Source organism: Oxyura jamaicensis, chromosome 9, assembly GCF_011077185.1.
Source record: "Oxyura jamaicensis isolate SHBP4307 breed ruddy duck chromosome 9, BPBGC_Ojam_1.0, whole genome shotgun sequence".
NCBI lineage: Eukaryota > Metazoa > Chordata > Aves > Anseriformes > Anatidae > Oxyura > Oxyura jamaicensis.
The window spans coordinates 4,479,827-4,538,275 of record NC_048901.1 but is presented as its reverse complement, the minus strand read 5'-3'; the positions used below and the strand labels follow the sequence as shown (position 1 = coordinate 4,538,275).

Below are 58,449 nucleotides of genomic sequence, written 5' to 3'. Positions count from 1 at the left end.
ATCTGCTGTGCTCGTGGCTCAGTACAAAAGCCAAATTTTGGGGGAAAAGGGGGGGGGGGGGGCGAGCTGCAGGAAGAAGCATAGGTAATAAAGCATCCCTGCTGTTCGTGCAGATGCAATTTCTTTTCTGACCCACAGTCGCTCATCTCGGCGGCGTTAAGTGCACCAGCCTGCACGGACAGGCTCACTGCCCATCAACACTGCAGTTTCAGGGAACTGAAGAAACAAAGACAAGAGCAGGACCCCGACAGAAATGGGGCTGTTGCACAAGCTCAGCATGCACCAATGCAGCAGCACCCTGCGAGGTGCAGGAAGAACCCGGTCACACCAGCAAGGTCACACCAAAGCGGCCAAAGCCCAGTGCAGCCAGGGAGACCTACTGGAGGGGCAGTCACCTTCTGAGCAGCAGCCCTGCTGAAGGAGACCACCAGACCACAACAGCTAAGACAGGTTGTGCTGACAGGCCTGCTGTTGCTTAGCACTGGTTCATCACAGCCGCTTGGTGGACAACTAAAGGTGTGCCGCTATTTCTATTTAAAGACGCACCTCTGCACTTCTACACTAACGCTCATTTCTGCCACAGCACACACAGGGTTAAGAGGCAGACAAAGCCATCCAGAAGATTCAGAACATTCAACCCAGCCTGTGGGCACATCCCACAAAGACTTCCCTACATCCCGAGGCACAAAGTTAGATAGATTACCCTCCCATTCAGCTGGGCGTGTATGAAGTTCTGTGTTTCACAGACTTTGCACGGGACACATCGCAGAAAACAGGAGCTTGAACACATGCTTCCTACTGAACGCATTGGTTATTCCATTTACTATCCAATATACCCGAATCAATATTAACAGAAATGAATTTCAATGTAGGTAAGAAAAGCCAATGCCTCTCATCAGCTCTAAGCACTACGAGGAGCGTAGCTCCTGACTGGCAAATACTCCTCCTAACCCTCAAGCACCCCAAGGATCTGGAAGCTAATGATCAGAGCCCACCTCGCCTTTAGCCACTGTGCTCAACAAGAATTAAGGAGCTTTAGATCCAGCTGGGCAGGTTCTGGACAGTTTTGGATGTGCATCTGGAGCTCACGAGTAGTCCCAGTTTTTGCTGCTTTGGACAAGGCCAGATGGTGACGGGCTGCACAGCCATGTGTCCGCTACCCATCCGCTGCCGAAATTCTCATAGACCAGACCTGAAGAGCACAGTGAAAGCTTTTATGATTCTAAGAGCAAAGTTTGGCTTTATCACAGGGGTGAGGAGAGACATTTCATTCCCGAGTAGCTAGCTGGACAGGTAGCTAGCTAGCCAGCTGAAAAGAACAAAAACAAAATCAGGCATAAACAGGATACTCTTGTACAACGGTAAGTGAAGTGTAATCTCAGCCCTTACAAATAAGCCTGTCTATGTAGGTACCTTCAAATAACAATAAATAAGACACAAAGCCTGATTTTTCAGACCTTTTAAAATGAAAAGTGAACTCCATGTTAATTTTATGTTGCTACAGCATTTGACTGTACATTAATCCAAAGTAAACAAAATATAGAATTACTTGTACGTATGACTATGCAAGCCTACTTTTAACAAAATTACAAATAAATTTTAAATGCAGATTAAGAGAGGAAGAAAAAAGTGAAATTAGGTAGGGAATAGCAGGGTTCTGCTACGGACTGTAGAAGAAATCTCAGTCATGTACACAGCACAAAGGTACAGGCAAACTCACCTTAAGCAGAGTCCCAGTGATGTCTTTGAACGTTCAGATGTCTTTGATCACAGATTTCACATTTTCATCTTTTAATCAGCCCCTGGTATCACAATCTGGTTGTTCAATGGTAAAGACACATTTCTAAAAGGTGACCTCAGCAGAAGTCCCTTCCTGAATAATTGCTTCTTCAAAGCTCTATTAAATTTTAAATGGAAGCTATACTCCCGTGTTTGTTAGGGAAGGTAGCTATCACCATCTGTTACTCCTTTAGCAATACTCCTGCACACAGAAGTGGCCAAAAATTTTTTCTCTGTCAATCACACCCAGCCAGCCCTTAAACACAGTTCCACAGCTGTAACATTCAGGCTCACGACTCCAAATCCCATGCCTGCTAGAAACAACCAGAGGCAAGAAGCTTCATCTGACACACAGCAAGATTACAATTGCACTGCAAAGGATCAAGCCCTACTGTCATGGACAGCAACATGAGCATCTCTAAACCACAGGGAAAAGGCTGTGAACTCACTCCTCTCTGAAAAGCACTTGTGAGCGTTAACAGGCAACTGTCACAACTACAATGCCATTAAAGATTAAGACCTGCAGGAAAGAAAACCTTCATGCCGATACATGCAAGAGCCAGCTACATTTTGAGGAAGATTCTTCCATTAATTTAAGACACAATCCAAAACCAGACTCTCATACAACCCTGTATTTAGTACTGGTACCATGGCTAAACAGTCATTACATTCCTAATGTTAGTGGAAAAAATCACCATCAATTGAAGTTCTGCATATACTGTACAGACACACAGGCATTTTAGTAGCAGCCACCAAACTCATTTTTAGCACCAATGGCCTAGCTAGATTCTTGATGAGCAATGGCAGGTAAGCTCTCCAGGCACCTCCCCTCTCATTGCTTCAAAGCTAATCACGGGATTAGGGAAAAGTTTTTTTTTTTTTTTTTTTTTTTTTTTTTTTAAATGCCTTGGAATTAATCAGGCTAAAACCAACCTAATCAGGCTAAAACAAACCCAATTCCTGTCCTCCTCCTTAGGAGAAACACCCTACCACTGAAAACAGACCGGCTTTGTATCTTAAAAGGCTGTAGAGAAGGGTGGAACTGAGGACACGTTATGAAAAATATTCAACTGAATTGCTACTAAATAAATACAACAAGGTATTTGTTTAATACAGCTGGTCAAGAAATACTCTGGCAGTACCTTAATGATGTGCAACTAACTTCCTTTGTGTCGACTCCAGCTCCGCATTCTGGGAAGCCCATCAAATGTATTTCAGTACCGATGGATAAAAACAACCCGACTGTCCCTCTCCCCCCCAAATGTATTGCATTAAAACAAGTAGTTAGGGCAGAGAAGCTGTGTAATATGCGCATCGCAATGTCACAGTTTAGTAAGAACTCTGCAGTACACCGCACACTTCCAACCCATTCTATGAGAACAGTGACATCACTGAACTGCAATTTGAAAGCTGTTTTTGCAGCATACTCAGAAGGAAGAAAGCTTTAGTTTAAGAACTGGAAGTTTCAATATAGTAACAATTTTTTATTGCATGATTAAAATTCATTTTTAAAAACAAATAGTGTGCGCTGGCTTCACTTTAATCTCCTGAAATATGTACTTATGATGGGAAACCCTGGGGCTACAAATCCATCTACGATACTAACTGACAAAATATAATCCCAATGTTTCCCCAGAGGACAGCATTTAGTTCCAAAAATTGCCATTCCTGTACTCTAACACACTTGAATTGTGTACACTAGATCCATTTATTTTAAATTTATTTTGTCTACATTTAGTGAAATAAAAACATCGCCCTGTACAATCCACCATCAGCAGTGAGTACAACAGCAAAAATTATTATACAGTTTATACACACTAAAATCTTTTCCTTTTTCCTATGAAAGAAACCAGAACAAACCTAATCAATATAGAGTTTAATTTAGAAGAACTCAAATTACAGAAGGGAAAGCCAAACTTATTATGGTCTTTTCTGAACCCCCAGAAGTTCCTGATTCATGTTGTTCAAACAACAGTGAGTGCAGCTGGAAGAGTGAAACATGCTTAAGTTGTATTCTTGGGTCTTCAAAAAATTACTAAGTATTTAAATTAAACATGGCTAGTTAAAGAAACATTTGAAGCAGAGCAATATAACTGGGATTTTTGCCTTACCAGTTGTGTTTTTTTTTTTAAACCCAACTTATACAATGCGCGAAGTGCTAAGCAACACTACAGAAACACATTTACATCAACACTGAAGATCTGGGGAAATGAAATTCCAACAATTTTATTATTTTTAATGAGCTGTATTTTCTAAATTTGTCTTTATTTTTCTGTTTTCATACAGTATTGAAAACAAACGCGGCACATTCACATTTTCCCAAAGAATTGTAAGGATGATCTCTACAGGGATAACGTTGAAAAGCCTGAAGCTCAATCAATTGATGTTGAAAACTCTCAAAAGGAGTAAAAGGCTTGATCTGAACGGTCTAGAACATGTATTGTAATTTAATAGAAGAGATGGTCGTCTTAATATTAATGATTTAAAAGAACTTCCCAGTTCATGCGAAGAGTATAGTCCAAGAATAAATCAAATTTTCTGAATGCATTTTATGCTACGTAAGTGTATACTTTGCGATCCTCAGGTGTTCGTGCCAAATATTCTCTCTCAATAAGTCCTTCAATACGTTTTTTAATAACAACTGGACTTGGTAAGAATCGGGCCTTCAGCTGCTGAGTTACCTAAAATGTAAGATCAAAAACAGTAACATAAGATCACAGTGCAAACAAGCTCATTCAGGATCTTAACTGACCAAAATAATCATAACATTTTACGGAAGCAAGGCTGGCTACAACTATGAAGCAGAAAAAGCAGCCTGTACGCTTCTGTCAGTTTTTTCCATCAGGTGCTTGCTCCCTGTGAAGTATGAATCCAAGTACTGACACTCAAACAGGCATAGTTACCACCTGAAAATCCTCTCAGTTTCACAACCATAAAGAGTTCAGGAGTGGAAAACGCATCCTATCTGCAAAGCTGTCAGAACTTAGGAGGTGAGAGCAGCAGGACTCTCCCTCTTTCTCTCTAAGAGATCAAAACTCTCAAGCTTGGACCCAACAGTCAAGACCAGAGCAGAAAGTAACATCAAGTACAGTGGTTTTCATTGCCAATTGGTATGTCAAGGAGTATGACATCATAATACCACTAAAGGGAAGAAGGAAAGTTAGATATACGTACGAATACATCCTGAACTGAAGGGTTTGGATTTTCATGTCTTTGGATTTTAATGTACAGTGGGGGGAAAAAATGGATGGATGAAATATAGCATCTCTCAAAAGCCTTTCAGAAAGCGTTAAGGCGGTGTAACTTTCATGAATTCAAGAAGAAGAAGAAAAGTAACTTCAAGTCCATATCAGAACTATGTACAAGCATACCTCTGCTACTAGCACATTGTGTTGCATCTTCTTTCTAGATTTCATTATCCGAACTATAGCAGCTTCTATCTCATGTTTTCTGTCATCATCTACTTTCTGCCTTGTTTCTTTCCTTTCTGGATCAGATTCTCCTTGTTTGGCAGCAACTTCAAGAAAGAAAGAAAGAAGTAGCAGAATTAATTTTAATTTCATTGTGCAACTGTTAACTTCATCATTTATTTCATCCAGAATTCAAGTTACATTTTCCTGGGTTTTCACATTCTCAAATATATATATATTTAATGAAAAGCAGCCCAAAGAACATATTAACTTTTTCTGGCATATTTTGATAGCAACTGACAAGATAACAATGTGTTACTTTATTACTGCTATGTTAAAATTTGAGCAGTACTCAAATCTGCTTACAGGCACTACCAACCCCATGCTTCCATTAAATATTCTTCTCTTTAATATGGTGAATAATACACTAATTAAAACAGAAAAAGGATTGAAAATTTATTTCATAAACTAATACTTCAAAATTTCTTCAGTCAGAAGAAATAGGTCAACATTATTTTTATTTTCTTTGAGTCGACTGCATTCTCTTCTGTATTCTGTTCTATTTATGCTTTATTTCTGTCCTTGTGTCTAGCTTTTCTTACCCCTTCGCCCAAGTATCATCGTAAGCAATCCCTGCGCTGCGACCACTTTCCTCCCTTTTCTTCTTCACTCAAAAGCCTCAAGTATTTATCCCTTTTAAATAGATGTATGTGAAAAGACTTCCATCTGTTATGTTAAAACCGCAAGTATCAACTTTGCTCTAAAGTCATCTTGAACCCCAAACCATATCCCCCATTCACAGAGATCTGTGGAGTGGAAGTAGAAAAGCAGAACTGCACCAAAGCTCCAACGGTTGTCACAGCGCTCCGATCACAGGGATCTGAACAACCTCATTTAGTCGCCGTACTCTTCTTGCTCACTCGAGAAATACTCCAAGTGTGGCAAATGGGTTGTGACCACAACGCTCTGCGTCCATTTGAAGACAGTGTAGCCATTGCTTACACAGGATGCATCTAGTGTAATTACTGGTACACACTACTGGATTTTACACACCTACATCCCTGGACACGGCATGCTGCACAGAAGCCCAGAGTTACATTACTTGCAACAAACAGCAGGTGAATTACCAAGGCTGCACTCAAAACAAATCTAAACCGCCCACAGTGCAGTGTATTTTACACACCAAGACCTACAAAGTCAGAAAATGTTTTCTTATGTACTAAAAAATCAGGAAATTATTTTGCAAAACATTTTGAAGTGCATCTACGTCGGTACTACAAACCAGAAACTGTTTCCAGAGAGCCTCCTAGACAAAAGGTATCAGCATTACTTATGTACAGCATAAACCAGCTCTTTGGAGAGCTAGCGAAGTTGTATCACACCGACTCGTTTCTCTCATTTGTTTTTCCACTCAAATCATTGCTCAAAGACCTTTCAGCAACCTGGTACATGCAAGTAAACATTGCTGTGTCACATGACAAAAATGTCACTCCATTTCACAGCAGTACAATGGCTTACACATCTGCGGCAGGTTTTTTTTTTTTTTTTATAAAGTTAGTGGCCTGATATTTTTATGATTTAATTTGAATTTCCCTTTTAAGAGAGAACCACAAATTTTGAAAAACAATGAGCTCAACTGTAACTTCCATACTCTTCTTATTTAAATTCTCATTTTGATGCAACTACTCAAAACCAAAAAAATATATTCCTTGCTTCCTTCTACTTCTACGGACGCTGAGCCTGCAAAAGAATTTTATGCTTTAAGGCAGTCTGGGGGGACAAGACAGCACATAAAGTTCCACTTACCCGTCTGAATCTTGACTCTGTGTAGTTTAGACGTGAACTGATCATTCACTGTAAATATATGACCATTTTCTATTTCTTTTGACTTGGGCTCTTTTGTGAGAACACGTTGTGTTGGTTTGCCACACGCAAGAGACTGAAGGGCTCTAACCAGTTCTCTTTCGGGGATATCAGTTTCTTGTTGAATTTCCTTAAGAAAAATATCCTAATCAGTTTACAGCCAGTGCAGAAATAAGCATCACATTTTGCAAACAACAACACCGACTACTTAAAAGGTCCTCTTCAAGCCTGCAAAATAGTAGTACTAGTAGTACTTTGACAGTTGTAGGGCTTGACAGGTGAGAATTCATGAACTAAGTCTCAATGTGTACCACGCAGAATAACCCACATGGGTCAAAGTACAGTTACCATAAGCTGAAAACAGAAAAAAATGAATAACCAGCTGTTACAATTCAATAAAGTTTTTTTTTTTTTTTTTTTTTTTCAAGAAAGCTGAAAGGATTTGTTCGTTGTCTCCAATAGCCACTGACCAGAATGAAATCAAAGCTCCTAAGTAACTCCTTCAGTGACAGAAAACACATGTTCATGAGCAGTCCTGATGAAGAACTGTGTAGTTGCATTCTCAGTCAGCACCTCTGCTGAAAACAGGATCTTGACTAATGGAAGCACGCAAGGTCCTGTTTCACAGTAACAGTACTCCAGATTAGCTACACCTCCTTTGTGAATAACCTCAAACAATTTATTTACAGCCTATACGCCCTCAGTTACAATTTCTAGAGGCGAAATACAGAAGAGTGCAAAGGTAAGAACTTTATAGAAGGTCTTATGTACCTTTGTGAAAAGCATTTACATAACTTTTTGTACTTCTCTTAGTATTCCTAAGAGTTCAGCCGAGAGACGTATGTTAGGTAAGTCATCAGTTATCATGAGTCAGTAAGCAAATCACACTGGATGCAGAATGATCTTAGAATCATAGAACGGCTGGTGTTGGAAGGGACCGTAAAGGTCCCCTAGTTCCAACCCTCCTGCCATGGGCAGGGACGCCACCCACTAGATCAGGCTGCCCAGGGCCTTGTCCAACCTGGTTCTGAACACCTCCAGGGATTGGGCATCCACAACTTCTCTAGATAACTTGATCCAGTGCCTCACCACCCTCTGGGTGAAGAATTTCCTCCTTAGATATAATCTAAATCTCCCCTCTTTTAGTTTAAAACCATTCCCCCTTATCCTATCTGCCTGAGCAAAAAGTTGCTCTCCATTTTTTTAGTAAGTCCCCTGTAAGTACTGAAAAGCTGCAGTGATGTCTTAAAATGCTTCATGAGCAGGCCAACTACTTCTGCTTCTTCAAATTCAACTCATTTACTGAGCTTCCATTCATTACAGACTTATCTGCATTTTCTTCTTTTTCACAGTTTTGAGTGAACCCCGAGCATCTCCCATTCCACATTAACATTCAGACTCTTGAGGAACCTCTAGCAGCTAAAGACTAAGCTACCAAATAGAAAACTAAGCATCACAGGCCTGTAACTGTCTACAAGAGCTGTCACTTTTGCAGCTTCCCCATCATCAGTTCTAGGAGCAGTATCCAGCTACTCTGTTGTCCCCAGGAATTCCCCATTCTCGTGGCACACAAGTCAAACTGATGACCACCAAGCTAACAACAGGCTCAAGAACTCCCAGTGTTTAAAGACTTGTAAAGAACTTGGGTTCTCTGAAGTTTGACTTTCTTGTCACTGTACAACTAAGTTCCATTAAATGATCTTATTTCTTTTGCGTACTCACGTTAAAAAAAAAAAAAATCTGCTCTTTTGTGGTCAGCCACCACTGACAACAGGCAAAACCAACTTGAATATACCAGCCTTTCACATTCACTATCAGATCCCAGCACAGCTCAGGCAGAGAACAAGCCCTGTTTTTCAGCTACAGACCCAGTGTTACATGTGCGATGTTGACTTCATGTAAAGCTATGCGAAGCTACATTTTTGCACATGATTTTAAATTCTTTTGAATGAGTTTGGTAAAGATTCAGTAAGTCACAAAACCATCAAATCTCAGAATTTTTGATACCTACTGCTTTTGGATGATTGGGAAATCTTATTTTAAGTTTTCTTAAGAATATTCATAAAATAGTATATCTAGAAATATTCATAGTGTTTGAAATAAGCAATGTGCACCCACATTTTAATTATTTGCTATTATCAACAACTTCAAGTGACTCATGAAGAGGCACACTATTTCTTTACTTGTTGCTTTATTTAAAAAAAAACCTGTCACCTCCACAGATTTTTCCAGATTCAGCACACAGCAGTATTAAAAAAAAATCCTTCAGATGGTCACATCAAAAAGTCTTACTGAAATGGATCAGCATAAACTCAACTAACCAAAGGAAAGCAGCACTTAGATTTTAGGACTTAGGTAAATGTAAAGCCTTGAGGCTCTAAACCAGATCTAGCTTAGAAGAAAGATACATTATCTTTCCAATATGCATGTTTCCAAACTCTGATTTCTGATCACCAGCTAAAAGTAATCCTTTCAAAATTAAGTTGTTTTTACAAGAAATATATTCCCTGCTTGTGATGGGAAAAAAATAATAATTAAAAAACAAGGAGATAAAATGAAATTTGAGTTTTGTTGATGCTGAAGATCTTCATACTAACCACTAGGTATTTATTTTAGTTCACATTGTAGTATTCCAATTCAGCCACTAATGCGAGCAAATCATTTCAGAATGCATAAGCAAGCTTAAAAAGTAAGAACCAAGAAAGAATTGCACTGCAATATAGTCCCTCAGAAGAAGGAAAAAGTTCAAGTTGGATAAAAAACGTAGCTCTGAATATGAATGGGGTAACAGATGCTGCTGCGCTCTTTTTCCTTCCGTCTGTGGCATATCATTTTTCTAGACACTTCTATATTCTGATGTAGCACAGTGGAAAATGTACAGTGTTTCCTCCCCATCTCCAAAAATGCCTTATTTTGAGGACAGTAATTGAGCTGTGAACAAGAGCAGTACCTATTACACAATTTCACTTGTAAAAGTGAGCCCTATCTGGAGGCTACAAAAGTGATTATTTTAGGCACGGCCTCTGTCCAGTTCTACACAAGAAAGTTTACTGATAGAAGGAAAAAGTGCAGAAGGAAATTAAAAGAGTCATGAAATTACAAGAAGACAACAAACTAAGATTTATTTATATAGACTTCAACTCATAATTCTTCCGAAGCTGATCTCTGGATCAGCAAAAGAGAAAACAGTCAAGTCAGTTTTAAGTGCTAATGTCTCATTTTTGTTGTTACCCACCAACTTTACTTCTACTACAGTGGCACCTGTATTTCTTGCTTGTTAAGCCCAAAGATACAGAAGTACCAAATTTTTTCCCCTCATTTTTGGTGACAAAGATGTACATTTCACCCTTTAAAACATTGACCTGTATTGTAAACTCGAGCAGAAAAAATGCTGAGTAATACATGACACTTCATTAGAAGAAAATGAATTGAAATGTGAGCAAGCTTTGAAGGTTGCACGAATATCTTTAGACTCGAGGAAGATAAAGCTAGGCCCATATGGCCACCAGTTCTTCTGCATACGTAAAGAAATCCTTACCGTATAGAAATACAATACCTGCATACATTTTAAAGAAGGAATTGTGCTATGTAACAATTGTTTAGTTTTCTGTAAAATCTTAGGCATAATTTTTCATCATCATCCCATTTTAAAATCACAATGGGTTAATAGGATCGCTGTGATGCTCTTACCAAGTTTCAAATTAACAGAATTAACGCAGAACATGAACAAAACAGCAAAGTCTATCCAAACACAAAACCAACTTCGAACTAAGTTGTCCAGATCTGAATTTGCAGAAACACTTGCAGATCAAAAATGCTTCCATGCTTACTCCAGCACTGCACAAGCCACATCTCACATTATTGCTGCAGTAAAAGTACTAGTTTGATATGACAAAGCAATAGGATATGCTCCGTAATTAATGACAGTATTCAATAATCAACTGACAAAAGATAAAATTTAATCCATCCTTAGGTTTTCATAAGCTTTTCTGGCTGGAGTTAAAGACAACTCCCACGTACTTCTCCAAAGAAACCAAACAAAACAAGCATGCCTTCTTAGTGTTTTAGTTACAGGGTGACACAATGAAACAGCTTAAGAACACCTAAACAAGGAAAAAACTTGAGGACACAGCTCTCTACCATCTGGTCTAAGTAAAACGGACTGTAATTTAGAGCACATATTAAAATATTATTTTTCACGACTCTACCAACTATTATTTATTCATATATAGATGAGCTCTGCTATTCATAAAGCCTGTAATTTTGTAAAATAACAGAGCTACCAGCCCAATTTCAACAAGGAAAAACAAACAAGCTGTCAACCTAGCTGTTAAGTCCCCTTCCTGTTCAAGTATTCGGCAGCAGGACTCAGAGGTGCAATGCTCCTGTGATGCACTGCACAGCACACAAAACTTTCTGTCCCCTGAATAATCTTTTGTGAACCATGTGAAGTATTTAAGAGTCTCTCAGGAAACACTGCCTTCCTCCCCCAACTGTTCAAAGAAAAATCCTGCATTAGTAGGCTAGCAGTATGCCAAAAAAGCTGAAAAGCAAAATCCAAGCAAACAGGCAGGTGAGTACCACACATGGCACAATCCAAAGCCGATGAGAAAACCTGAGAACCACCTTAGCTTCAAGCTGCACCCATAACTGCTTTTCAAGGCTTCCAATGCTCTTTTGACAGTTCAATGACAATTGAACTCAGTCCAATTGAGTCCAATGCTCAATGACAATTTATTTGTCAAACCAAATAAAATACCTAAAACTAAACTATTCATTGGCACATATTGTCTAACAATACAATGCTCACGTCTCACAGCACAGGATCGTCCTCCACTCACAAAGCATTCTCCATCATTTTTCATCAGCTGATCATTTCAACCCTTCCCAGAAATAACCCTCCAACCTCCCTGCTAGGGAGGTACGTGGAACTTCCTCATTGTCTTTTCTGGTTCACCAGGTCAGAGAAGGAACGAGAGTTCTTTGATTAGCCCTACAGCTTGCTCTAGCTAGCCAATTTAAGAACTTCAGTATTTAAAAAGCAAGGATACAAACCCATCTGCACCCCTGGGCCTCTAGGTACAGCTTCTCAAGGAAAATGAGCCACCTGCTGCATTCCAGTTACAGCTTTTCTATAGCTCTATGGTTGAGGAATAACCACACTCACAACCCCTTTCAACTTTCCTGAAAACTTCTGTTCCCAATATCGTCTTCTAGGAGTGTCTGCCAGACACAGCACTGGTGCTGATCTGCTCCTTTCTTTATTGGCCTGACCCACTCTCCGGTGGAATGAGACACACCTGCTCTTCATGTCTTTTATTGAAGAGGGCAAGAAGGCCTAAAACAGTTATTTTAGAATCAGGTGAGAAAAACACAAATCTTACCTCAAAGGTATATTTTTCTCTGTTGTTAAAGAGCATTAATATTGTCATTTGGAAAGTGGAGACTTGCAATATGTGCTTCCGCGTATTTGAGCCAGTTACTTGGGCACCTCCTACACCAACCTCCGAGCCATCTTCCTGTTTTAGAAACACAAAACTAGCATTAGATTATTTTTCACTCCAAAATACGTTACCTCAGCAAGATGGAAGTTATATGATGCAACTTATCCTGAAGATCAGTCTACACAAGTGATAGAATTGCACACGCCTGGTGGGATAACCAGAATCTCTCTCCAATAGCTGTCTTATAATCAGAGTGGATTTCTTCAGCCTGAAGGCACCTCTGTATGTTGTATGCAAGCCACTGCTCAAAGCCAGGCCATCTAGAACAGGATGCTAAGGGCTGCATCCAGTCAAATATCAAGCACCTCCAAGGATGGAGACTCTACAGCCTCTCTGGGCACCTGTTCCACTATCTGAGCAACCTCCAGTTTTCTTACTGATATCATCATCAAAATTACCACAATGTCTGTCCTACAGTAAAACAATTTTAACACCCTCACAAATGCATGTTATTCATATGTGGTATTGTATGAATTTTCTTTTAATTTCCCCTTGCCTTCTTTGTTCCCAAGCACTGTGCCATTAACTACCTGTAACTTAGCATTTTAGAACTCTAAATCTAAATCACTAGCATAAAATTTTCTGGTGTACACAACTATTACACATTATACTTCTGCAAACTATACTAAGATTTTCATGTTTGGAAAAATGTATATGTTGCTAGCACTCTGCACATGAAAAGCAGACTAGACTTGGCTTAACAGTATTTTTTCCACGATAACAGGAATTATTCTAAAGATAAATTTCATTTCACTTTTGACCGATTTAGTTAAAAAAAAAAGCCAAAAATGCAGAACACCAAATTTCCTACAAGGAGAAAATATTACTACTTTTCCATGAGGTACTAAAAAGGATGATGGAAAGTGACCCTTTCAAATCATATTCAAAAGAAAATGTGTCAACTGTTACAAAGGAAGAATCAGACAATAAAGGTGATGATGAAAGGCACTTTTCCTTACATTATCAGTGGGCAATCTTCTTTTATAAATCAATATCAATCAAGTTATCAGTCTTGATACTTTACCTTTTTAACTGGCCCATAGAAAGTGGCATTGAGATCTGCAGAACCCATATGATGCTGGAGTGTCAGCTGTCGCCCACTGTGTTTGGCTAAATAAAATCTGTAATTCAAATTAATCAACAACATAACACAGTTTACTTTTTGTATCTAGGAGAAAACTGCTTAACAGTAGCTTAGTAGTTATGTAGACTTCCCAAAGCTATTAAGAAATCTATCTCCTGCTTTTTCAAAATACTGAACTAGAAATCAAATTAAAAACTCCCCAAATCTCTAGCCTAACAACCTGAATATTGCATTCTCAATTTTCACACGCACTGAAAAAGAGCAGTGTGTTAACATGTCTTTAATTTTAATGGCAAAATGCATCTGTAAGTTAAGTTTAGAAAGTTTGCTCTTAAACCCTCTACCTAAAAGGCTGCTTTAATACGTACCTTCTAAATATTTCAAAAGCATGTCTGGGAGCTGGAGGGATGTTGCACTTTGGTGTGGCTGACTGGGTAGGCCAGTAACCTGTTGTGAGGACCCGCACTGTAAGATCAACACCACCTAATGAGACCTACAAACAATTGGAAGAAAACATCCACTATTTTAAAAGAGGATTGTTTCATTGTTTTTCTGCATCAGTGTAGGATATATAGAATTTTCACAGAGTAAGAAAAAAATGGGTAACATTTTTCTTCCAACAATGGACAAATGAAGTCAACGCTACCACAACATATGGCAAACGTCAGATGGTATAGCAAAAATCCTCCACGTTATTCTCTTGTGGCATTTAAGAGTGTACAAATATTATAAAAGTAAGTGTTAACCAAGAATGAAATACCTGTGCTCCTAAACATAACTTACAATATATGTAATATATGTAACAGTTCCTTCTAGATAGGTTTTTACTACAGCAAAGCCAGGTTGCTAAAAAGTTTCTAAGTAAGGGTTTATAAATTTATCCTCTAGATGCAGATAATACTGACTACCTGATGTTAAACAGCAGCAAGCTCTTCCTGCAATTTGCATCCACACTAAACAGTTACTCGCTTTTACACACACAACCAACCCACTTTCCCTGAAGACAGCCTTTACCAGCGCTGGTCAGAAAACATTCTGCAGCTCAAGTATGGATCTTTAAGTATAAAGCACTTTGGTTAGTAGGTGATAAACTTCTGGCTACCAGCGAGGCATGCACTAGTATCACTAGTATCTCAACTAAACTTAGCAATATTAAACTTAAAACTCAGTATTTTCAGCTCTAGGGTAAGTAATACTTTCAAAGATCTTGTATTATGGACACGAAAAGCAAAAGCATAATATATCCAACTTGCTATAAATTATGACAGAAATAGTGCACGCTGTATTTCAGAAGATCAAAAACATCATATGAATTCAGAAACTTCTAACATCAAGCAGCAGAACAGCATTCCATGTACCGTGTTAGTTTTTGTATCGGCTGTGTCAAACGCCTTTGTACATTACTGAAGTTGTGTCTAGGAAACTTCTGAAAAATCTAGACCAACACCAGGCTACTCATACTGAAATCCCCTTGAATTTAGTTAAGGAGAGTATCGATTTGCAGAAGTATGGAAAGACCTATATAAAGATTGTTCAGTAGCCAGCATTACTGCCATGCTTCTAATTTTGTCATGACCAATGTCATGAGGCTCGTAAGAGAAATTCAAACAGCTATTTAGACAGAGAAAACTAATCCGTAGGTCACCTAAAAAGAGGCTTCAAACAATTTTTACTCCAGCCAAAGGCCATCAATATAATTAGAAAGATAAAGAAAATAATTTTATCGAGAACTGAAATCATCTTAGCAGAAGTGGTGACCAGTCCCGGAGGTTTTTTGGTCTTGGCCAGTCTGGAAATGCAGTATAAGGATATAGGATCCAGCAGGAGGACTTTGCAGGTAGGATTGTTTAGAGAAGAACAGATTTCTGACTTCCCTACGAGGCACCGCACATATTTGAAGTGTATAAATTGTTTAAAAATGAGTAGAATGGACTATTTCACACAAAGCCATAACACCAGCATGTTAACAGTAATATTAAAAATATATATAATTAATCTCAAATATTACCACTAATAGAAATACATACATGTCCATCATAAACAAATATCCCGGAAATGTCATTAAAAGGCAATGACAAGACTGAACAAAAGGCAGCCATAAAGCAAACAGTTGGTTCCTTGCCAAGAAGGAGTTTCAAATAAGGTTGAGTAAAATAGCTGCTAACATTTTAACTTTACCTTATGAGCTACACATAGTTAAGTTGGAAAAATATACATCATTTATTAACTCAGTGTAAAACTGTCAAGTAAAGTACATGAATCCTTAACACAAAAGAAAATCCCATGTGGAAGTTTCAAATGCTACCTAAAAAGGGAAATGCTTTAAGAACTTGCTCTTGAAATTCTTATTTTAACCATCCTAGAGGGAAAAAATCATTAGATTATAAGAACTAGAAGCAGTAGTAAGGATGCCCATCCACAAAGTCCTCCATACCTATACATATGTGCTTCCACAACCTTTTCTGAAAGCACTTTGAGAACATTTTTCTTCCACTCATGATGCTTCACAGTATGCTGATGAGGTAGATTTCAGCGGACAGCTTCAAGACAACACAAACTTTAGACCCCCTTGCACAATCACTGTACATCCATGAACACTTTCCTGGCATTTGAGTTTCTGGACATGATTCAAATATGCTTGACATACAGACATACTTACCTGCAGGCAAGGAACTACTTGGCTGTTTATTATATATTAGGCACTATTATGTGTCAGCATTAAAAAAAAAGTGTTTAGAGCAAGCAAACTGGTATCTTGAAATAGAAGTGAAATATGAAGCTTCAGAGGTCCCCACTGAGCATAAGGGCAGCATAAGGGCTCAGGCTGCATGGGATAGCTAACAGAACACTTGCTGACTGAACAGTTATGTCCACATCGGCCAGTTTGAATCAGGCAGCACTTCTGCGTTTAACAAAAGTCTTTGCCGCGTCAGGAATGCCCAGACGGGGCCGGCCGGTGTGTCGGACCCCCGCACCGGGGCGGCCGGGCCCGGCGGGAAGGGAGCCCCGTGAGGCGAGCGGCCGGAGCCCGCCCCCTGCCGGCCCGCACCGGCTGGACAAGCCCGTTCGAAATGACTCGTCTATTTATGTGAGAAACACTAAGAGAAATACAAATTGAGGATGATAACCAAATCTGCATGAGCATTCTACCGAATAAAACGTTCAGCAGGGCACATGGCCTTTTAGCTTTTGTACTGCAGTAAGAGGCCAAGTACCCGGAGCTCTTACCCCGGTCGTCTGCAGATGCTGCCTGAACTCATCCATCGTCGTGTTTGAGATGCTCATGTCCCTGAACATGCCTTCCAGTTTAGATGTGAACTGACATCCACATTCAGTCTAAAATACAAAAAGTAAGACTTGTTGTGCCAGCACTATGAAGAGATCTTCAGATTCACCAATACTCTAAAAGAAAAGAGCTAGTTTGTAACTTTCATAAAAATGCTATTTCTGTACATTTGGTAACCAGGACCCTAATTTTCATTCCTTTCAGAACTTTAAAAAAAACAACAACTACGCCTCATTTATTCATATAAGGATCTAACTAATCATACACAAATTGAAACTTTTCTTCCTTCCCCTTTCTCTCATTACTGCATTATGGTATGTTTTCAGTATTCCTATCTCATCTTAAGAAAAAACAATCAGTGAAAGCTTATCAGATCAAGTTATATGCTTTCACCTCCTTTTTAGCATGATGCTGAAAAGAAAAATATTTACGTGTATCAGAAAACAAGTTGTCTTAAGCATATATAAATGTCAATGTTTACTGCAGATTACCAAGTGAGATTACTAGATCTTTCTAGAATCAGGGACATTTGCATATATCAATACACGTGCACAAACATATATTTCCTTTGCATATACCAGACTTTCTGCATATTTCTAGAACAGTTTTATGTATATGGTAAAGGAAAGCGTTATCTTTAGCATTCCAATCACTGGGCAAGCTGTGAGAAAAGAACGCAGTCTCGGTCCACTTATTCATCTTGCATCTGTATGCCCTGTACCTTCCAAATTACCAGGTAAGAAGATGTGGATAGGTAATTGGTAAAGAATTCTGATAATTTGGAGAAATCTGATGCAAAGAGATTTTATTTAATGATTAAAATATGAGGGTCAAAACTGAGAATCAGAGAAGTTTGATTCTAGGGTCAAATCAGTCAGGTGCAAAAGTCCCCTAGGCACTTAACACACCACTTAGAAAGTTGCATTAGAAATTGCTTCAAGGATTGTCAACCTTCAGGGCTTTACCTTCTTCTCCAGGTCTTGGCCACTCTTATAATTTCATGTAAATTGAATGAAGAGAAATAAGGAAAATATGTTTCTAGACACTGGCTATGAAGATTTTTTTCAATCTATCTCAAACTATGTTTAATGAAAAAGGCATTGAGCATAACTACTAGCCTGCAGGAGAAAGTAAAATTTAACAAATTACATGCAATCAAAAGAAATCCACTGTCAATAACAGAAAATCTACAATACAGCACAATGTTGTCTTCAAATCAAGTCAAGAAGACAACTTATCTCTTGCATGGAAATGCTTTTTAAATTATTTTTGAAAAAAAAAAAGTTTGTCTTCAAGATTGCTCTCCTATCACAGGTACTTTCCAATATTTCCTTCCTTTTATTTCTACATAATCTTTCAGAAAAAACTTTAGTGTTTTCTGTTGGGGCTGTAAAAATCAAATCTGTATTTAACACCAAGATGGACATTATGGATATATCCCTTATGTAAACCAAAGAAAGCATGTTTGAGAACTAAATGAAACAAAATATATATAGGTATTACCTTACCTTTAATTTAGATATCATATTTTTCTCAGAGTCATCTGAAACACTCTTGTTTGTGAGAAGTCTTCTTGCCAAGTGCTGTTTATAATACCGTTCAAAAACATCTTTCTCTTGCATAAACCTAAATAAAACCATTGCCTTATCCAAGATAGTTTCTACTTCTTGCTCTGTTAGCTGTAAAAGAAATAATTTGCTGGTTTTAGTCTTCCAGTACAAATGTCCTCTACAACCCTGATACTTAAAGCAATTCACAGCAAGTATATGGCATAACAGTAGCCTGTAAAGAAACCAACATGCAAATAACAGAGCCAGAAGAAGAGGGTTCAAACTCAATAAAAGGGAGAAAATAATAAGAGAAAAAAATAATTGTGAGGGATTGAGAAGCAATGGATGGTTAAAATACCTGGATAAATACAGTGGAAGTTTCTGGATAAACATAAATTTTGAAGTTAAAAAAAACCAAACAGCTAGAAACCATTATCAGTATGAAAAGTTAGCTCAGAATGAAAAACTTTAAATTTTAAGGTTCATTTTGCAAAGCCTGACTAGCGCTACAACAACTAAAATGATTACTTATTTTTATAAACAGAATTTACTATTTCATTCCCAAAACCTAAGATGCATGCAATAATATTCATCTTTATTCAAGGCCACTGAAACCTCAGCTAAATCATTGTGTCCAGTTCTGGATGCTGTACCTCAAAAAATTTAAGAAAGAAGCTATGAAGTAAGACTAAAGGAAAGAGCAGTACTCAAGCTAGAAGAGACCAATGTGGTAATAGTCCTCTGATATGTAAAAAAAAGTAAAGACCGTTTCCCCTACCAAGGGGCTTAATTTGCAAGAGAAATTATTAAATATTGGGAATAACTACTGAACTATAAACATATTTAAGGCACTGAACAGGTTTCCAAGAGAACTGCATAATCTATTAAGATTGTTTTCATGAAGTAACTGCCAGAAGTAATTTAAGTATAATGGCTTCAGAGATGGAGGACAAGCTACAAAACATCTATCTTGAGATATCCTTGTACCTTATGTAAGCTTAGCTTGAAAGCGTTAAGCACTCAAATGTATTATACAGGGTTGTGTTTTTTTTTTTTTTTTTTAATGTTTGCTTGTTTCCTAAAGGCTATGTTGCCTTTTACCTTAATATATATAAGAAAAACAAACCTTAGTTTAATCTGATCCAAGTTTACCAAGAAAAGAGTATGGTTTTTAATTTATACTTACTCCCTTGACTCCTTTTTTCAGCTTATCATCAATAAATAATGAGAGGTACTCTGGAGACCTAGAGTTGAGGTTGAGGAAATACTCAAAGTCACCCGCAATAGTCTGTTTGAAGAGTCGATCATTATTGAAAGATTCTTGAAGAAAGCGGTCAAACCTACTCTTCAAATCCAGTAAACCCTTTAAAAAAAAGAACACTTTCACTGATTTGAAATTGTATGCTGTAAAAACAGTAACAACAGATGAAGTTGTAGAGAAGACCGTATCTACTGTCAGAATTTTGCAATGCTGTCTACACTCTGCATTGCTTGAACCTATCTGAAATTTCATTTGTTTTTAAATGTCCATATTGCAATAAATCTCTTGCTGTAATAGAAGGCTACTCAAAGATTAAGTTTTTAATCATCATTTTTAAGCAGGCTGATTTACTGCATTTTAAATCAACAACTTGAAGGAGGAATTTCTGCACTTGTTAAGCCTTGTCTATGGTAAAACTGACAAAGTCACTATCCTAAATACAGAATACGAGAAAGAAGAGGACAAGTACCCATTAACTGTATCTCTGGAGCTACTAACCAAGTTTAAGCAGAAAACACGCCACAAAAATAGGCAAATTCTTTTTATTTTTTTCTGCCTGTAATTTCAATCCTGGGACATGTTCTGCATTATTCAGTCACATGTTTCTTACTGGCCTTTAAGAACCACCGTGAACATACAAAAACTAGATACAAACAAGTGCTCTCTGGTTATCTTACTGTGAAGTTCACAGACCTGAACTGAACCATTTCTTTTGAGCTAAAGCATCAGATATTTGACATCGTTTTTTGGGATTGTACCTCAAAATTAAAACAACTTGGGGTAGAAAGGGAAAAAAACATCTTAAAATCACATAAGCACCCTGCTAAGCATAGATGGTACACAGTTTAGATATAACTAACACAGTATTCAAGGAGGAGGTACTGCAGGGTGGGGGTCAGAATTTCACTCAAGAGCTAAATTTATCATGGACAACTACTGGCCACACAAACTAGGTTAAATGATCCTGGAGTCCTACGTCTCTGAAGAGATTATTTATATGTGGTTACTTAAAGAAGCCATTCAAGAATTACTCAAGGAAGAAGTAATGTTTCTTAGGAACTCACCATCTCACTTAAAGGAATGGTCTTTAGACAGGCTAATTAATGCGTATTAGAAATTTTAAATTCAAAGTAAATCCCACTATCTCTCTGTTTACCAAGGTTAGCTTATGTCTCCTCTCCAGGAGTACACGATCTGAACAACCTGGTGTTAAACAGGAGAAACTGTTAGTACCTTAAATTACAACAGCATTTCAACATCCCTTCAAATTATTATAAGAAGTTTTAAATCTAATCCCCTGGCAATGCTTTTGCAATCATCTCACCAATGATGCTGAGGGTTTGGTGATGTCATGTTGCAGAAGCAGTGGTAGACTATGAAGAACTATGAAGATTCTATTTTTCTTGATATTGTAATACAGCTTGTCTATCTTCTTACTGCTATTTAAGTTCTTGAAAGTTTCAGATGAACATGGCTGAGATGAATAAGGTGGTTCCTCAATTCACAGGTATTTTTCTCTTCCATTGTGTCAATGGAAGTGGAACCTAAACATGTTTGGGGGTTTAGCAGTAATCAAATATCAATCCCTTCTTGAGGATGTCTTCTTGCGGTACATACTGATGGGCTGCGGATGAGCTCTGCCAAAGCACATGCAATATGGTTGTAAGTCTTCTTCAGCTTCATCAGATATTCATCTTCGTGGCAGGAATCTTTGATAGCATCTTTATAATTAAGAATTTAACTTTCTCAGCTCAATTTCTTAAAGGACCCCTTTAGGTCCACCAGAATTTAAAGGGAGTGAAAATTAAAATAATCCAGACACTTATTTTCCACATTATTTGCACTTTTTTTTTTTAAAAAAAAAATCACACCACCACAAAAACTTAACAGCTTGTAGTCAGTAAAATCTTAAAAAAATTCAACGGGCATTTTCTTTTTAGCAATCCTTGGAGAGGTGTTTCTTGTCCAAACTAGGTAAGGAGTTTGCTTCAGCATTGCCAGAAAATTGATAATCCAATCAAAAGTGTTTCTATACTCAAATGGCTTCTTATTATAGTAACCAGTTCTAGTAAAGTTATTGATTTCAAATAAAACAGAGATAATAGTTACACAACATTAAACGCTTCTCCTAAGGACCAGACATAAGGACTGCAACTACACTTAAAAAAACATATTTAATACACAAACATTTTTACATCAAGTATAAAACATCTTCAGTTATGAAACGTTTTCTTGAAGTTCAATGAACTCTAAAGAACATAAAACCATCTTCTCAGAGGCAATGGGAGGAAAGAAAAGACGACAAATGCTCCTGAAGCGTATTTTGTGATCTTAATAAATTAATGCTACACAACTTCTTAGTGAAATGGAGAACAACAAAGACAACTTTTTAATATGCAGAAGTATTCGTCTCTCAGGGAGACCAAGAATAAAGCTAAGTAATTTAACAAAGAGTGAGAGGTAAGCATTGTAAATCACAAGAATCTTGCTGTGAAGTACTGGATCAATAAACATCAATAGCTAAAGTTACAGAAAATTAAATGAAGTAGATGCTACAAAGCTACTTGTCATACAACTCAATATGGAGGCAAATACCATTTAGGATAAATCAGGAAGTTCCCAGGTGTTTATAATAATTAGCCTGCATATTTTAATGAGAGCAGCTACCAAAAACACAAATAATGAGCATGAGCTCCCAGGCAACTTATGTAAAATAAGAGTTCTAAACAACTGAAAAGTCAACACATACGTTTTTAGCAGAAGTATAATTGCAGCTTATTAAAAAACAACCCCTTCTGAATCAATTTTAAGGTTTACTATATTAATCACGTTACTCTGGAGAATGTGGAAACAACAGAAGAAAGTTAAAAATATTTAACTACCTGAATGTAGTCAACTGGATTCTTTCCTTCTCCCTCTTCAGAAACTAGTGCCTTGCCTTGCTCTCTCAAGTATGAGCTCATGCACTCGCACATTGTCTTCAGACCATTTGGCACACGGCTAAACAACTTGTACATGCAAGCAAGATCTGTAAAGAAGAATGAGATACTATGCAGGACACTCTGCGTTCTGTACTTCTGTAACTCATTCATTTCATAGCAAAAAGAACAAACAGCAGAAGTTCTCCCACTTGAGCCATAAAAAGCATCTTGTAACAACAGCTCAGGCAGTTGAATCATCTGATGTCCCCTTTCCTTTACCCCTGAGAACATGTTGACTGCAGCAGCCACAGAAAATTAAATTAAAAACAAAGGTTGCATTCAGTTATCTAGTTGAGATTGTCTATAGTACGTCATCTGGTGTTGCTCATCCCCAGGCCCATTGCTTTAAAATATGGTGTGTTTTAAGCTTCGCTAAAACTATGTTTTGCAGTGGTATTTCAGAACAAATCTTTCAAGGTTACCATCCCAGTATCAAATGCTATGTTGAAACAAATAGGACAACACTAAGATACTTGTTTCTGTAAAGCAAAAAAATGGTACAAATACGAGTTGAATTCATACTTGTCTTGCTGAATTTAATTCATTTTGTCCTGAAAGAATACTCAGCCACAAATTCATACTGTTTTGTTTCATGTATCTAAAATTATGAGAAGTGACTTAGCTTAAACCTGACCTTCCAGAAGAGAAATCATCCTTATACATCTCTTATGTACAATCTTATTTTCACAATGCAGCAAGTATTTCCTCTCTAATATTTAACTAAATCAAATCAATGCCCATAAAAGTTAAGTTAATTCTTGTATCTTACGAATACCCTTCAATATCCTTGTCCTCTCAGCCTGAAGCCTATCTTAACTGGATACTGAAGAAAAAAAGTTAAGTCTGGCATCATCACTTTCCTTTTCAATAAAGAAATTCCCATTTCTTAAAGCTATGAGATTTGCTCCACTTTGTCTCTCTGACTGCCACCTAGTAATTGTGAAGCTACTTTAAGGAACAAAGGCCATTAATCTAAGCAGCAAGTCTGTTCCTTTTCTTACTGCTTGAGTATGAAGACTGATCTCTAAATATAGCTACTACAATCACTCTTTGTTACGATGCTTTAGAATTTTAAGATCTCTCTCTTTCCACAACTTCTGTTCAGTCGCTGCCTGTCCCATATCATCACCCTGCATTGCAGAAAACCTCACCAGACCGACCCCTTCTTTTTCCACCAGAATGCTTTTCATCCTTTAAGAAAGGAACAGACAATTCCTTCCTGCAAAGCCTTTTCCCCAAGAATTGGCTGCACAATACATTGATGAAATAAGTCATTTACTCTAGCACTTTTCAAGTAACATGCCAGCTCTGAGCCCCAAAGAACAAACAAAAAGTCAAAATAAAACACAATAAAACTTTGAATTTTGAAACCTACAAACTGGAAGCACAAAAGCAATAAAACAGCTCATGGAAAACAGGTAAACATCAGCACAAAAGATGAGTACTTTTCTTACTAAATACTTGACTTACCAAAAAAAAGAGAAACAAGTTAAAAATACAGTCTGTCTTAAAAGCCTCTGAAGTACCATTCTCAGATGTTTGCAAAAGAAAGTCGCGGAAGCATTTTCAGAATTACATAGGAACATGAACTTTAAGCTCAGTTTATCCTATGTTTAAATCCAATAAGCAGTATCATAAGCATTTCTGTCTCCCATATGATGGGGTCTTACCTTCTGTCTTCCCATTTTTCAGCATATGAACTAGCCCAGAGTTCTCCATTTCCACTATAGTTTTCATATGCTTGGAAATAAGTTCCCTCTCAACAACTTTCACAATTGGTTCTTCTGTTGATTTATCCAGACAATGCATCACCCGTTCTATTTCTTCATTAATTCTAGCTTCTACTTTCTTTATATATACAGAAGCACTGTTTTCAGCTAAAAATTTCTGACTTTCCATCTGTGATTAACACAAACGAACATTTTAGATACTTTTTAAGGGTGGAAAAAGGAAACGTACTGGTTATTTCAGATCAGCATTCATCAACAAGTTAAATCACACCCAGCATGTCTAACAAATGAGACTACTATACCTCCAAGATTTACATACACACTTCACACAAAATAAAGGTTCTAGGACACTTATTGTGTTACATACGTATGAGAGCACATGGAATATGAATACGGTACTTTTCATGCTAAAACAAACTAAACCAACCTAGTATCCAGTGACCAACAGGAGTTATAGCTACAGGTCAAAAGAAAACAGAAAAGCAGGGAGAGGGAAAAGGTAAAAATTCTTTTCAAATATCAGCTTGTGTCATATTTATGAGCTGTGAGGATCAACACTTCTCATACTTGCTAAAGACAATGCTGATCATACTATTTCAGCGTAGTCTTCTAGAGAAAAGATTATATGTTTTTTTTTTTTTAAGGCAGAGCTAAGGAATGGAACTCAAGGTCATTTCTTTTCTTAATTTAATGTAGCACCAATAAAAAACAGAATGCAATAACTTTTGAAACTTGTGCAACGTAAACTTCTGATTTTCAAAGAAATTTAGAGATGAGAGGACGGCAGTCATCCTCCATAAGAATCAAGAGACTGACAAATTATTTTACCTAGGAACCCTTTAACACACTTTTACAATTTCTATGATTAAACTCAACAACCATTCAACTGGCTTTTTTTCCAGAAACAAGCTCAGCAAAACATTCAGAAAATATTTTAAATGCATTGTTTGGTGTTTGGTTAACATCTGGATAGCCACGTTGATGCACTTAATTACTTGACTCAGTTCATAATATTACAACATATAATTAAAAAAACAAAAACACAACACCAAACAGATGATGAAGGAAGCAGCAAAGCTTTCTCAAAGGCAGTTTGACAACTAGTCTCTGCTGTCCATTCCCAACCTGCATCCACTTGAACTTTCCATACCGCTGGTATCTCAAAAAACCCTTTTAGGCCTAGAGACTGTGCTTACAATGCAAAGATAGACTGAGCTGCAGGAAACAGCCCAAAGCATACACAAGATTAGCATGATGATTACTTTACTTGTTATCATGTATCCATGTCTCACAACTACATTTGAATTATGGTCATTCTGTAAAAATTAGTGATACTTTTTCTCAAAGTTAGTCACATTTTCTTATTTTGTTTAACAGAAGTTGGCTTACTTTTCAAATAAATAGCGGTTGTGGTACCACCAATTCTCAAAATTCCAAGCAGTGACAAAAGCATTCCAAATACAATAATTACAAGACTGTTGTACCTGAAAAAATTCTGCAGACATCTCCAAAAACGGAGCCTCAAAGTCTTCTTCATAGACTGACCTTCCTTCAAGACCTAGAATCATTAACATCTGGCAAGCATTTCTTATTGCGCCTCTGCCAAAAAGTAAGTTGTTAACAACTTGAGAGATCAACATGCTTACAAGATAGAGTACACAGAATAACAACTCAGAAGATTTCAACTTAATTAAAACATACTGATAAAAATTCTATCCTAAATCTGTTTGCTACAACAGGTTTTCCAGAAGCTTACAGTAGCACAATTCTTTGTTTCTGTTCTAAACTAAGGAGCTGACAATGTTTATTAAATATTTTAAACACCTGATGGGGAAGCAGGTCACAAGTTCTACCAACTCTGAAAACTACGACCAAGAATATATTTCACCATACATGAAAATAACCAAGGATAGTGAAAATGACACACGCAGGTTTGAATTGAACAATTCAAAATTAATTTCTCTTTTAAAACAAGGAATGAAAACATATCTGCAAGTTAAGCATAGAAACATATCAATAAAATATACAAACAAAAGAACTGTATCCAGGAAAAAATTCCACTTTCTGGCAGTAGGGGACAATATACAGCTGTTGCCAGAAAGTATTTTTCTCTTCATAAATTGCATGTTGGGCAATCTCAATCACAGAACTGCAGCCAAAGTAGCATGAAGTTTACGTATCTCCACACCCAACAGCTGTCCTGAAACTGCAAGAGCACAAAAAAAAAACTTGCAAATTTCAAGTTACTTCAGCTGCAGTATCTGAAGTGCGTGGTACAGAACTCCACATCTACAAATATGGCAAGAGAACAGGAGGAGGAGATTTTAAAGCTTAGAGACAACTGGACTACTAAGAAACGCATGGACTAAAACATTAGGAAGGGAAACAGAAGGAAAAAACAAAACTTCAAAAAACAAGTAAAGCTAGTAAAAGAAGACTTAACAGTACAGAAGAAATAAAAGATCGCACTGGGCAGAGAATTGTCAAACCTCCACTTTAAAAACAAATACTCTGACATATGGCAGTAACAGAGAAATTTAACTGAAAGTTTAATGAAAGACCACAAATATAAAAAATGTTATTAATGAGTTCTCCATCTACCTACTATGTTAAGCTTTGGCATGAAGAAAAATATTTTTCCAGATTATGAAGCAATTTTTGCTTATGTAATGACTTAGTTGCATACGCTCTTGATTCACTCAAAAGTTGATAGGTATCAGTTACAACAAAAGACAGCCACTTACAAACATCTTACCTGTCTACAACTTCTCCTTTCCTTTCTCTCGCAATCATATCCAGCAGAGTTTGCCGTAGATGATCCCTAATACAGCCGTAGCGTACAACTTGATCTCGAAAAATAATCAAACCCAAATTGTAGACGTTCTCCACGTTATTTTGTTGCACATAGACACGGTCCTACAATGAAGGCATACATGGCAGTGAAATTCTAAATTCATCGTGCCCAGGCTATTCAAAATTGAAAGAGATTGGTCATATTTGTGCTGTACAGATATAATCAAATTAATCTTCTCTCCTTTCTTCATAAAAGGAAATTAATAACAATCTCAGAATCAGTCCCATTTTCAAATATCTCATTTGTATAGAAAGTCTACATTGTTCAGATTAAAAGCACAGCATTTATAACTAAAGCATGCCAGAACAAACCAATACCCTTGCCATTTTTAGTTGGGGGGTAGGGGAGCCCCCAAATACTGAGAAAAATCATGACATCATTTGAAAGAGGTTTTACTTATCTACACAATCCCTTTCCTTCCACCCCCTTTTCTCTTCTTTATTGAAGAAGAAATCATTTTTCCCCTATCTCCTATACACACTCCTATCACTCCCTTCCAGTTCACAGTTCCTCCTCAGTATTTAGTGAAATTTCCTGAAACAGCATCCTGAGGTGAACTGAAGACAAAGTAAATCCAAAATAAGAATAGCTACAGTTGAAGTTTATGATTTGGTAATGTAAGATGTTCGTAAGGGCTTCTGTTGAACCCCCATTTAAAAATTCGCTTCCATTCAGCTTATCTCAGCAATTATCTCAAAACTTTGTTGTTTCTTCAAAATGCCCTTGCCCTTCCCCCCAAAAAGAAAGGGGAGAGTAGAAAGAATAAATCTATATTGAAATGTAAGAACTATCCTATCAGAAGGGTCAAGCTGCTTGACCATCCACTAGCCCTATACTACCACCCACACTTACAAATTGAGGCACCATTCCAAGTCCGTACAGCACAAACACTACGGTACAGAGTTCACCGGGACTCTATTGAGCAGGCACCCTGAGTTTCCTATCACTCTTTGCAGAAATGCAGAATTTTCTCTCTTCTGTTTAGTTTTGCTTCATCAAACTCTTTTCTATTCCTTTCCCCCAACACATCTATTCTCTAGAAAAGCAGGAGTACTAATAAAGTGAACTGACAGGCAGAAAATGTCTGTGTTCACTGAATGTCTAGTAGTGGATAAGATCATTAAAACAAAAGTTTTTACAAACTATTTCTGAGATAAACAGTAATGATTTTTTTTTTTTCATTTCTGTAAGGCCATAATCAATTCTTCTAATGTAATTGTTTAGGTTGTTACTGAAAATACTGCTTTATTACCATTTAAGCCTCGGGATGCTCATATTAGTAGAAGTTAAAAAGAGTTCTATACCCCCTCACACATCTGCTTGAGACAAGGTTTCCTGCGGATTTACATAGCTAAAACAAAATAAATCAACAGCAAATCAAATTCTATAGAAAACGAAGGTCAATGATGGAGTGGGAGTATAAACTACTCGTTTCCCCATTAGGTCCATCAATTACCTTCTTAAGTGCTTTACCACACTCAGAAATGAACTGTAAAGTTACTCCTACACAGAGAAAACTAAACTTTTTTTTTTTTTAAAAAAAAAGAAAACTCACACTTCAGACCATGGAAAAAAGAAACTACACAACTGGAAGTTCATAGAAGTTCCTTGGAAGTTCATACAAGTTCCACAATTGGAAGAAATTAGAAGGAATAGATCCTCCAGCCTTCAGTATTTTAGCAGCTGAATGTACATGGGAATATTATCCATGCAGTAATTACATAACAGATTGCCTCCTGGTAACTAGATGAAAGTAAAATATAGGGTTGCAAGTTCAGGAATGATTTTGCACTAACACCCTTCAGACAGGCAGCACCTAATTTCAGCAAAGCTGAAGGATGGGAACCGATCAGGCATATATACATACTCCATGGTTCGTGAAGCAAGCAGAGCCCTGCCTCAAACCAAAAAGTTTGCTCAGTTTGGTCTCAAGAAGTCAGCTGAGTGACACATGGTGGTCTAGATCCTTAGAATGTTATTGGTTTTCATTTCTTCCTGCTATTCAGGAAATGTTATTTATTTTACTCCCTTACTTCCCCACTTGCATCCAGAACAGAAGTAATGTGATTCTGAAATAAGACAAGCTTAAAACTACACTTTTAAAGAGATGAAAGAGAAAACTAGAAAGAAGTGCCTAACATGCTATATAAGTACGTATTCTTTCCTCCACAAGTTATTTCCAGAGTATATTCAGGCCTCTGAAGCACAGGCAGCAGGGTATCAAAATGGATTAAAGCAATGGTTGTGACTCATCTGCATAGTTTCTGTTGTGGCAGCCCGTGCTAAACACTGCCCTTATGAAATGAAGTAGTAGCTGCACCAGGAACTTTTTTCAGTGTAATAGCAATGCCTCTTTAGTGAGCCAGACCACTCTACAGCACCCAAACTAAGTAGCAGCATTAATGTTTCTGATATTGCAGATTTGCCCTCCCTTGGTAACAGACCCTTTTATTGTTTACTGGAAGCTCTCCCAGCCTTCAGAAAAATAACCTCGGAGACAGGAAGCTTCATTTGGGAACAGGTTTGACTGACAAGGCTACATGCTACCGAACAGCAATCACTTCCCATGGGGAGAAGCAGCAGGTGCTTAAAAGGTAAGAATAACTCTCAGGAGACAAGGGTGGAGTTTCAGACAGCAATTATTCAGAAACTACAGTGCTGCTTACACTGCAGAATAACTCTGATCTCAGCTGAAAGAAGTTACCTACTGCACATCATCAACAGCCACATTTTGCACCAGCTCTGCACAGATGCACTGCCTGGATGATGTTCAGCCTTTGGACACCGCTGTATACATACAGCAAGCCTCTTTAATCCTAGTTCTGAAAATAAAAACACCACTTCTCCCTACTACCCCGTGTGAGCCACAAGCAGTGGGAGTCCTGTGTCCTGAGGTCACAACCTGCATGGCTGACCAGGTACTGCTAGCTTAAATCAAGGCACCAGCTTCATGCACTGCACGTGAGGGGAATGCTCTTCAAAATACACAACTGCATTCACAAGAGCCATTGCTCATTTCTGACAGTTTACCACCTATGCGTATGCCTGTATGCAGCTAGGTGTGGCTGCTGTGCTTACATACCTGAAATTGCTTTAAATTTAGCAAGTACAAGTAGCAAAGAAGGGACACCAGAGAATCCAGTACAGCCCAGTTTCTGTACAATGTTCCAGGAATACTCACGCTCTTGTAAGTTAAAAGAGCGCCAAACGACTAACTGCATCTCCACTGCTACAGTTGCATGCAGAAGCTAAATAAAAACTATTGTAGGTATGCTTACCTACACCACAGCCATAAACAAGACTGCATTTCAAATATACACAAACACAGTGCATGACTTCACTACTGGAACATGTTTTAGTATAACTTCACTTTGTGATGACGCTACTTCACATGACTTCACTACTTCAGTGCTCACTGCTTGTGCAGACAGTGCCATGAATTTACAGTGTGTGTTACATCTACTCTGTCACTGATTATTGTAGCCTAGACACAAACGAAAAGGAAGAGTGCTAGTTCACATAGAATACAAAAAACAGCATAGCTATGTATACGTGAAATTCCATCGCAGAAACTGGAATATCTCAAGAAACCTCGATTTGCCTTCATTGTGCAATTCCAGGTTGCAGAACCTCACACTAGAGCTACACTATATAACAGACGTGAAAACAAGCAGACTTTAACACAACAGACAAGGTTATACTTTTTTTTTTCCAAATGCAATTGCAATGCAAGCTTTACAGTGTCTTGAAGAGGACGTTCTGAATGTAAACGAAGTTCTGCTGTAAACCTCAAACTGCAAAGATTCTAAGTCTACACATGAGCACCATAATAATGCACAAACTACAATGTTACAAAACATACTTTTCTAGAACGACCCTACTGAACTCATTTTCACTTTAGAAGTGGCATATCCAAACAGAAGACAAGGATAGATGTGTGTTGGGCAGGTGTTTGTTTTGAATTATATCATAAGTGAGCTAACAGTTCAAAATAAACTGGAAAACAAACAGTATTAAAACAGATACAGCTTAGTTTAGGATGTACAATCACTAGGTTGAAGCAAGATTGTAAGAGAGTAAGATTAGAATTCAAGAGGACGTTAAATGTTATACTTTCACTGACGTCAAACTGTGGCTTCTTGGGTACCAATAGGTACATTTCCTGAAACTGATGGGTAAGCAATTGGGATGGCCTACAAAATAAGAGAAGGATTGGGTTATCCCTTATTATAAAGGTTATAATTGCACGTACTTCTCCTGACAGAACACAAGCATGTCAGTTAACAGTGCCTGGTGACTTGTTTATGCAGTGATTTGTTTTATCTTAAAAGCAAACAACAACAAAAAGCCCCACATTTTTATTTAAATAATTTTAGCTGTGCATGATTAAAGACACAAACTACTCAGCATAAGAACATTGTTATAAAACCACATTTCATTCAGACTCATCCCATAGAACAGCAAGACTTGCTTTATGAAGTGCTTTATTTTAGAGCAGTAAGTCCTTATCTTTGACAGACGTCCCTCCATCGTATAATTTTGTGGTACTAGCAGCTTTTTCAAGCTTTTTGAATGAGTGCATACTTTAGACTTGAAGTTTCCTGCTCCTGATCTCATTCTAATAAACAGAATTATGTTGACAACAGGATGTTCCAGTGACAAAAGTGAAACTGCAAGTCTTTGAAGCTTGACCGATTTTATACCATACCTTATGCTTCAATTTGTATCAAAGTGTGTATTTTCTCTGAAAATGTGTCCTATGCTCTTCCAATTCAAAGAAAGGGCCAGAGTCTGCCTGTTTTATCAGCTCCCTGCTTTAGATAATTCTATCTAATAAAGATTAAATTAATAATCATAAAGCCATGTTACATTACAGATTTACTCTTATACTATGAAAATATTTGTAGTAGATCTATCTGTTCTGTTACTTTGGGTCTCATTTAGGTACAAGGTAAAAGCCTGTAGGGAGGCAAATAATTATTCAAATGGAGACCTCAACAGAACACCTACTGGAAATAATTAAAAACTGTCAAACAGCACATGAAAGTCTAATCTAAAATGACCTACACTGGTAATTCCATGCTAGCTATATATTCCAGAGATATTTAAATTTGTTTATTATTCTATATGAATTAGAACTATGTCGATTTTGCACTTCAGATCTCCATCTTCTGAAGTCCTGGTGGAATCCAACGTCTTCTGTACTGAAAAGGTAAGCAGTACATGGCTAAAACATGGCAGCTAGTCCCCTGGAAAGCTCTGGATTCCATAAAATCACCTAACAGGCTAGGTTGGAAGGGACCTTCCATTAGACGTGGTTGCTCAAAGCAGCATCCAAACCTGGCTTTGAACACTTCCAGGCATAAGGCTCCATCTTATAATGTTTCTGGAAACTCGCCACTTATTTTGGTTGATTATTCTGCTCATTAACTATTCTTCTAGGTATTATTTGTCTTATTTTCCATTTGAATTTATCCAGATGCACTTAACAGCAATTGGTTTTTATTCTTCCTTCACTAACAGATTAGAGAATTCAGCATTTCTCCTAGTGAAGGCAATATATCTTCACTACACAAAATAATCTCTAAATCTTCCTTTTGGCAAGATAAGGCACACAGATCTAAGTGTCACTGAAGCATTTTATCCGGCCCTCTATATTTAGACTTGTGGTCTATTTCCAACTGAAAAAAAAAGCCAGTAAATCCATTTTTAAAAGTTTGAGCTATGTAGCTACAATAATTACTCAAAAATCTTTAGCATTTAGTAGCTTATTAACCACCAGGATTTCTTCACAGCTAATTTAGATAGGTTCAGTTTCATACTGTGAGATGTTTAATTGCTGCAAGAACTTAATTCCGCTTGTTAAGTAGATAAGAGTATAATCTCAGTCAAAAATCTTTTTTGATAATAAAAAATGAAGCACTACCTTATCCCTCCCTGAGCAATACTGCACGAAGTACTATTTTTAGTGTGGTATTTTGGAATAAGAGATTTTACATTAAAAAACAGTCTCTCAACATGTATTACTTTTCCTTCTGAAGTTAACCCTTTTGCTAAAAAGTGAGTAAAAATACACTCTCCTGCATCCTCAGAATATGCCCACCATTCTGGGAATTTAAACATACACGTACTATGTAAAGCATAACACAGTCCAGATACAAGGCCCCCTCTCTCTTCAGAAACGACCGTTTCCGTTAGCCGTCAGGTTAGGAATGTCTTTTTTCCCCCTTGCAAAATTACAACGATGCAACAAAAGATATGTTCCTCTATGCATGCTGCTTAATTCTGTACCGAGCTCTATATGAACAGCAAAACGTTCAGTTTGAATTCAACCCTTACTGAAGGACACACGCTGTACCTAAGCAAAGCTATCTTCTTCAAAAAAAATGTGAAGAATGACAAGCGTCATTTGTGCAGGCTTTACACCATCACGCTTTCTACAGGAAGAAACCACCACTAGGTGAATAAAAGCATGAAATTAACATTTGTAGCCTGCCAGAATCTTTTAAGAACTGCAAAATTCAACCAGTTTTCAAATGTTCTTTCCTAGCATTGAGAAAAGAACCACCTAATTATAATTTTTCACATACCTGTAATAACGGTCTCATATACATATGGAATTCAAAACAAGGGATTAAAAGAATCATCTTAAGACTTAAGCATGCCTTACTTTTATCCCTCCAGCTCAATTGTTTACAGTTGTCAAAAAACAAGCAAGCGTCGCATTAAATGTGGAAAAAGCAGAACACCCACCATATACATCAGAATGTCTCTAATCATCACCATTGCTGTTTGATGATCATTCCATGCTTGGTTTAGTGTCTGTAAGAAGTTGTTATTCAAGGAGTTTAACACATCTTCTCGCACCTGAAATGAAAAAGAATATATTGTCATAAAACCAAGTCAGTTTCCCTTCATTATTTAAATCTTAACAAGCTCTGCTTCAGAAAAAAGTAATTCTTCTCTTCTGTGAACTCTGAGTATCACAAACATGTTCATATTTTTCCTGGGTGCTGGCCAGCCCTGCATGTACCCTTGTATATAACTTCAGGAGAAAAGTAAGGCTTTATATAAGCAAGAAAAAAACTGTGTGAAAACAAGAGCAACAAAATAAACATGGATATTAAATTTCAAAGGAATATCTGAAATTTCAAATATTAAAATATTTTTATATAACTTCTTAAAGGTTTAATTTCCAATGCTCTCCTGTTTCAATTAATGTTAACTTTGCTATCACAAGTCAATTTCAGAATATTGGGAAGTACCAGTAGATGTTAAAAGCAGAAACAAGCACAGGTAGAAAATCTGACAGGATGATGGTTAGAAAAAGAAGCCAAGAGATCAGCAAATAGTTGCAGCAAATAGCAGTTCTGAAAGGAGACATTCACTCAGTAAAGACCAGACTCTCATATTAATAGTCTGGATTTTCTAACAAGACTTCAGGGAACAAGAAAAAAATCGTCACTGTTTTTACTAATGCATCGTCTAGTTGATTTGTTCATCCCATCAACTTCAGGCTTTACTTCTTCCTGGTATTACTACTCCCTACTAATCAAAAAGAGTATCTAGTTTTGTATTTTGATCTTCATGCAGTAGTCATGTACCAATAGTGCTCAAGCTTTCAACTCCTGTAAAAGATAAACCTGATGTAAAAATATATATATAATCCAGATTTAACAAAATGTATGAATTGAATTTTGAAATAGCATAAAGAATAAATCTTTCTCTCTGTCATTAGCCCCAAATCATGTCAATCCACCCTCTGCTTTAAGATAACGCCCCTAAAAGGCGCATACAGTCCAGGCATGTAAATGAACACCTAATAAACCTCCAGGAGTTAGAGTATGTTCAACTCCCAGCCAGCAGAAAATACTCATTTTTTTCCTCCTTTATAATGAACCCGTCATGGAAAAAACCAACAACCAACAGATATCTGTTAGGAAGAAAACACAAAATCAAACAAAAAACAAATAATCAAGCAAAAACAACCTGATACCTTTTAAAGGTCAAAAAGTTTGATGTTTAGTTAAAGCTGACTTCCAGCAAACAATCTGTACACATCTTCCATATAGGATAAAACAAATCTAGTTTTACTTGTAATAATGACATAAAATCAAAGTTTGAATACAAATTTGGAGAAACCTTTTCTCAACCCTACTTCCAAAAGAGGCAAGTCAACAGGCTAAGTAGGTAATAAAGAATAATAGAAGTAGCCTATGGAACTCTAGACATGCATGCAAAGATGAGGGACATCCTTTTAGAAGGACCCTCAATGGTGGTAAGTACAAATGAGGTATAGCTTCAAGTTCAGCCCTATCTACACAGCTGGATTTTTGTGTAGCTCTATGCAAGCCATCGTTGTAAGAGAGGGGACTGAAAAGAATACTCAAATTTGTACTTAACGTGTAAATGGTTCAATAAAGGTTTATAGAATTGCTAAACACTTTTAGAGACTGCTGCCTTCCAGACAGTTTGAAGGCTGCTGATTGTGTCAGACCACGTTATGAACATTAGCAAAATTGGGAACACTTGTTTTCTTTACTGGATAGCAACATTTCCTTTGCTCCTCTCATTTCAAAATACAACTAATTTACTAGAAAAATAGACCAAAGGCTACTGTTTTCTGCATAGTGGAGGAACTTCATTGCAAATACATCTCAACAGTTTGGGAGAATCTGCCGGTGCATCTGTGGTGCCATCGCTCCCTCCGACCTGTCACCACGGCAGGGCTGCTGCCCATGCAGCTCTCCAGCCACGACAACTTTCTGTGACAGGCAGAGCCCAGAACCAACACCCACGCGCTGCCAGCAGCTCACTGCAGTGTTGGGGAGGATCTCCTTCCAAATCACTCTGCAGTACAACCTCCCCCCCATCTGTGCTTCATGTCACATTAAGCGTCCTATACCTTACAAGAGAGGCACACTCAGGAGCCAAGAAGCAACAGTCCTGATCCAAGTTGATAGTTAAGACTCCAAGAATGCTCTGGCCAGCTCCTGATCCACCAACCCACATCCCAGAGTCCTTGCACACACACAAACACCCACATACCCAAGAGACATCATTCTGCCATTTAAGCTTTATTAAGTTACTAGGCAAAAACAGTATACCAAAAAATAAGATCAGTCTGGCGCATGCAACTATATATACTCAAACAACTTAGACAGGCAAATCAAAAACACAGCATGGCATTTCATCCAGATACTACGGTCTCTTCTCAATAAGCTGCAAAAGCTTATCGCAGTAATATTCACCCTATTAACAGAAACTGAAACTAGGTTTGCTTGCAAGTTGTTCAAGGTTTTCTGAAATCTTCAAATTCCTGCTCTGCAGACATTCCTCTGCAAGGCCTCTCCTTGCTTTTGGAAAACACAAGATGCAGGTATAATTCACAGTCAGTGCTGCCTAGCTGGCTCATTCTTTCTGGTAGTGACTGTCATTTACCCTTCGGTCTCTCAAACGTATGTGCTGCTGTCATCCAATCTACGTGGCTTTTAGCTAAAATAGAAATGTGCATTAAAAACTTCATCAGCCTGGTAAAGACTAAGCCAAATCTCCAAGAAAAAGAAAAAGCAGCATGACATCTCTGCTTTCACTTCCTTAATCAATATGAAGAAACCTTAGAAAAGTAATTATTTTGTGGATCAGCCACAGTAGTAAAACTTAGCAAAGAAAAACTAAAAGCATAATTCATTTACAAGGACAGAGAACTGGGGTAGGGATCAATCAGTTTTACTCAAGTATATGCAAGACCATCATGGGACGCTTCAAAAGATCTCTACAACAGATCTACTGTGCCTTTATAATTACACACATCCATCCCAATAATCCTACTAGATTAGCCAGCGCCAAATCACGTGCTAGCTGGTAAACAAACAGGGTGCTCACTGCCAGGTAGTGATGACGACTTGCTTCCAAGTACACGTGAGAGCTCTCGGATCCACACCACCTTACCTTTGCCCCATGCACTGAGCCATGCAGTTGTCTGAAAACATGCTTTAAGTCCAGTGATGGGGCTATATGGCACCAAGCTACCCTCAAAGTTTCTCTGGAAAACTTCTCAATGACACTCTCCTCAGTTTATTTTAAGCTGCAGACCGAGCTGGAAAAAAGTTCTTGTTGTTGCTACAAAAGACACCCCAATTGTTGTTTACAACAGCTGTCCAGTTACAACGTGCCGAATACATTCCTCGTACAGGCCATGAATGCAACCCTATTACAGGAAGAGTACTATAAAGCACAACACACCACAGCCAAGCAAAAGCCCGGAATAAAACTGTTTCGGTGAATAAATGACTTTCAGTGTAAAAAAACCTGGACATTGACAGTTTTCTATAGAGAAGGAAGCCCTTCAGAGACAGCTGCTCCTCTTCTAAAGCCTGAAGAAAATTTCGGTCTGGAAAGTTTTATCAGCAGAACGTTAGGTTCAATTAACCCAGCTTGTAGTGAGTTCTGTAACCATCTCTGCAGTCACGCAGTAAACTGGCAGGCATATCCAGCATGAATAGGACTGCCAAGGTACAGTCTCAAAGTAAATTAGCAGCTTCATAATCCATGTAAGGTCTTATATTTGCAATTAGGAAATCTTGCCTATGACTCTAGGCTCAATTAGATTTTATAATGGATATGGCTCCTAGGAAATACAGCACACGCACATACAAGATCTCTTAAGAACAGTTTGCTGGCATAAGCTTTCAATACTTTTAAGTAACTCTCTATTAAGTGTACACAAAGCAGGCTCGTGGCCTAGCATTCTCTCTCTTTCATAGTCTTGATGCAGCAGCATGAAGAGTCCAAGGATGTGATCTGCAGTACTCTAAGGACAGGCTCACACAGATGGAGTCCTCTGCGGGGAGCAGCAGTATAGGAAAGCATTTTCTAACTTAAGACCTCAAGGTCCAACAACTTTTATTACAGAATTTCATCTGACAGTGCAACAGTCCAAAAATTGAAAGACAGTATTCTAAAATGTTCAAGTTTCAACTAAGTTAGCAGGTTGACTGTGACATTACCAAAAGTGTTTGTTCTCCCACGCAGCTACTATCCTTTAGATAAAAGAAAAAAAAAAACACAAAACACCAAAAACCATTGATTACTCTGAACTGCACTCGCTTTGTGTCTATTCCATCTCACCCTTTTGCCCTCCATATAATAGAAGACTCACACCAGAACATCCTAAAGTATTAAGGACAGAAAGATAAGGGTAGACAACTCTTCGTATCTTGTCAGCCAAGCGTACAGCAGACCCTAAAGCTCCCTAATTCATCTCCTACACAACTCCTCATGCATAATTCCCCACCTAAATCACAGACTCTGTGGAAATCATCTCTTGAATTCCCTTGAAGGAAATACCTGTCTTCTCTCTGCAGCAGCACGATAGCAAATGTTAAGGCTTGCCAAGGATTGCAGAGCGCCCCAGAGCAGACATGCTGCCTTTCAACCAAACCTGCCCCAGCACTCCCTAACGTTCCCCCTGCATGCAACCATGACCCCACAAGGACTGGCCCTGTGCTCCTTACCAAAGGGCTTTCTTGGATGCCTTTCGTTACTACTACTGTGAGATAAATGCACTGCCATTGATAAACTCCATCAGCTGTATCAGCAAAGACGGAGCTGTAAAGCACTCTGGCATGCCAATGACAAGCAGCAACGGAAGTGTTTGATAACATTTCCCATATCCCAAGAATCTCTTCCTCTTCAGTAAGGCTCTAGTATCACCCCAACCCAGCATGTTTCAGCCCGTTTAAGTGTACAACAGTCCTTGGCATTTCTGAATCTTTGGTGTGCAGAATACTCTGGCAGCATTATCACCTACCAAACAAATACTCTATTGGGCTTGGCCAACAAATCGATCAGCCAGTCCCTCTGCCTCACGCACAATTGATAGAATTGATTTGAGTCTGGATTTCAGACTGAAATGCTCATCAAAATGAAGGGAATTTAGAAAACATCCTGCAAACTTCAGGATTTTCTATTCTAGTGAGTGATGTTAAAGAGCCGTAAACTAAGCTTTATTGGCACTTTGTTGTTGTTTTTAGAATACTTTTACAACATTTATGTGTTGAAGGAACAAACAAGGACCAAGACGTGAAGTGTCCACATCAAGCTACAGCAATGCCAAACGACAAGAAAAGGAGCAATTAGTGAAACCTCAGATGCACAAGGATTAAATGCACTGTTTCATGCTTGAATTAAGGTAGAAGGTTTCAGTGCATTTTATTCATTTTTAAACTTGATTTTAGATGTACTATAATAGTAATGTCAAAATACAAGCAAAGACAAGTTTTATGTTTTTATTCTGTGTTAAATGCTCAGTTGTTGAAGACAGCTAACTCCTGCCAATTACGTGGAGGAAGCTCCTTGGCTTACTACCTCCTTCACCAAGCACGGTGATCCTAACTACAGGCTGCTGGGGTCTGCAAGTTCAAAACCAAGCATCCTTCACAGGAACTTGCCTATGTGCTCTTATCTTGCATGCTTGTACTGTGTGTGCACCTTTTACTTACAATTCAACAGGCTGTAAAGACAGCACATGGCATTATGGTTGCTTGCTTTGACATTAAATATTAGAGTTTCTTTCTCATAAAAATAATGGGTAAGTACAACTTTCATCTAGCAATTACACAAGCATAAAGGATAAAGAGAGCTCTTAACAATACCTCAAAAATAAACTTTTGCTTTCCAAGCTTGGCAACTATTTTTAAAAACGTCTGAATACAATGCCTCAGCTTAGTCTCTGCTTCTACTCTTCGTTAACCTGCATGACTGGAATACTACAGGAATGCATCTTTTTTTGCAGGAAGACAACCAGTAGACATGAACAGAAAGTAGCAATTCTGTTTGAAGGTTTCTTGCAATTCAGAATTTGCATTTTGTTCCTTATAACCACTGCCTACCTGTTCTTTACTACAACCTAACCATTTCTAAAAATTTTCATTTTGATGAAGTTCAACAGATTTCATAAACGACGTTTCAGTAGGCAAGATTCCCGTCTTCTATACTCTAGCACCTTTGATTCTCTGAATATACCTTTACAGAGATTTGTGGCTAAAACTTTTATTGTTAACTAGCTACTTAACATCTAACAGAGAACTGCTCTTGGAAAGAACCACTGAAAACATACGATTCCTCTAAAATTTCTGCTACGTGAAGTGTGAGGTTAAACAAAAACATTGTTTTATCTTTTTTATAACAAGTACTAACAACAATGAGATGCCATTTCAGAACTGATCCTATTCTTAACAAACAATGAACTATTTTTCCACACTTCCAGCTATTACTACCTAAACATAACATCCTCAAGCAAAGTCCACTGAACGGGACAAGGCTTTGAATGCCCACTATTTTATTTTTTATTTTTTAAGTTTTATCCCAGGATTATTTAACTTATAGGAAGGCACTATCAGACACCTGACCAATATAGCTATTTTAAACTTAGGGCATTTAGCCACTGAAACTCAGTATTTATTCCTTCTGTTTAAAACAAAAGTTTTGCTCATCTGTTTTTCTGTTACCCATGCACGCAGATACCATTTGATTGATCATGTTAAAGATCAGAGTACTATAGCACTGGGAAAAAAAATTAAAGTATCAGAAAAATTAGGATTAAGCATCAGAAAGGCATTTCTCTATACTAGTATCTGTACAAGCCTCTCAGGCAGTGCAGTCACAGCACAAACTCACAGGATCTCCTGCTCTTTTGTCATGTTGCCACAATTAATGCTTCAGAACTGTGCTTTTGCATATGGATAGTTTAAATAGAATAGTTAGAAAGAAAGACAAGCAGCTTTCCTCAAATTAAACCAGGATAAACTCAAACCTAAGAAAAAAGTTTAGTGTCCTTATTATTATTAAATGTAGCCTATAAAAACACAGGCATATACACAAACAAGGTGCAGAAAGCCTCAGGAACACAGGTATGAAAACACAAGTGTTCGAGACTCAAAAATGTGCTGGAATTAAAGTCATAAAATATTTAGCCATTTCACACAGGATGTTTCCTCTCATGAAAATGATTAAAAAACACACACCAAGACAGAAACAAAGCAGGTTTTAGCCCATGCTTATCAGAACCATACCTTTGAAAACTAAGATTTCAGAAAAGAACTGATTTTCACCTGTGCCACAGCAATAGCACTTCCATGCATAGTGACAGCAGCATCTCCAGGTAACAGACACAAAAAGCTTCCTGAGCATTACACGTTATTTAGGCGTAAACCTCCCACCCACCTTCTGCATTCCTGCCACAAGTAAACATGCAAGACACACGATGGCAGATGACTTTCCTAATTGAAAGTTGTATTAAGAGGACAAAAATCTGACACTCCATCTGAACCCACAGACAGTATATGGGATCAAAGTGGCCGTGCCAAAGATAGGAGGTCTGAATGTAACCACAAGAAGTACAACATCTTCCCTAGACTTCAGATCCTGTTACCTCTAAATATTATCTGGACGCATAAAAAGTGAGCTTCAACTTGGTTTCAATAACACACTTAACCATCAACCCTAAATTCCACCCACCAAAGCTAGAGAGATGGCTCCGTGGCTTAACACAAGATGTGAAGAGCCCTTTTCTGAGACGATACATCTTCAGAAATGGAAAATTTCTGCGTGTTGTTTTGACTGAATTACATGGCTTTGAAAAGGTTGAAACGATAGAATGCAGACTGCTCAGGACTTTTGTCGCTGCTGAGCTGTGTTTTTGCATATTGCCTACTGCCTCTCGAAATTGTGTAATCCTAGCACAACTCTCTCATTAACTTGTGAATTAGTTCATTTGCCCATAACAAACAGGTTGTTGCACAGGTATTTATTTTGATTCACAGACGAAAAACAAACCAAACTGAGTTCTGATAGTCACAAAATGCCTTCAAAATGCTTTTTTAGAAAGAGGCAACAACAAAATGGAATGGCTGCATCTCGGCAGTGATGCTTTAGCTCGAGTTGTTTCCTGTTTTATACTCTCAAAAACTTCCTATGGTGTGCCTCCCATCTGTAACTTGTAACAAAAACTATCTGGAACATGAAGTATATTAAGCAGCAGGAAGTTAGTTCTAAACCACCATTTTTTTTAAGGGTATCAATAGGACAGTTTCAACGAAATGTTACACAATAACATTAGATTTTAGTCACTTCAATAACTGAACAGAATGCTTCTATATAATGGACTTCAGTTCATAGAAATGACATACCTTGTTTATGAGATGCTCAGTGACCACTTCCCTCAGTCCAGTGTAGAGTTTTTCTCCATGTTTATGTAACACCATTGTATAGGCATTCCTATATAGCTCCTCGAAACTGAGACCACTATTATTCTTACGCTGGATCTCTTGGATGGCGTTTTTTAGGAGATCCCAAATGCTGTTTACATACTTCTCATCCATAGTCATCTGTAACAATAAAACAAGACATCATTGTTTAGAATCAAAGTTACCTTCAGAAGTTATAGCTCTAGAAGCAGCAACTGCTTCTGCCACATTTTGATTCCAGCATAGTTTTTTTTTTTTTTTTTTAATCAAAACAGTACAGATGAAACTGGTAGGGTTTTCAAGAACTAGTTATGAAAACAATCATATGTAAAGGCTTTATGTTTTCTCCTCTACACCCACAAATCCACAGAACCCAGCTCCAGATTCTGTGCAGGTATTTGTGGCTGAGTCTTCCCTACTCTTCCTCCACAGCTTAAGAACGAAAATTAATTTTCCTCCCATACTAACATGCTGGTCAGCACCTCACCAGTCATACTAAAATGCTGATCTGCTTAACATGACTTCAAATCAACTTGTACCATAAAAGATGATAACGTCTGACACAGAGCTAGCAATCTCATTTAGCCATCTGCCTGATCTAACTAGGTATTCTTTATTTACTACAACGTACTAAAGGCCAAATAATTACGTGCCTAAGATTCAAATACCTACAGATGTTGTTGCAAAATCCTGTAAATCTCCAAAATTAACAGCTGTATTGAACAAGGTTCCACTGCACAAGATTAAATAACTTGCTATAGGATATGTATAAGGCTCTAACCAGAACATGCATGACCCTGATCTGTTATTCAGACTATGTGTACTTCAGTAAATACACTAAATAAAAACAGTACCAAGACAGAAAATTAGTGAAAGAAAATGTTATAACGAAGTCTCAACAGAACACCACAACAATTGTTGTCCATTGCTGTCTAGTGATCAGCATGAAACAGTTTACAATTGTGTTTTACCAATCCCAGTTATTTACTGAAACCAAGTGCTTCAAAATACGATGCTAGATGGATAAAGAAGCACCTGGGATGGCACAGGCTCAAAGAAACACAGCAGCAAAGCTGCTGATGGTATTGCATTAAGTTTGATCTACTCAAGTTCCATCACCCAACTGAAAGAAAATCTACTTTAATTAAAGCAAATTTAAAAGGTGATTTTTAAAGATACTTTTGGTTTACTTTATATGAGAAGGACTTGATCTAGCCTTTTACACTCAAAGAAAAAAGCTGAGGAAGAAATAAAAATACTTCTCCCAGAATTACTGTAGAGAAAGAAAATACCCTTGATTCTAACAATACCATAAAAGCACACTTGAAAATAATTAAGTAAAAAATAATGGTATGACAGCATAAAGGAAAACCATAACCCACCCTGGTATATCTCCCTTTTCCCTCCCCTTCCACCCAAAAACCACAAAGTGAGGAGAGGAAGGACACTGAAGACTAGATTGCATTTGTAGTCAAACACAATGATAAACAGAACAAAGCGAAACAAACACCATCTCCCATCCCCCTAGTCTTCAGGAATTTTGGTTAAAAACCAAAGGTTTCATTCCAAAAATATCCCCGTCATTCACCACTTTTTTACTCTCCTGATAACAGTCACTAACCTACTGACACGTACACATCCGAAACTTGACAGATATATCAACGTCTGTCTGAAAAACCAAAACCAGATCACACACATATTGAGAAATTCTTAGCTCCCTGTCTTCCAGAAGCCATAGCACAGAAATTGAACGTCCCATCCCCTCCACACACACACCTTGCTCATTCTCCTACCTGTAAGGTCAGTTATTTTCCTTTTAATTTGCATCTGCTACATTGGTGCCTCTTCGGGGAAATGATTTTCTAAAGTCTTCCTGAACAAGCCATTTTACAAGTACTGATAACGAAGTCCACTATTTAGGCAGCAGTTGCAGACAGTGATCCAAGTAAAAGCCTTTCAGCTTTTCTTTCACAAAAATGCCGTTCTGTTTTCAAACAAAGCAGACTCTCAAAGCAACACCTACCTATGCCATCTTCTCCCCTTGCTAATCAAAAATCTCTCAGCCAACATGACTTTTTTTTTCCTCTCTCTACTGCAAATTAATTGCTTACCACATTTAAATAAATATATGATCTATATAAGTCAGGCAATCTCCAGCCACTCGTTAGGAAAGATATAATATAGCATTGCTGGTTGTTGTCCAGTCAGGAAGCATTTCTGTATGTTAGAGATAAGCATTACATCTAATAATTCAGATCTGTTCAGGAAAGAAAAAAATGGGATAGTTCTTCTATTTTTAATTCAAATGCTATCAAAAATGAAGGAATAGTTGCAATATTTGCTCCAAATTCACTGAAACTAAGTGCAACATAGAACTTCCTGCCACTTAAACCACACACCAATCTGCTTGGGAAGCACAAGAAAGATCCATAAAAGGTAATTTCAAAGAGTTCACTTCTCCATGGGATAAATATACAGGTATATTTTAAATGATAGCATAAACTTATTACCATCTGAGATCAAACATAAAGGACTCTGCTGCTCAGTGCACCTTCCTATTCTGCTACTGACTATTTAGACTAGTATCTGTGATGTTCTGGGGGAAACAGGTTTGCTGAAGTTCTAAGTCTTCAGGTTAGAAGAGCCCCGTCTTCCAAAAAAGATCAAACTTCACCAGCTTGTTTGCATCAGTGCTTTCCAGCAAATCAAAGATGCTGAACACTTTGAGTAACTCTGCCTTATCAGACAGGCAGCCAGTACAGTAGAGTTTCTGGAAAAAAAAAAAAAAGTTATTTCCTCCCCACTGGTGAAAGTGGTTTCACTTTGAACTGCCACTGTATCACCTTCAAAGTTGTGTAAGAACTGCAATGACTAGATCTACTCTTGGATTATGAGCTTGAGGTTCACCTTTTTTCATACTCCTTCCTTAAATTAGACTTGTACACAGATTAAAAAAAGGCAAAAAAAAAAAAACAAGCAATAAATAAAATGAGTTCACGAGGCCACTAGACCACATTTTCACCTCTCGGAATTTTGTACTAAAACATCTCTAAAAATTCTGTTAGAGAATTATAATCCCAATCACCCTGTAGAGATCATCCAGTATAGATTTACACAGCTCTCCAGATCCCAACTATCAGCAAAGCCTTTGCGTGATCCTCTTCCACAAACCTGAGCACAGTATCAAAACCCAAATGTTCTTGCAAGCTCATTCCCAGATTTCTTCTAACAGCCATATATTAGAGAAGTGAACTGCATGGCTGCAATACAGTAGTCACACTCATGCCTTCTATTCTAGCAGATTTTAGCAGAAGCTGGATTTCTGTTTCTGCTAGTGCTTTTCGGGAAAAAAAAAAAAGGCAGCTTCAAAAAAAGCATTAAAAGCAAAATCCCAATAATTTCAATAGTGCTTATGCCCAGTTTCATAAAAAGATAGTTAGAAGCCAACGTCCAAAGAGAGGAAATGTATTAATGTACTCCAGTTTATCTGAACATTACCTTTCTTGGGGAATGGGCAAGAGATCAAGTCCATCATTGGCAGGAGATATGTCTGTTCGTAACAAGCCACTAGTTGGAAGACTTCCACAAACTGCGGCTCTCGCTAGTGATTCAAAGATACAGCCTGAACACAAACATCTGAACTCAAAGCAAAGCAGAAGTACATCTTGAGAAAATTAGACTGCACTTTCATGTATACTGATATTGTAGTCATTTCACAGAAAAAAAAAAAAATCTGCAAAGGACTCAAAAGGTCCTTTATTCCCCAGTACTGCCACAATGCAGAATCAGATGTATGTGCTGCCTTCAACAATAGTTTGTCTATCCTATCAAAACCTCCAAGCCTGAATCAGCAATCACTGATTCCACGAAGCTCTCACAAACATCTCATGCCAAACAGGCCACTGGTAAATTCTCAGAAGTTTCAGAAGTCTGTAAAAAGACCTGCATCAGTTTTTTCCTCTTTAAAAGTTGCAAGCATTGCTCCTCAATTTTTCTACTGTAGTTTACAGCAGAGCGTTTGCCACAATTCTGCATTCGACCAAGTGAACCAGATCAATTCAGAAAAGAAAAAACGTTGCTTTGCAGTAATCAAGTTTTCAGAAACTCGACCAACACCTGCCTCATTCCTTCCCACGACATCCTTCAGGTCTAATACCCCAGAGCAAGCCCAGATTCAAATTACAGAATACGAGTGTTTACGCTGCCTACCTTGAAGGATGTGAGTGGATACTGGCAATTAAAGCTAGTTAGCAGCTCTGTTAGTAAACATTTGCACCTAGTAATTGCAGCCTGTTTGACTCCCTTACTTGCCAGCTGTCAGCAGGCAAAATGAGCAGGGGCTGACTGCTGCCATCACAGGGGCCTTGACCCACAGTCCATGAGGTGAGGGACACTGAAAACGATATTGTCACTTCAAGACAGGGAAACTATATTGTCACTTCAAGACAGGGAAGTCATCAAGAGGGCACTAAATAGTCTGTTACATAAGAGTTTACCATCCTCAGCCTGAAACCTTCATTCTGGCCGAAGTTAACCAGAAAGCAGCCAAGAGCAGCACATTCCCTTCCTCCGAACTTAATCACTACTTGAATTTTTATAAGCCCTTCTAATATTAATTTAAATGGCAAGAATTTATGATGACAGAGATATGCAGCCTAGAGTTTGCTCCAGGAATCCTTTGAACATGGCATATTAGTTCCCTATCTTCTTCAGCTACAGAACAGATAAAAAGGTACTCCTGGTAATGACAAATGGACAAGAACATTCACCCTCCTCTGGATTTTGAAATCTTTATCTCTGTGTAGTGATCGGCATACCTGGAACAGGATACGTTAGCTACACTTCATGTCCAGAAAACATCACTATGTCAAGAATTCAACAAATCCACTACCCACACTCTGAAATAAAAACAACCCATCTCAGACAAACAGGATCACCAGGCACAAAAGTCCTTAATAGTGCGTTATCTGAACAGGTCAAGACACGCAGAAAAACACAAATGGAAGCTAAGAGAAGGGATAGAAAGAAGAAAGTAAGGAGCATCCTGATCTACTGGATCCTGATCTGGGTCATGAGCCCACTTTGGCCATTTGCTGAGTCACAGGAAAGTCATCACAACGTGCCACCAAAAGCGGCCCAAATAATTAGCCTTTTGCTCCTAAGTGACCTATAACAACAGTTAGAGATGATAATCCAACATCAACCATGTCTCCCGAGAGTGTCAGGAAACGCCTACTACACTATTACACTCCTTCAGAGGGCGTTTGTTTGTGGGCTGGTGGGAGTGATGTTGTACTTGGAGTTTGCTTATGGTCAGTTACCCTTTCCAGCATTCAATATTGACACCATTTTTAATATCTGAGTCTTGTTCTTCACTCACCCTTTGGCATTCCAGCCTTACACTTGTTATGGAGGGCGACCTTTACACCAGGCTTCTCCAGATTCAGCCCACAAGGAATATTTGTGGACTGCACTGCAATCCTCTCCTGGCTCAGAAGATGAGTGGAGTAACCCCGTAACGACTGAGGAACATCAACTCTCGCCTGACACCCAGCCACGCCAAAGGGCTCAAGCCTCTGTAAACTCAACAGGACTCCATGAAAACACACAGGCAGTACCAACGTAGGAATTGCAATATCCACCTGTCCTTCCCAGCTCTACCAGACTTTGCTCAAAAGCAAGCAGAATGCACAACTGAGACAAAAAAAAAAAATCCTCCGTCAATTGGAACACCCAAGAGCTGCAGTACAGTAGGCAAAACCCCTGTCCTCCTCCCGGCCACTGAAATGAGTTCTGCAGCAATGAAAAGCCACTCTGCCAGCACAGAGCGGAAGAGATAAGTAGATTAAAAAGCGATTGTTTCTCAAAAGATGGAGTCGCACCTCCCGCTCAGTGATTGATAGGGTTGGTCTACCTCCAAGGCATTGTCTGCGAGCACTGCTGGGCTCATCACAAAACAAGTGCTGTTTTGGGGTGGGGGCTTGCAAAGGAAGGGGCTGGGTTTGGTTGCTTGGTTTTGATAAATTCTACAGCAAATTGTAAGTCTTCAAGAACTTCCTTTTCTAATAAGGCCAAAGCCCCAGGAAAAAAAAAAAAAAAAAAAGATTTGCTCTTCCCCTCAGAAAGTAATATTTGACTGCGTTATTAGCAGGCCTGACACAGGAGCTTCACCACACAGCAGCCATTTGATGGTCTCTGTGAAGAGTTTAAAACAAGTCCTTAACAAACAGAAAATGTCATACTTCAGCAATGCTTTCTACATGGTTAGGAAACCCAACATATTTAAAGACAGATCAGAGACTGTTTTTTCTTCCATATTTTAGGAACAGATTCAGAAAAATGAGACTAAACCTGACCTGCCAACATACCTCAACTATTGCTATTTTTTTTATATATATACACAACTTCTTTCAGTTTCTCTAAATGCTCCTCCAACTTTAATCTCGCAGATCTACGGAACAGTGTCCTGGAGGAAAGGGGAAGAAGGAGAAAACTCCTCCCAGGCACCTGTTTCATGTGAACTGTGCCTATGGACTATGTAAATCTGAGCAGCCACCAGTTACTGAATAAATACAAGGCAAAACATAATCTGAAACCTTTTGTTTCGTTGCTTTAAAAAATGCAAAAACAAATCAAGGTTATCTGGAGAAGCAGACAGCTCTAAATATAAACTGAAACAAAATCAGCACTGGTTCTGTGAGCACAGACATCTTTCCATTTACAGACCTTTGCGCACTTTCCCTACGCTAACCCCCCACAGTATTTGTAACTACTAACAGGTAACTATGAGAACATATCATATACGAAAAGGCTAAGGGCAACCTTCCCCCAAACTGCTTCACAGTGTTTATTACAAGTGTGAAAGACTAAATATTTGGTCAGCTCTCGAAAGATTGCTCAAGATTAAAGCATTACCTTTAGATAGCTATAAATAGCAGAAGCATCTGTTTCATTCAGAACAAGTCTCATGTTGGGTATTCACTCTTTTCTGACACTACTCTGATTCACTGATCCTTTCATTTTTTCCATTAGAGAGACACTCTTGTACAGCAAGTTTAAGTCCATGGGTAAGACTCCTCTAGCTTTTTTCTCTCCTGCAGGTCCATCAGGGGTAGTCCACAAACTATGCTATACTCTCTTGAAACCAACTTAGGATTTTAATTTGCAATTTATGATGCTCAACTTAAGAAATGCACCTTCATATAGTCACTTATTAATACAGATAAAGGCAAAATGTTACTCATCTGTATGGGTCAATGAAAAAAAAAGACAGCTGACCAGCCTCACTTGACTAGTAAATGAAATTAATTGGTAAAGTTAGTAAATACCGTATCTATGATTGCTTACATAAAGCTTCATCTTGCCTTTTACACACTCATCTATCTTACTATTTATTTTCCACGTGACCCAAATACCTTGAAACGCACATCTACTTTAGTCAGCAAGGTCTGAAGGATCTTATCCTCCAGCAAGGATGGATGTACCAGGGACAGGGATCAATTCCTCTTCAATATTTCAAAGATACTACTAATTATACCAGGGACTTTATCCTAAAATTAAATGCTTTACTAAAGAGGATAGCAGCATGTTATTTAATTCAGGTGCAAGCTCTTGCTCACCTGCCACCGAAATATGAAGCTTGCTGAGAAAAAGTTGTATTAGAAAATAATAAGTAACTGTTTTTGTTCAAGCGCCTAGAAAAACTGAATTGATAAGCAACTAAAAATAGCAAGTTCCAGTTCAAAAGATAGTTGTCATTGCTATAGAATATATTATTATTAACCATGCTCCTTTTAAAAACATTCAATGATATTTCTACGTTGCTCCTTACTATGATGTCTGAAAATGGAGAATTATGAAATACCTATAACGAAACTACTTATTTCCTAAGAACACTTTAACCTAAACAACAGTGAGGAAGAACTGCCTATACTTCTGAAACTTCTCTCGCTAATTTGGGAAGTATTAGCCAAAGTCTAGATCTTAGTTTACACTTCAGAAGTCTGATCTTTCATGTTTAACTTTGCAAGGTAACAAAAGAATTTTCAGACAGGAAATAACTTTTTGGTTTATTTCAGTAATCCTCCTATTTCCAACTCTGATTTCGTATTGATTGTACAAAAAATATAGCAGGTCAGGACTGCTTAACACCCCCCCCAATCTATTCTGAATGAAACAGAGTAATAAATACAAAAATTTGACACCAAAGCTGTTTTCATCTCTCCTGCCCAAAGGAATAAAAATTGGGTATCAGTATTCTGAAGAACACTGAGAAGTTCAGAGTCCTCTTGACTCACTTTGGAAGTAGTGATCCTAAGACAAGTTTCCTTAAATTAAAGTTATGGAAAAAATATGAAAGGTTTGTGTAACAGAAGAAAACATGTTGCTGAAGAAATACAATGGGCTTAAGGTTTCTAACCTATGCCAAGTTGGTCTTAAAATATTTGAACCTATTTAGGACAGTAGAAATGGAATGAAGAGCTGGATTTCAGGGAGCAAACCATCCCACCTCCTGTCTGCATAACGCCAGATATTTAGATGGTACTTGGGAGACAAAGCTAGCTCTGCACAGCAAGAGCTCAGCTCTCTGTCCATAGCTGTCACACAGGCTTTGAAGAAGGTGAAATGACAGTGAAACAGAGGCACCAGGTTTTGCAAACTTACTGGGCCTTTCACCATTTACAAGCAAGGCCCAGAAGTGAATGAAATCATTTCGTCATTCAAGTGATTTAACATTTCACTCTGCAATAAAATCATCAGAACAGCGCAGGACATACTTTTCAAACTCTGAGGACTACGTGAACGTGAGCTAACCACCACGAAGTAAGCCCAACTGCAAATTTTCACAAAGCAGCTTACTTGCTGACGGGCCGCGCGCAGGCCCTCACGCTGCAGGAGAGGGAAGGTGCCTCATTCCTCTTCCACTGCAATGACTTCCAACATATTACAGACCTTAGAGCTGAAAGGAAACGCCGTCTGAAACCCAACAACAAAAAATGCTGGAGCTCCAAAACGCTGGCCGGATTTAGGTCCCTGACTCCCTCCGTCTCCTGTTAGGGCCCGGGCGCAGGTTTGCCCGTTGGGGCCGAGGAGTGCCAGGCGTTGCCTTCCAACCGCCCTAACGGCCCGGGGCTGCCCGCCCTCACACCCACACCACTCCCATGCCTCTGCCAGCAGACTTCGCAAATCTCTTACGCTAAGAACTTGTATAATATTAGAACTATAATGCCTTTAAAGCACGGCAGAGATGTCGTGTGCCCAACTCCCAGCTGAAGGCCGCTGGGGGGGAAGAGGCCTGCAGCTTGTGTGGAAGCACCGGGCCTCCTCCTCCTCAGGGCGCCATTTCCCTGAGTGAAAAACCCAGGAGCTCCTCGGCTTCCCAGCCTCTGTGGCCTGAATTCGGAAGGCTTCCTGGAACCACAAATGGCCCATGCCTTGCTCACTTCACTCCAACACGAGGCCCACAAGAACTAGTTTGTTGGTTTTTTTTCCTTCCCCTTCAATTAACCTACAAGTAGTTCAATGTTTTACAATTGTTCAAAAATCAGCACAACTTAAAGAGGAAATTTATGAAACACACTGCAATGTATAGAGATTGCGGCCACATTCCCTAAAGCCATTTCAAAGCAAGAGACAAAATAATCTACTTGGGGAAGAAGCGAGGGGTGGACTTGAAAGGTTTGGGGAGCTTGCTGACAACTTCGGTTCCCAATGATTACAGCATTAATAATCCAAAACTTTTATATGAGATAAAATAAAATCTTATGGTAGACAGAGGACAACAATATAATAATGTTTTTCAGTTTACTTGAGAGAGGGAAAGGAAGAAGATACATTTAACAAATTACTTATAAATACACACATCATCAATACCACTGCATGCTGACAGAAAGCTTTCCTTGTGGGTTTTGTTCAGGTTTGGATTTTTCTTCTTTTTTGGGGGCACTATTTAGTGTATACACCATGATCGAAATCAGCAGTGCCTAGAAGAGCGAAACTAACACTGAAAGGAGTGCAACAGAAAAACAAATCCAGAACTACACACGGAAATATACCCACATATATAATAATGTGAAAAAACATGTCCACTCAGACAGTACCAATACTTTAAAAATAAAGGTAGTGTAAAAATAAGACAAGCCTTAATTTCATTGTAGATTCTTCATAAACAAAATACGAGAAAAACACACACAGCCCACACTCATACTACATTTAGTATAAGAACTGGATATATATTTTTTTAAATTAGATAAGCTACAGTACAACTTTATACCATATTTGTAATTTAGAAATATAAATGAAGACAAACGTAACTTATTAGTATTAAAACAAAAATTGGCATTTCCACAGACAGACTTCATCCACAACTATAAACAAATAAAGCAAGTTATCTGTGTGCATTTAACATACAACAAGATGGTTTCAGCCCTTTAGACACTAATTTTCTGCATAACTGATTGAAGAATTCAGTCAACCCCTCAGCAGGCACCATCCAAATGTAAATATTTATTACAATTTTGCCCTCCTTGCTGTACTCAAGTATTAAATGCAGGCTTTTTTCCTTGCCTGAAGTCTGTATGTTGAAAGTGTCTGTACTGGAATTCTTTTGTTAAATCACCTAACAGTGGTTACTTCTGCTGATATACCAGACTTTGCACTGCTACAAAAGAATCAGTAGTGATTTAAAAGATTCTGCTTATTTTAACCGAATTTCAGAAAAATAAAATAATCATGTAACAAAAAAAATACGTACGGACATGCTACAGTTTTATATTCTAATGCTTTCCTATTCCTTGTTTCCTTACAGAAAACAATTTAGAATGAAAAATAGAAGCTCCCTGCTTCTGAAGAGTTGGTTTTCTGTGTATACAGCTACTAGAAACCAAAGACAACATCCGGCCATCATAAGCACAAGACCAAGAACCTCTGTTGGAGCGTCACAGAATTACTGTGTTTTGTGAATGAACTCATTTGAATTATCTTACGAAAATCTGTCCCAATCTATCACAAAATGCTTTCACCACATACAGAGATTCAGACACGGTGATGAAAACGTAAAAGCTCCTGCACTAAGACTAGCTGTCCTACAAATCAAAGCCAAAGACTTGAGAACACATTTGGAACTCTGAGAAATAGTGTTGTGTTAGGCCACGCACACACCTGTGTGGAACAGAAAAAAGAAGCATTTTCAAAAATTATAACAATAATAATTTTCTGAGGAAAAAAATCTTCTAGCTTTGTTATATACTATTATCGTAACCTTCCGTGTACCAGGAAACATTGAACAGTCTTATAGCAACTCTCAAAGCCCTCTTACCTGCGGCTATCTAGCAGGGTAAAAATGGTAATTCCTGTTTAATAACACGCTGCTATACAACACAACCGTGGGAGGGTGGGGTGGTGGAGAAACCTACCAAGCCACTCAAAAAGCAGCGACTGAATCAGCCAGTATAAAATCTTAACAGATTTTAACAGAATGCCAGTGCATTCTGGTTTACACTTTGCTTGATTTTTTCCATGTAAATTTCAAATGCAGGCAAGATGCAAGAACAGCAGTACTCTTTCCAGTGCCACTCAGGGACACCTACTCAAACCTCAGACCACGCGTGGACTGATGACTGCTCAGAACTTAAGACCTAACAAGGAAAGCTAAGAAGCAACCAAGAGAAAAACAAGAAAACTTGAGACTGAAACCCAAATATCTACAGAACTAAGAATTTCTACTGAAATTAGGTTAGACCACAACCAGAAGAAAATACTTACACTGTGTTAGATTAAATAAAACACAGAACCCACAACAATTCAAAGGCTACCTTGGAATTAGTATTAGCATCTCCTCAAAATACTACAAGTAACACATAGTATTTAATTAAAAAAAAATAATCCGTGGAAACTAGAAGATTTTCATAAGATTAGATGTCCAATAAACAGTATATATTTCTGTAATTGTAGTTTATAGCAAAACAACACCTGTTTTGTTTGAATAAGAAACAGTATTTTAATTTTCTGGTCTGTTTTACTTCTAAGTTTTAAACCTACTAAAATCTTGGTTGCAAACATTAACTTATTACTGCTGTACGCGCTATATGGGTTAAGAGCCAAGATGCTCTTGCAAATACTTACTCAAGAACATAAAGCAAGTGAGATTCACAAAGCCAACCACAGAAAAACATCAAGTTAACTGGGCGGTCCGCTGTGAATTGCAGCGCTCAGTGGATTTACATTATTTTAATCAGAGCTGAAAAAGCCTGCAGTAAACCATCCTCCAATTCTGTCCTTATCCTGTCCTCCATGTCTGCCCATTCACACTCAGCAATACAGGAGATATGTTCTGAAGGTTAAGCCAAAGCAGAAATACAAATATTGCTTGCATAATCCGAACATATAGAGATTTAACTGCAGCTCAACGTGTTTTCTAGGCTCTATCTGCTACTAGATGCTCAAGCAAGATAAAAAATTTACATCAACTTCTTAAATTGATAGATCTACACACTGCAGGTTGGCAGCATAAATGTAACAGACCTCATATCGACTTGCATCATAAATTCTCCAAGATTCAAAACAAACCACAAAAGTCAGCACTCCCTAAAGGGGGAACGGGGACCTTTTGCCTATACAAAGCCTTGAACAAGTGGCTGTTAGGTCTGAGGGGAAAGGAGCAGCGCAATGAAGATGTGAGCCTTAGTACTTCTTATGTAGGAGTTGAAGCCACTGACTTCTCCCTCAAAAAGAGTTCTGAAAACTCAGAAGTAACATCAATTGATAAACTGGGTTGAAATCGGCCCTTTTGCATAAGACTGGATGAAACGAGAATTTTCTTGGGCACCAGTATTTCAAATAAAATGAATCAGTGAAGCTTACATATACACACTTGAAAGACTCATTCTATCTCAAATGCATGCGTAGGATCTGCCTAAATGCTTTCCAGAATTCATAATGTAACCATATAATAGTGATTCACCAGAATAGATAGTTCTGAGAACTGGCAAAATACGATTTTGCAGCCATGCTCTAGAGAGTGAAGATAGCTCTGCAGGAAATGAAAATGATTAAAAGCACTGAGGAAAAAAACACACATTATGAAGATCAAACCTAATAACCTACATCAGGTCGTGCTGGTTTTCAGAGATCTATCCCACCAGTTTTATGGTGACCACTAACATATCAATTTAAAAGAGTTAAAAAGAAATTAAAGTTAATTCATTCTAGCTCAATGTTACTTTAATAAAATTTGAACATTAATTTGCAAATGCTTCCCGAATTCTCATATACTGTTTATTCTTGTAAGAATAAACAACTATGTGCCTTTAAAAAAAAAAAAAAACTTAGTAAAAGTCTTCCATCAAAATCCATTTAAGGCTATTATTTTCACTAACTAACAACAAAACTTGCAGGAAACCTAATTTATTATACACTCTAGATCACAGTTGTAGACATCTCTCCAAGAGCTTCAAGTGCACAACTGTCACTCTTTGGTACCACTTTTCACAGGTCAAGTAAATCAAGTCAAAATTAGATTTGCTGCAAGATTGTTTTGAGGACTCTTATTCCTTTAGCCAGCACTAGCGGGTTCACTGAGAGGTAGGCAGCAGGAGACAACCTGAGACCCAGGAGTACTTTAAGCTGGGGAGGGTGTGGAATACAACCCCAACACATCTCCTCAACGAGGGGCCACGAATATGTGTTTTGCAGCAGTATCAAATCTGTATTTTTTGCAAATACACACACTTCACTACCTTTTAGCAGAAACACTAGTGCACTCCAAATAATACAAAAATCTTACAAACTGTATTAACTTACGTTGCTGACAATTCCGTGACATTTCATAAACTATGCCACGTAAAAGGGACGGAACATGTGCGGATGGAGTTACCATAATATTGCTGTGCTCCAGGAACCTTACCCGTCCAATCTGGCTACTTCTACTTTAATACAATAGTCAGTAGCTACCTCCGTGCGAGAATCCAGCTAGAACAGGTAGACCTACTGTGGGAAGATGATCAATATGAAGCAAATTGAACATTTTGAAGCAACCCACAAAGTCACCTCTGAAAGCACTCGATTCAGTAGTGAGCAGAAGCACCAAATTTGAGATAAAAGAGAGAAGATCAGTAACTGAAATACAGATAGTACACATTCTAAATATAGATTTATCCTGCACACAGATGTAACCTCCTTGACACGAATAATCCCACTGCAGTCGCTGGCACTATTTGCAGGACCAAAGATACACAAACACTTATGTCTCTGCAAAATCTCTGCTAAGATTTTTACATGAACTATAGCTATTGCCTTCTGCAATTAGGAAAGATAAAGCCCTCCAGCTCTCTCAGCCAAGTGCATGCTTCTCCATAAATGCTTCATCAACAGGATTGTCAACAGAACGTCTTAGAAGAAATCTATTGAAGGAAACACCTGAAAAACTGCTGTCAACAGACGTCATCCAACATTTGAGATCTGCAGGCCTCGATGCCTATACATACTTACTGAATTACTTTAGGGAGAAGATAATATGGGGGAGGTTTTTTGTTTCAATTTTAGGACTTCACTCTAGACTTGTTTTAAACAGCTGAAAAAAAGGAAAAATAATGCTAGCAAGAACAGTTTCAGAAGAAAAAAATGACAGTGCTTGAATTCCTATAAGAGCAGAGCTCCGTAAGAGCATTCTTCACCACCAACCTAATTTCACATGCTCATTTACACAAGTGGTGAAACATAAAACACAAACTCAAGTTTATCCCATTGCTGAGTTTCCCTTTATTGGCTGAACCATTGCTACATATTCACAGTTGAGATAAATGAATCTGTTTATCAAATTAGAAGAATGCTATTTTGGGGGGGGTGTACTTTGATGTAAAACATACACACTGTTTTTGGCATTTTTTTTTTCTATGCAGTTTTCCTACTACTTGTCAGTAATATCCTGGCCACGCTGAAGTAATTCTTTATTTCTATGACATAAAATTTCCTAAAAGACAACAACAACAAAAAAAAAACACCTGATATTATTGGAAAAGACTATTTAAAAAAACTATGTAATTTAGAAATCAAAACCCTTTCATCAGCTCAAATTCATGTTTCATAGTTCACTTTTTTATTTTGACTTTTAGCACTAAATGCAACTGTCAATGATTAAAAGCTGAGGGAAGAGCAAGAGGAAAGTAGTAAATCAGATTGCCGCAGCTGAACAAGCTGTTGAAAATATAGAGAATTCCCTAATTTCATTAGCGAGATCTCTGATGAAGCAAATTTATTGATATATTCCTTGCCAGTGAACTAGGACAAACAGGTATGTCCAGTTCCTTTGTAAAGGCAAGGCACAGTAGCTCTGTACTACTGCCTGCTGGGATCAGACATAACATCAAAAAGTTACGCTAAACCTTACAAGCCAGTGACTCAACTAAGCATCTCCCTTTTAACACATACACCTATGAACACACACACATGCATGCGCTTCCTGGCGGTCCTTGGGCCGAGCGAGTATTTTCTATTTCTCTCGTTCCTCCACGCCATTAACAGCGTTATTCTGTTATTCTGCCGCGAGCTTTCATTGAAGCAGCTGTCAGAGCCCGGCGAGCTTTACGGCGGCATAAATTAATAATCCAGATTGTCCCCCTGCGTAAACCCAGGGGACGGCTCTGTGGGACACGCGAGCTACCTGTGCCGAGGTGTTCTCAGTGCCACCCCCTGCCCAAGCGGCACCCCGCCGCCCGCGCCTCTCAGCCCCCCGCGGGGCACGGCACAGGCTCCCCCGGGGCAGCCCCCCCAGGCCGCGCACCGCCCCCCCTTGCCCCCCCCTTTCCCGTGCCTCGGAGGCAGCCCGCTCCTTCCCGGAGGCCCTTCCCCTGAAAACAAAGAAGCCGGCCGGCGGCCCCCCCGCCCCGCAGAGCGGCGGGGAG

The 58,449-nt window shown here is 38.3% G+C and overlaps 1 protein-coding gene across 1 annotated transcript; it reads right to left on the bottom strand.

Moving 5' to 3' along the window:
• Nucleotides 1–3,468: 3,468 nt before the first annotated feature.
• CUL3 (cullin 3) lies at nucleotides 3,469–42,692 on the bottom strand. Its single transcript, XM_035334563.1, has 15 exons — nucleotides 42,494–42,692; nucleotides 34,056–34,169; nucleotides 27,204–27,364; nucleotides 25,933–26,047; nucleotides 24,389–24,617; nucleotides 22,620–22,765; nucleotides 19,663–19,839; nucleotides 18,435–18,605; nucleotides 16,869–16,976; nucleotides 14,009–14,133; nucleotides 13,581–13,677; nucleotides 12,437–12,571; nucleotides 6,996–7,182; nucleotides 5,151–5,296; nucleotides 3,469–4,460 (listed from the first exon to the last, which is right to left on the bottom strand). The coding sequence occupies exons 1-15, from the start codon at nucleotides 42,689–42,691 to the stop codon at nucleotides 4,329–4,331; spliced, it is 2,241 nt and encodes a 746-aa protein (XP_035190454.1). The 5' UTR covers nucleotide 42,692; the 3' UTR covers nucleotides 3,469–4,328.
• Nucleotides 42,693–58,449: the final 15,757 nt, after the last annotated feature.

Excerpts from the sequence above, each read along its gene's own strand:
- CUL3 (XM_035334563.1), bottom strand. The coding sequence starts at position 42,691 with ATGACTATGGATGAGAAGTATGTAAACAGCATTTGGGATCTCCTAAAA. Across the intron at positions 22,766-24,388 it reads GAAAAATGGGAAGACAGAAG|ATCTTGCTTGCATGTACAAG; the intron begins GTAAGACCCCAT and ends TCTTCTTTACAG. Across the intron at positions 7,183-12,436 it reads GAGAAAAATATACCTTTGAG|GAAATTCAACAAGAAACTGA; the intron begins GTAAGATTTGTG and ends ATTTTTCTTAAG.